Genomic DNA, 72089 nt, shown 5'->3' on the forward strand with positions numbered 1-72089 from the left:
GACATTAGACAAAGCTATTGACACACATTAAGAGTCAGTCACAGAAAAAATACGTGGATAGGATCTGGTAGTTTTCCACATTAAAACAGGGGTCAAAATCAGGTTATAAATTCATCTGAAATTGTGTAAGTTATGTATTATTTTTTGTGTGACCCTGAACTAAGTTAACTATGGACCGGTGCCTGAACCCAACCGCGTAATGACTCCATAATGCTTTAACTCCCTGTGTGTGTGTTCAACGTACTCTCAGCTTGGAGTCACAGGCATATGGCTGGGGGGCTCCCAGTAAACTGTAACTGAACTTAAACTCAATGAGTACCCTTGGAATATGTGTGTGCATGTGGGTATGAAGTGGTTTAATATCTTAATTGAAATTTTACATTTTTCGTCAGCAGTAGTCAGGCAAGTCCCCTGGTACTGGATCATGAAAAGGATCATTTTGGATCATTTTCCTAAGTCAACATCCAGGTAGGCATGATGTGTGTTCACTCTGGATGACTAAATTCCACGTGCGCAGGAATGTGTGCATTCCAGTGTGTAGATGTACGAAAGAAGCCTGAGTGTTTTGTCATTAAACACAAAATGAGGAGATAAGATTGCAGCTGATAAGAAGGCAGCAGTGAGAAAACAAAACCTTAAAAATTACTAAATAGAGCATGTTTGTGATTATTTCCAAAAGAAACAGTGCAGAGATCAGAAAGCAACAGTCAGAAATTGAGCAGCTCCAGGTCATCTCTGAGGATTACCAAAATATACATTTATTTGCACAGTCTATGACTCAACATCAAGACAACATCACCTGGAAGAATGAGAATCTTCAGCAACATATTAAGTTGTACATTAACTCTTTTTTTCTCTCTGTTATTTTTTAACGACGTTGTGCAGCTTCCCCTCTGTTGGAACAAATACACTTTCCCATACTTTGCTCTATTCTGCATAAAACAGTCCTAAGAGGTTTAAACCGGAGCTCCTTCATGAACTACAAACATCCGCTTATGTCCGTATCTCTGAGTCAGATAAACTTGCAGTTGCAAGCCATACATACAGCTAGGCCTACAGTGTCACTAATCTTTGTTCTTTCTAGTTTACCATACAGTACTTCACAATATCATCAAAATTTAACATCAACCCTAGCATACATAAAATATAGCATTTAAACTAAGGCATAACTCATAACCAAGGTAAGGGCTTCTGGTCCCTTGTTAAAACCATCCAGGCCCGTTTTTTGCATTAGGTGAACTAGGCGATTGCCTAGGGCCCCGAAGCCAGTAAGGAGCCCCAAAGCTGTACCCCGTATATACTTATAAAAATAAGTGTTGCCAAAAAATAAAACAAACTGCAATAATAAACTATGGCTGATGTTTTTATTTTGTTAGCATTATTAGGTCTTAGGGCCACACTGTCACACATATATACTATAGCGGGCAGACAACACCCACAGCAGGCATGGCGGGAATGACTGACAGGTAATATTGAGTCCCATCAGCAAGGGTATTAAACAATAAAAAAGGAAAAAACACGATAACCACATGGCATCAAAGAAATTACCACAGTGGTGCAGAAAAACTCAAATAGAAGAAAACAGATGAAGAAAAACAGGCAAAAGATAAAGGTAAGTTTTTGTAGATACTGTGAGTTTTAGAGATATGAATGTTGGGCACATTTCCTAAACTTGGTGGTGGCTGATGCAGCAAAAGCTTCAACAAATGCTATCAACTACTTTGGCAATGTACAGAAACTGAAGCAGCACCAGAGAAATAGGCAATTCTAAGGGAACTTGTCACTGTTGCATTAAAGACTTGGAGTGACACAAAGTGGGACAGCCATATAAACATCCTAGAGGCTGTGTGGTACCAGGCCTCTAATGTTGGGTCGTACCAATTTCTTATTTGCACAGTAGTATAGTATGACATTTTACACCACATGAACCATGTCAGCAAAATATTGCAATCTCCCAAAATACAGCTTGATGTGGCAGTTGACCTGCTCACAAAGGCAAAAACATCTCTGACTAATTACAGTGGAACTGGCTTTGTTGCAGCTCAAGCCTCTGCCAAAGAAATTTCTGAGGAAATAAATGTGGAGGCTGTGTTTAAAAAAAAAAAAAACAAGAAGCACATAAAAGCACTTTGCCTATGAAGCCCCAGAACAGCTTTGTTGCAGATGCCTTGAAGAGGAAGGAGGCCGAGGACTAGTGAGCGTAGAAGCCACTATCCAGGATGAAACATCCAAGATGCATGAGTACATCAAGCTCAAGGCCCCAACTGACAGTGTCATCAGTGAATGTCTCAGGCAATGGAGAGCAGAGGATACAGTGCTGGAGGACAGATCCTCATGGGAGGACAAACCCCTGCAGGGGATGTACCACCGAACCATAACTGAAGTGGCTGATATCAAGAAGTCCTACTAATGGCTAGAAAGGGCTGCCCTACAGGACAGCACCGAAGCGCTCATCCTGGCAGCTCAGGAACAAGCCCTGAGCACCAGAGCAATAGAGGCTCAGCTATACCACACCAGACAAGACCCAAGGTGTAGGCTGTGCAAAGAGGCGCATGAAACAATCCAGCACATAACTGCAGGGTGTAAGATGCTGGCAGGTAAAGCATACATGGAGCGCCACAATCAAGTGGCTGGAATAATATACAGGAACATGTGTGCAGAATATGGACTGGAAACCCCAAGGTCAAAATGGGAAACACCTCCAAAGGTAGTAGAGAATGAGGGGGCAAAGATCCTGTGGGACTTCCAGATCCAGACTGATAGGATGGTAATGGCGAACCAACCAGACATTGTTGTGGTGGATAAAGAACAGAGGAAATTGTTAGTTATGTCAAGAGCTATCAAGTAAAGGATAAATAGAAAAATACATGAATAGAAAGTACTACCTTGTACGTCCTCTGAAATATTCTTTCCTACATTTCTCAGAAGATTCACATCCTTAAACATTTTTTGCAACCTTTTACTGAGAATTCTAAAGGGCTCCTCAAGATATTTTCATGAATCTCATACTGCTGTGTTTTTTTGATCATTTGAATTACTGTCCAAACCTACGTAAACTGCTGTTTATTAGTGTGTCATGTTCAATTCCTTTCCACTAATATCATCTTTGAAAAAGACTAGGCCTGTTGCACAGTGCAATTATGATGAAAGCACGGGGTATTGCATTTGATGTTTATTTCATACAAAAATGTAATAGTATTCTATTTGAGTATTCTCCAATGTAAACTAAAACCCAACTGAAAGATAAACAGAAATTGCACTTCAAAAGGACAGCAGTGGAAAGAAAATGTCTTTGTATTCTCATATTCCTTTGGAAACAATAAACACCATCTTTTAACTTTCAAACTCTCCATGGTGTGATGGCGGAGGCACACAGCACTCGGGTGAGGCAAGAATCTTTGAAGAGGAGTGGAAGGAACTGAAAGAGACAGCGCCTGAAAATAAACATTTCTCAAGAGATGTGCAGAGTTTTGTGTGTTTGTAACATTTGGATGCCAACGGTTCCTTTGACTGTGCGTGTGTGCGTTTGCTCCAGTGCATTATTCAGAAGCTCTGCCGTAATGTTTTATGACTTGATAGCATAACAACCTTTTGAGGCACATTCATACTAAAGCTTTTATGCAAAGAAACAAAATGTTCTGCTCAATTCCTTTTAATCTAGTGTATTACGAGACTCACATTGTTTGCTTTACACAAAAACACAAGAAGCTAGTTTATCTTGGTGAAGCAAATGCCCCACAATATGGCAGTAATAACTGCAAACGTCAACTTGTTTGTCGCTGGGGGAACAAGAAAAGAACTTAAATAACTGAAGAAGGCAATTACTAAACAACAAAATCCAAATCTTAATCGAAATAAAACTTGTATTTTATATCCCTTATGTGTAAGTCCTCCATTATTATTTCCAAAAAGTAAATACGTGAAAAAATGTTATTTAATTTTTTTTTTTTAAACATCTTAAGCAAATAACTGTCATCTCTTAAATGTTGATGCAGGTATTTTAGCAAGTCATCACTTGTGTCTACAGATTTAGCAAATATGTGTCCAAATGTGTTAGGTTTACATTTCACCACTAAACAAACTGACAGATCACTTTGGTTTGTGTTTGTCCTCCAGCAATACCTGTTAATGAGTATGTGTGCATGTGTGCAGCACTGTGGGTCATGGCAGAGCGACACCTGACTGATACCAACAAATACCAAACAGGTAAAGCTGCTGTTGCTCCTGGGTAACTCAACGTTAACACTCACACAATGAGTGATTGTCAGGGATGGTTTTGCATTGTGGTTAAGTCTTGATTCTTTTTGTGTTTTTATTTGGCTCTTGGATTTGTTTTTGTGCAGGTTCATCAGTTAAATTTTCTTAGTTGTTTGTTTTCTGGATTTTTGTCCCACATATTTGGCAACACTTGGTTTGTCCTTTCTTTTCTGCTTTGGTCTGTGTTTCCCCTTTCATTAAGGGTTTCTCCTTCCACCTAGACATAACATTTTAAACTTTTGGTACCCCCCACCCCCACCCAGTGTTGTTTGTATTTTTAAGACTGGCACTTGTATGTATCCTAGAAAGAACATTTACAGTGGAGCAAATAAGTATTTGATCCCTTATTGATTTTGTAGGTTTGCTCACTTAAAAAGAAAATGACAGTCTGTCCTCCTAATGATAGGTTCATTTGAACAGAGAGACAGAAGATCACAAAGCAAATCAAGAAATCCACTTTTAAGAATTTAAAAAGAAACAAACTGATCACCTGTAATTCAGTCAGAATCAATCAGTCAGACTCCAAACTCTCCAACATGGAAAATACTAAAGAGCTTTCAGTGAACTTAAAGGAGAAGTCCAGACTGGACTACAAAACCATTAGCAAGAAGCTAGAGCTTACCATGACAACTGTTGCTGCAACATGAGCAACAATCTATCTTTAGGTCTGGGGCTCCAAACCAGATCTGACCTGGTGGGGTTTCCATGATCATGAGAACAGAGAGAAATCAGGAGTTAGTTGATGATCTCAAAGCACCTGGAACCACAGCCACAAAAAAAAAAAAAAAAAACATTACTAATACTTTACACCGCAATGATTTAACATCTTGTCAAGTTTGAGCACCTTCATGATTTAGAGAGAGAATGGGAGAAGGTGCTGTGGTCTGATGAAACCAACATGGAGCTCTTTGGCATCAACTCCACGCGTCATGTTTGGAGGAAGAGAAATGCTGCTCATGACCCCAAAACACAATCCCCACCGTCAAGTATGGAGTAATGGATCCATGTACCATCATATCCTGGGTGAGGACGTCCTTCCCTCCACCAGGAGGCTTAAATAGATGGTGGATGGGTCTTCCAACAGGATCATGACCCAAAACATACAAGACCACCAAGGACAGCTGAAGAGCCAGATCAGGGTCATGGAGCGGTCCAGACAGTCTCTGGACCTAAATCCTCTAGAAAACTGGAGAGAGCTGAAGCTCGGAGTTGCTGAGAAACAGCCACCAAATCTGATTGATTTCGAAGTCATTTATAAAGAAGAGTGGAGCAAAATACCTCTTGATATATGCAGAAAACCTGCTCATCAACTACAAGAAAAAAAAAATCTGAACTCCGTGCTGCTAAAAAGGCATTTGCCACAAAGTACTAATTCCTGCCTGCAAAAGTGTTCAAATATTTATTGTCCTCAATGGAATACAAATTAATGTGTATAGTTTCTTTAAAATTGATTTCTTGATTTTTCCTTCTGTCACTGTTTGAAAAAACCTACAATTAGAATGACGGGATGTCAATTTAATTTTAGGTGAGCAAACCTACATACATTAATTAACAAAAAATACCTTTTCCACCAGAAAAGCTGCATTAAAGCTCTTTTAGAGAAAAAAAAAAGCCTATGATTGCTGATGGTTTTTATTCTGTGCTTCTTAAGTAGTACTTTTATAGTTTTAAGTTGGTTTTTAATGTGCAAATTTTCTTTTCTTTTTTTTGAGTTTTCATTCACATCTTCATTTAATGAAAAGTGCATTATAAACAAGATTTATCATTATTATTTTACAAATTTTCTACACAAGGGCAAAAATGAGTGATCTTGAAGGAAGAAGCCAGATGCAGTAGATTATAGTACTTACTGGAGATGCTGTTGAGAGCAGGTGGAGGAACAGCTAGAGAGGTGGAGGTTTGCTCTGGAAAGAAGAGGCATGAAGGTCAGTCGTAGTAAGACAGAATACATGTGTCTGAACGAGAGGGATCAAGGTAGAAGCGTTAGGTTACAGGGGGCTGAGGTGAAGAAGGTGCAGGAGTTTAAGTACTTGGGGTCAACAGTTCAGTGTGATGGGGAGTGTGGAAAAGAGGTGAAGAGGCGAGTGCAGGCAGGTTGGAGCGGGTGGAGGAAAGTGTCAGGAGTGTTGTGTGACAGAAGAGTGCCAGCAAGACTCAAAGGAAAGGTGTACAAGACAGTGGTGAGACCAGCTCTGCTCTATGGGTTAGAGACGGTAGCAGTGAGACAGAGACAAGAGGCTGAGATGGAGGTAGCGGAGATGAAGATGTTGAGGTTCTCCTTAGGAGTGACCAGGTTAGACAGGATAAGGAACGAGTACATCAGAGGGACGGCTCATGTTGCCTGTGTTAGCGACAAAGTCAGAGAAGCCAGACTGAGATGGTTTGGACATGTTCAGAGGAGTGATAGTGGATATATTGGTAGAAGGATGTTGGAGATGGAGCTGCCTGGCAGGAGGGCAAGAGGACGGCCAAAGAGGAGATATATGGATGTCTTAACAGAGGACATGAAGTTGGCTAATGTTAGGGTAGAAGATGTCCATGATAGAGTGAGGTGGAAAAGGATGATTCGCTGTGGCGACCCCTGATGGGAAAAGCCGAAAGAGAAAGAAGACTGGAGATGCTGTTGATCCCGTTGTTGATTGAACTGACATGACAAGTGCAGAAACAGGACCTGATGCATCTCAAGTAAACGTTGAAATCTAAAACATCCAATAAGGGTAAACAGAACATTTTGTTGTAGAATTTTTTTTTTTAATTATTCAGAAAAACAAAGTAATGATAGTAAGTAAAAACATGTATTGGTCATTTTAAAGGTTTTGTTGTTGTGGAATGAATATTTCTAAAGAATAAATAGTTAAAGCTTTTCGGGAAAATAAACTATGACAAACTTTAGATCCATGATGTAGCTACATTTGATTTTGTTAAGTCCAAAACGAATAAATAAACTTTGGGCCAAATAGGTAAGCTTGCCTTTACAAAGCCCAAATATGCAGCATTGACTATGATGAAAGCACAAATCCTTCTACCACTCAAGAGAAATACTAAAAAATGAACACTTAACATGCATGACCTCAGCCCTGTCACATCAGCAGCAGCAGAGCAGCCTGAACAGGACACGCTAAGCTGCTCTGAGCTAAATGAACTACTTTGTTATCTGCACTACTTACCACTGTCTTGCTGTATTTTCTTCTTCTTCTCTCCTTTAAATGTTTTTTTTGTTTTCATTTTAACTGGCAGATGGAAGACATTTCAGAATCCAGGAACCTACAAGGAAATAGGCCACACAATAAAGTAATGGAAAACAATGGAAGCTAGGCTGAGGACAAACATGAGCATGTGTTGTCAGTGGTTTGGTTAACCCTTGTGCTATCCTATGACCCCCCCCCTTACTTTGACGTGTTCTCCCTACCATGACAAAGGTGGATAAAGGTGGAAAGATTTCATGTAATCCATGGACACCAGTGAAGATCACAAATCATTGAAGAAAAAAGGTTCAGAGCACTGTCTAGTGGGTCTAGATGACCCAACTCCCAACGTTAAAGTGCCTAGGATAGCACAAGGGTTAAACATGTGATAGTACCAAGTGTCCCGTTTCTTTTATTTAGAAATAGTAATCTGATAACAGAAATGTTTAAGGGGAGCTCCTTTGAATCTTTGTAGATTTAAAGAAATTTTATGATAGAGTGGCACCAAAGACATTCTGGTACATGGAAGTCTGGAGCATGGAGATGTTTTAGGGCAATAACAGCAGTCAGATAAGCAACAGGTGTGATCGAGGAGTATAAAGGAAGATGCTTCAAATATTGTGGCTGATTCTCTTCATACAGACAAGGAGATGGATGGAAGTTTCCAGAATAATCATATATTAAAAATCTCTCTTTCTAAAAAGCTCAACTGCAGAACTTTTAAGCTCCTTCTACAGCCCTCCAACAACAGAAACATGCAATTATAAAGTAGTCTTTTATTAATTGTGGGAGTTGCATTCTGGGAAAAAAAAAAAAAAAAAAACATAAGGCAAAATTAGCAAAGTAGATTTCTTTAAAAAAAATAAATACAGTGATAACACAGTTCACCTGTCACAGTCTTGCAGTTTCACTGCATTTTTTTTATTTTCTGCGTCTCCTGTGCAGAATGCATGCAGTTGGACAAATTCACATAAAATCTAGAGTTTAAGCAAAAGAAACAAATCTGAAAACATTGATGTCTGTCTTAGAAAAGTGTATATCTTGTATAGGGAGGGGTTTCACAGCTTTAAAGCATCGCAAAGGTCCACTGTGTAGTGAGGATACTCAGGTGTGGGCTAACTTTTCCACTCGTGGGTCACAAAGGGTTCTAAAATTCAATGAAAGGGACAGACCAGGAGCAGATGCGTGGTTATGAGAACAAGAAATTACATGGAATTTGGACCAAAACATTTTGACGGAAAACTATATTTTTTATAACAGAACATTTTGGATTTTTTTCTCAAAACTGTGGCTTTTGTTCTAATTGTAGAGCCATTTGCCTCATTTGACATACTTGGTGCAAAACCCAAACTTAGAGAGAAATTCTGTGTTCATGTGGTGTTTGAGTGATCTGAAGAATTAAACAAATGTTTTAACACCACATGGATGCTAAAGCAGGGATCCCCAAACTTTTTCTTGTCAGGACCACATATTTTTTTTCCTTCTCTGATGTGTCTAATTTTAAACTTCTTTTGTCATTCTTTTATTGTAAAGCACTTTGGTACCCTGAAGGAGTTGTAGAGCTATATATAATTAAAGTTTCATTCATGATCCTTTTAATAAAATAAACAACCCTTTTTATGAAATGAAAAATGACCAAATAACTTGTGATCTTCAAAAAAAAAAAAAAAAGTCTGAAAAAAACACACATACATTTAAAAAATGTAACCAATAAATAGTCTGTCTTCTCCCGTCATAGTTGATTTGGCTGCATGTCTCCTTGAAACGTTTAGCCCCTGCTGCTTAGCTGTACTCCCTCTGGAGGTCGCCCTTCCTCCTCTGTCTGCCCTTCTTCCACAGCTGTTTCTTATGTCGCTTTGATTTGGATCCTTCTTAAGGTGTTCTGTTCCTGTCTGTGTTTGTCGCAGCGTTTCGTTTTGATTATCTTCGGTTGGCTTTCGTCTTTGGCATTAAAAAGCCTTCCTAGTCATTCTGTCTCCTTGTCGTTCCTGCATCTGGGTTACCTCCCTTGGTTTCACGTAACATTACGCTGCGACCATGTCCAACCCAGCAGGAGATTCGTATCTACCGGACTTACCTGGATCTTCCGCCGTTGGTGGTTCCGTTGCCAGAGCGGAACGGACGGGTCTGGCTCAGGAGATGGGGGGATGCAGCAGCTTCACGAACGCCTCTCCAACTTGGAGCATGCTTCTTCGCCTCCGTTTCGGCAGACCAGACTGGGTCATCCTGAGCCGTTTGGTGGGACTGCTGCAGACTGCCACCACAGCTCATCGTGCTGCTGCCTCAGAGCTCCTCCGTCTTCAGCAGGGATCCGGCTGTGTCTCGGACTACGCGGTGGAGTTACGGACCTTGGCTGCCGGCACCCGCTGGCCAGATGAAGCTCTGCTTGACATCTTCCTGCGGGGTCTATCCGATGCTCTCAAGGACGAGCTGGTGGCGAGGGACCTCGAGGAACTTATCGACCTAGCGGTCCGTATCGACCGGAGAATGAGGGAACGGGGCGGCGAGCAACGCAGCCTCTCAGGTCTCCGCCCACCGCTTCCTGTGGAGGATTCTCCACCTCTTTCCAACTCTTCCCATGCAGCTAGGAGCTGGCCGTCTCTCCCCGGCTGAACGGCAGCGCTGCATGCGGGAGGGACTTTGCCTTTACTGTGGACGGTCGGGACACGTTGTGGGCAACTGTCCGGGAAATGCCAGGGCTCTCCAGCAGTGAGGAAACTGGTGAGCCGCAACTCTTCATTTTCCTCTCTCTCACGTCCTTCTACCAAGGTTTTGGTGGCATTTGCTGGAGCCCAGGTGGAGATTGAGACTCTTATTGATTCGGGGTCTGATGGGGATCTGATCTCCCAGGAGGTGGTGGACAGACTTAAAATCCCCACCGAACCTCTGTCTCCAGCATTAGACATTCATGCCATTAATGGGTCCCTCATACACGAGGTTTCTTTATGTACAGTTAATATATCTGTGTCTATCTCTGGGAACCACTCTGAGACCATGTCGTTTTATGTTGTTGAGTCCCTTAAACCTCATGTTATTTTAGGGTTCCCCTGGTTGAGCAGACACAAACCACACATCGACTGGTCTTTGGGGCAGTTTCTGGCATGGAGCCCCTTTTGTTTGCTTAATTGCCTTTCCTCTGCCTCAGTTTGTAAAGCTGTTGAGGTTCAACAGTCTCCAGACCCCCAGACCTCTGTAATGTCCCGTCTGTAGATCATGATTTGGGCTCTGTGTTTTGTAAGGTACGTGCTAGGTCTCGTCCCCCCATCGCCGTTCTTACTGTGCCATCGACCTCCTGCCGGGGACTCAACCACCGAAGGGTCACATTTATCCCCTGTCGCCGCCTGAACGAGAGGCTATGGACTTGTACCTGCAGGAGAGTTTACAGGCGGGGCTCATTCGACTGTCCTCCTCTCCAGCAGGAGCAGGTTTCTTTTTTGTGAGGTAACGAGATGGGGGCCTGCGTCCTTGCATTGATTACAGGGGCTTGAACACTATTACTATCCGTAACACTTACCTCTTGCCTCTGCTGCACTCCGCTTTTGACCTGTTAATCTGGGCCCGTATCTTTACTAAGTTGGACCTCAGGAATGCTTGTCACCTGGTTCGAGTGCGAGAGGGTGACGAGTGGAAGACTGCGTTTAACACGCCGAGCGGGCACTTTGAGTATTTGGTGATGCCTTTTGGCCTAACCAATGCCCCTGCAGTGTTTCAGAGGTTAATCAATGATGTTCTGAAAGATATGTGTAGCCGGGCGCACTCTTGCTGCTCGGTGAGTGCAGCATCAGCTAAAATCTTCTGCGTTGTGTCTTCAATGAATAAAGAGTCTCACACAGGGATTGCCATCCATTTAAGGGGATTTACTGTGTGAAAACAAAAATACAGCACATAAACGTCGCTTCAGGTCTCACTTCCACACGCTCCTAAGGAAGGCGGAGAGAAAACCCCCACAGTCACATGTGAGACCATGCATGCTAGCTCAAGTCCCGTCAAGGCTAGCATACCTCCGAGTGCTGCATTTGCCCATAACAATATATTTCACACGATAAACAAAAATAGAAATGATGTGAGGAAAGTTTTATCTTGTTAACAACATTTTTTTTATTTTTTTTTAACTTTAACTAAACTCCCCTTTTACCCAAACTGGTTAGAGCAAAATCTGCTGCTTACCTCCTCTCGGCAGTCCTCACAGAGACTGAGGGGGATGCTGCGAAAAGACAGGAAATAGCAGCGAACCACCAAAATAAAAGTCTCTGCTTAAAACATTCCCATAAAAACAACAAAATAAAGACAACAAAAGCGATTTTGGTGAAATTAACACAAAAAATATTACATGGGCTACATATGCTTAACAAATTTGTGTTCATCTATCTTGATGATATATTGATTTTCTCTCCTGACCCAGAGTCCCACGTGCAGCACGTCAGAGCCGTACTCCAGCGCCTCCTGGAGAACCACCTTTACTGCAAGGCCGAGAAGTGCGACTACACAGACTCGGTTCTTGGGTTATGTGGTTTCTCCTGGGAGGATCCAGATGGACGACTCCAAGGTTAAGGCTGTGCTGGAGTGGCCGGTTCCCTCTGGTCGGAAGCAACTTCAGCGCTTCCTAGGATTCGCCAATTTCTATAGCCGTTTCATCAGAGGTTTCAGTGGCGTTGCTGCACCCCTTCATATGATCACTTCAGCTAAGGTGCGTTTGCTTGGGATAAGGAGGCGGAGAGGGCATTTAACGAGCTGAAGAGAAGTTTCTCTACAGCCCCTATTCTGACTCAGCCTGATCCCTCCAAACAATTCATTGTGCAGGTGGACGCGTCTGAGTCTGGGATAGGGGCACAGAGAGCGTCTGATAATAAAGTCCATCCCTGCGGGTATTTCTCCCGCAAGCTCACTCCTGCGGAGAGAAACTACAATATAGGGAACAGAAAACTGCTGGCGGTGAAGGTGGCTCTGGAGGAGTGGCGCCACTGGTTGAAGGGAGCTGAGCAGGCGTTTCTGGTTTGGACCGACCACAAAAACCTCGAGTACATTCGATCAGCCAAGCGCCTCAATCCTCGCCAAGCGAGTTAGACTCTGTTTTTTGACAGGTTTAACTTCTCCCTGTCTTATCGACCAGGGAGCAGGAACGCCCTTTCACGCCAATTTCAACAGGAGGAGGGGGAGGAGATCCCCACCGAGGCCACGCCCATCATCCCATCCTACATGGTGCTAGGAACCACGCGTTGGTCCCTGGAACGTAAAGTACAGGCTTCTGCTTCAGATCCGGCCTCCATTCCTCCTTTCTGTCCTGAGGGCCGTTTGTTTGTGCCTTCTGCCTTACGCACCATGGTGTTGAAGTAGGGCCACTCCTCCCGGCTAGCCTGCCATCCCGGAGTAACCAGGACTTGGTTTCTCATAGCCCAGCGGTTTTGGTGGCCCTCAATGTCCTCCGACATAATGGTCTTTCTGTGCCTTTCCCGTCTGTGCCAATGTTAAGACCCCCAGGACCCCCTCTGCCAGCCTGCTCCACCCTCTACCTGTGCCGTCCAGACCTTGGTCCCACATTGCTATGGATTTCATCACTGGACTGCCAAACTCAAGGGGTCAAACAGTAATCCGTACAATCGTCGTCCGTTTTTCCAAATTAGCCCACGCCGTACCCCTGCAGAAACTCCCTTCGGCCAAGGAACTAGCAGCATTGGTCTCGCAGCATCTGTTTCGCCTTCATGGACTCCCTCTCAATATTGTCTCGGATCGGGGCCCCCAATTCATTGCGGCTTTCTGGAAGGAGTTCTGCAACCTCCTCTGGATCAAGGTCAGTCTGAGTTCTGGATTCCATCCTCAGACCAATGGCCAGGTAGAGAGGTACAATCAAGATCTGGAGACGTCCCTGCAGGCTATGTGCTGCAAGAATCCTAAGACCTGGTCTTCACAACTCTCATGGGTAGAGTACTCCCACAATTCTCTGGTTAACTCTACAGGATACTCACCCTTCCAGGTATGGATTTCAGCCTCCCTTGTTTCCGTGCCAAGAACATTTGGCATCTTCTTCAGGCCTGGCGGCTTTCATGAGGTGGTGCCGGCGTACCTGGAGCAGGTTCCGGCAAGAGCTCCTGCGGAACCAGGAACGCCTCACCATAGTGGCTAACTGTCGGAGGACCCCCGCTCCAGTGTACAAGGTGGAAGACAGGGTGTGGTTATCTTCTACCGACGTTCCCTTGAAGGGTGGTTCCAGGAAGCTGCAGCCCCGGTACATCGGCCAGTTCTCCATCACCCGAATTATCAACCCTGTAGCCGTAAAACTGGAACTGCCTCGCTCCCTGAAGATCCATCCAGTGTTCCACCTTTGCAAGTTGAAGCCTGCTAAAGTCTCTCCTCTACAGGCTGCCCCAGCTCCTCCCCCTGCTCTTCGGATGGTGGACAGAGGACCTGTTTACACCATCCGCGAGCTTCTCGCCTCCAGGAGAGTGGGACTAGGCATCCAGTACTTGGTGGACTGGGAGGGTTATGGCCCTGTGGATCGGCAGTGGGTGCCAGAACGTCACATCTACGACCCCGGGCCGATCGCGCGTTTCCATCGCCTCTACCCGGATCAGCCCCATCGGGCTCCGTCTGGTAGCCGGACTTCGGGGAGGGGATTATGAAATGTTTAGCCCCTGCTGCTCAGCTGTACTCCCTCTGGAGGTTGCCCTTCCTCCTCTGTCCGCCCTTCTTCCACAGCTGTTTCTCATGTCGCTTTGATTTGGATCCTTCTTAAGATGTTCTGTTCCTGTCTGTGTTTGTCGCAGCGTTTCGTTTTGATTATCTTCGGTTGGCTTTCGTCTTTGACATTAAAAAGCCTTCCTAGTCATTCTGTCTCCTTGTCGTTCCTGCATCTGGGTTACCTCCCTTGGTTTCCCGTAACACTCCTTTTCAACCAGTGATAATGAGAAACAGTCAAATTATTGAGTCTTCTGCTGCAGCTGAGCATATACAGTATATGCATTACCTTTTCACCAGTACAGTGTTTCCGTGTTTATTGCGGGAGATTCATTATAAAAATATCCCAATAAATAGAAAATTAAATACTCTGTGGACAGATAACAGAACTGAAATCCGCTGTGGGTGACTATCAGCATGAACTTGGAGTGACTGACATGAAACAACTAAAAAAAAGAAACATAAAAATCATGGAGATAAAACCAAATCCAAATACAATCACACAGCCAAGTATTTCTAAAAGTGTGTTTCTTTTTTTCCACTTACATCTCTATTTTTTTTTCTTACTGTAGTTGGAGAAAGCCCCACAACAAATGCATCAACAACTCAGTAGTGATTGTTTCTGTCAACATTGTAGCCACCTTTTAGGCTGAAAGTGGTTTTTGTACAAGGTCCAGGAAAGATTTAGAAGTCGGCATGCTGGCCATCAAGGATGTTTTTTTGCCTGAACAACACTCGTCAACACTTGTGCTGCATTTGCCTGTCCTTGGCTGCATTCAGGAGCGAAAGAGGCACTTAATAAGAATAAACAGTGTTCTGCTTGTAGGGGGGAAATCGTCAGTGTGAGGGATTGAGCCACAGAAAACCAAGACAAAGCAGAGATTTAATCAGAATGAAAATCAAATTAAAGAAAGAGGGAGGGACCATCAGTAAATTTGGCATTGGAAATCACTGGCACTTCACTGACTAAAGGCTAAAAGCCAAAAAAAAGGTGACAGAGGAAACTTTGAGTAGATCAAACAAAGAACAAACTTTTCTAGCATGAATGTTTTCTTGGTCTCTTTTTTGTCTTTTCAATGAAGTGAAATGCCCTCACCTGCACCACACATCAGTTTAATTTACAAGTTTCTCCTTGACTCTGCTTAAAATTCTGTGCTTGTCATTAAAAGAAGCAGAATAAATGCTCATTGGTAAGAAATTAATTTATTTGTCAGTGAAGTATTTATCCAATATTTTAGTAACCATGGCAACAAGTTTCTGTCTAGAATGGGGTTACTAAAATAGGGTTAATAAAATAAATAAATAAAACATACAATAGAAGTGAATGTATAGAATTTTGACATTTAGGTGTCAAAAAACTCCAGGAAAACAGTAAAGTGTTAGTGTGTAAGGTTTTCAGTGCAAATTTAGGAACAGTGTTACAAAGAAATAAACAATTGCAAAAATAGACTATATACATTACATATTACCACCATTCCTAATATAATAACAGTAACCTTAAAAATACTAGTTTTTATGATACAATTACCAATAATAATACTGGGAAAGGGTTCTCTTGGCAGGTAGCCAATCCCCAAACATGAGTCCCCAAAGCTGACCTCCTCAAAGCTGGTCTCCTTTTGAGAAAGGAGGGAAGTCACGGAATGGCTGTCCAAGTATAACTCCTTTTTAGAGCCCCCATTGCCTGGACCCTCTGAGAATGAGAATATACAGTATTTACTCAGACAACAGCACCACATACATTAAGGCTGAATCCGAATTCATTTCCTTCTCCTTCATCTTCTCCCTACCCCTACATTTAGTCCTCCAAGCAGAGAAATATGAAAAGAGTGTCTTCAAATTCGGACGTTAGCACCACTCAATGTGACCTCATGGATAGTCTCCAGTCATCTATGTTAGCCAGCGCTTGGAAAATACGAAAAAACATCAGTTTTGTAACTATAAAAAGTCTTGCTAAAATCCTTTTCTAGATGCTCAAACGCTTACAATGTGTCCATTATGTCATGGCTACAGAACTACAGAGACCCAGATGCTGAAACCCGGAATAAGACACAGAGAAGAGATGGCTTGGCGAGTAAGTGGATTTAATGAACTGGTAAGACTGGTGGTGCACAGTTCCTGGGTGTCCAGAGAGCGAGAGGCAGAGGCTAGTGACGTCATTGGTGAATACGTCCGTATGGTTCGGAGTCGGCAGCGTGGAGAAGTCTCTTGAAGAAGGTGGTTCGGGAGAGGCTCGTGGTGAGGTGGGAGGGAACAGACCGGGTGAAGATTCCAGACAACAGCTGATACAGGCGACCACTCGTGGCTTGGGGTTTCCTGGAGACAGGTAAGACAATGTACGTTAGGCGCTGGCTTGGGAAAAGGAAGCAAAACATGAACTTTACGAGAGGGCCAAATATGCACCATCAGGGGCAACGGACAGGCGATGAATACTGGTCCAGGAGCTCCTTAAGTAGGCAGGCGGTGATGATGAAGTGAGTGGTCGCAGCTGAATCAGGAACCAAGCGGAGAGGAGAGGGGGAGGAGTCTGACAGAGGCACCATGACACATTATTCATTAACTCTTACTTTGCTTTCACCAATGACAGCTCGGGTTTGAAAGGGTTAGAGTGAACAAAGGTGATACACACAATTATAGCCAACCTAAAGCATTGATATGCAATAATGAGATTGTCTTTATAATAATCTAGTTTGAGTTTGAGTGAATGAATGTTTTTTTGTTTAGCCTTAGATTATGTATTTTTCTAAAATGGGTTTTTGTTTTCGTTGCATTTTAATGGGCCTATAACATACCACTCTTAAGCCCTTTATAGTAAACAATATCCACATATATGATTATATATTACCTGTAGTACACAAAGAACACATTTTGTTTGATATATTAGTTATTTTCACAGTTCGTTTTCATACCCACAACTAAGTCGACTCCGTCTTTAAGGCTCTGCCTTTCACTCCTTGTGGTAAGCCGCCTATTTCATGACATCATCCCCATGTCCACCTCAGCAGTGTGTCTGGGTGTGTGTGTTAGCCTGGGGGGTGTACTGGCAGCGCACACTCTTCCTGAAAGGGGCGGTTCCTCACTTGTCTATTTTAGTTTGTGAGAACCCGCTCGTTTTTGTGGTTGGAAGGAGCTGTTGCTCAGAGTGCAGGAGAAATACTCAGAAATGCGTGAATAAATCAAATACCACTTTGGGGTTTCTTTTCGTGAGGAATGAACATTATAATACTCTTAAAAGCTCAACAAACTGATATTGCATGATATATTTTATATTTAAAGTAGTATTTACAGTCACGCAGCAAGCAACATTTTTGCTTTTGGGAACCCCACACGACAACTAATAACACATGGATCCGATTTAACAAGTTGTTGAAGGAACAATGACACATACATTGTGTTTGATCATGTACTGTAATTTCTCATGTTCCTCTGAATTTATCCATTTAATTTAAAATAACTGTCAGTTTCTCTCAAAAATCAGCTTTTAATAAAAAAGTCTGTACATTTAATCAGTTAAAAATTAGAATTTCACATTAAATATATATACAGTATATACTTATACACACACCCTGGTCTAATGTGTCTTCATTTAGCCTATGTCTATTGAAATCAGTTTGTCCTGAAGGAGGAGGGGGGCCGGACTGTGTCTAACAGTGCAACTCTCCTGTTCCAGATGTGTATGCATGAAGGAGGCGGAGGGTGGCATTTCCAACTCTCACTCTCTCCTACAGGCAAACTGGTGAGAGTACTCAGCTTGCCATACCTGGTCGACTGTGAGCTGATGTTTCCCATTAGCACTGAAGGACTGGAGGATCAAATTCTCTGTTTGAATTTTTTTTTTTGTAGCTCTGTGTTTAGCTTAGCAGTGGCACTGCAACCCCAGTCCTTCTGCTTTAACTCCACTGGGATGGCGCAGCAGAAGCCTGCAGTTGCGTTGTCCCTGAGGGCCATTGGATCTTTCCTTGAATTGGAAAGAAGAGCTTAAAACTCCTTTGTGTGAATATCCATGGGATAGATGACAGAGTGTGTTTAATAAAATAACGGTCAAGGTCGGTCAAAAAGATAAAAAAAAAGGAAATATAAGTGAAGAAGAGGAGCTGATCAATGGGTTGCCAGCTTGCTTTAGGTGCCGGAAGTTACCAGGATGGATGGAATCAGGAATGAATACATCAAAATAAGATGCAGATAATTGGTTTGGACACACTAGATTGACATACAGTGATCATGATGGTAAAGTTAAAAGGAGGTGGAGGTTGTAGCTACCAGTAAAGAGCTCTACAGGAAGGCCAAAGGTGAGATTCGTGGATTTAGTTTTTAATAAGACCAGAGGCCAACTGGACGTTTTTAAAAAAACTTGTTTTAATTCAGCTGAAAGAGTTTCTCTTACAAAACATCATCTTTGAGATAAACCAAGCTGGTTTTAAAATGTACCATAGTACAGAGACAGCATTGTTGGATCCTCAACAATCTCAGGTGTGCCTAGGATTCATGTCAGATGTTGGTACTGTTCTTAAGTGGTTCAAATCCTATCTCATGGAGAGAAACTTAATGGTAAGCATGGACACACACTTTTATGGGGCTTATGAAACTAAATGTGGTGTGCCTCAAGGTTCCATCCTCGGCTCTTTGCCTTTTTCTATTTACATGCTTCCTCTGCATAATGTCATCAGAAGCCACAAGATCAGCATTCATAGCTATGCTGATGATACCCATCTGTACATTTATTATATCTCCTGATGACACAAGGCCAATAGAAGCACGTTCTAGCTGTATTTTAGATGTGAAATCATGGATGACAAGTCATTTTTTGCAGCTCAACCAGAATAAAAAAAGGAACTTTTAATTATTGGTCCTGAAGCCGAGAGAGAAACTGTTTCTGAAATGAAAATAACTTTCATTAGTTGAGTTCTTCAGAAACAGTTAGTAACTGAGCATTACTTTTCATTTTAAGCTAACTATTATCCCTCAAATCAAGCAGGTGATTGAAATTAGCTTTTACCGTCTTAGAAATTTGGCTAGAGTCCACCCAATTCTCTCTCTTGCCAATATGGAGACGCTGATGCATGCTTTCATAATGAACAGCATTGATTATAGTAACACCCTGCAAGCTTCCAAAAAATGGCATTAAGGACCTTTAGCTTCTCCAGAACTCTGCACAGCAATGGCATTGAAGCATTGGCTCCCAATGTGCTTCAGGTTTGAGGAAACTTTTAATAGTTTTTAAATGGATATCAGACACACCAAAGGATTTAGCGTGTATTATAGATTCATGGACATCAAACAAGTGCAATGGACCCCCATCAGGGGTTGCCACAGCAAACGAGTCGCATGGTAAACTTGGCAATGTTTTTACGCCAGATGCCCTTCCTGATGCAACCCTCTCAAAGCAACCGGGCTTGGGACCGGCATAGAAGTAGAGAAGGGAACAGGGAGCAGCCCGGAGTCGAACCCTGGTTTCACGGACGGAAGGTGCCGCAAACCAGCACGAGCTAAACCGGCTCCAATATCTTGCTTTAGTAACATCCTAAATAAGATTTGACATCTATAGTACAAAGAAGGTGTGCATTGTTCCTTGTTACAAGAACATTGAGGCAGGATGATCTGGTTGTGTAGTTAGCCCCCTACAACTCCATCATGATAACCAACAATTCCCTAGAAAGAGGGACTGAAGATGGGTTACAAAAGGGAATGAAGGCTCTCATCAGTTTCCCCCAAAGTGCAAAAGCAGAAGCTTGGAGAAAAAAAGAAAAGTGAGAGATGGAGGAAAGGAGTGGACTGTGCACAGAAGAAATATTCAAAGTAAAAATGTACCCTAGAGAAATAGGGAAAAATATAAATGAACTAATAATGGCGTTTTAGTTACCATGACCAGTCATTAAATCATGTAAAAAACTGTAAGATTGCAATGCTGGATAAGCAACAGCCTGGTCTATAAAATATTTGCATTTGATAATATGACTAGTCCCTGTTTAGTTTTTTATTTATTTATTTTCTCCGCTTACATTCTGCTTAAAGTAAATCATCTCAATTAAGGGTCTCTTCCTCCTTCTTGTGGGGGAAACTAGCAATCAGTGTTAATGTGTCACCTGTCAATCACAGGCCAACACCAACAACTATAAACAAAGATAATGTGAAGAAAATACAAATCCTGTTGCATTTACATATATTTTTTGAAACAGAACATTAATTATAAAATACCCACGCTATTAAAGAAAACCCACACCAACATGGTGAAACATGCAAACACCTCACAGGAAGGCCCCAGGAGGCATTTGAAGCAGGAACCTTCTTGCTGTGAGGCAACTGTGAAAACCACCACACCACCATGAAGCTCAGAGGACAAACATCCAGTCATTAATACAGACCTCAATTTATTCTGTTGGCGTAGGAGTGGGTTTCGCAGATATGGAAATATCAGAACACTGTAGATAATAAAGTTTAAGAAAAAAAGAACCCAAACAAAAGCAATAACGAGAGAGGAACAAAAGCCTTGCAGAATAACAGAGTGAGCTACACTTTAGAAAGTCCAGTAACAGTCACTGTTAAGGCCACGTCACACCACTCAGTACATGTTGTGCATATTACACAGATGTAATATACAGTATATGGAAAAAGTGAGAAAACTTGTGGTCTTTACCTGAAATTTTCACAGATGTATCACGAATGAACCACGTTAAAACCACGGAAAACGTACGAATAAAAAAAGCGAAGAACACGTAAACCCGTGCTTCATTTAACTTCTTCACTTTGACACTCAGAATACTGAGTGTCAACCCGGTTCCGGATTACACGGCAGGACGCGTGGCGTGCCTCTCTGCGAATACAACTATCTTCAAATTACTTAAAAGGTTGATTTTCAAAAAAGAGAGCTGACCATGCCCCCGAAGAAACCCCAGGAATATGAAGACCTCAAGAAGACTCTTGACATTATTCAAGAAACGCTGAAAAGTTTTATGGAACAAGTGTCGGCTAAGCTAACGCCACTCTGGGATATGATGGAAGAGTTCCGAAGATTTCGGGCTCAAAACGAGCAGCGAGAAAACCGGGTCGAGATTCTGGAGAAAAGACTGGACGATGTGGAACAGCAAGTAAGGATGAATAATGTCATTCTCACTGGAGTACCATTCAAGCCTCGAGCGAAGCTGAATGCAGCAGGAGCAAGCACTGCTAATGCTAGCGCTAGCGTAGCTAGCAGTGCCAATACGGAGATCGGTGCAGTGTCTTTGGAACAGCAAATACATTCATTTCTCACATCTAAAGGGATTTCCCTGGATCTCAATACCATCGAGACCTGCCACCTGCTCCCCAGGAGAAAGGAGACGGATAAACCAGCGATCTTCATCAGGTTTGTGAATCACAAACACAAGCTAGCTTTGATGAATCAAAGGAAACAACTGAAAGGTTCGGCTGCTTATCTGAATGACCATCTGACCAGAAGGAATGCTGAAATCTCAAAACATGCACGGCTTCTCAGGAAGCGTAAGCAGATTGAGAACACTTGGGTTAAAGGCTGCAGGATTTACGTCAAACCGCTCGGTCCAGAGGACCGGTCCAAGGTTGTGGTTGTGAACACCATGAAGGACTTTGAGAAGTGTTTGATCACGGTCGTCTGAAACAACATGGAGTAATAAACCGAAGAGCCAAATAATTTCAAGAAATATGACACGTGGATTCATCACTTTACGTAACCTGAATAACAGCAGAGTTCTGACCTGCAGACAACTTGACCTCAACTTTCACCGCAGCTGATATCAGCTGAAGAAGGATATGGACCTGAATCTAATGTCTGCAGTCATAACATCGAAGAGAACTATTAACTCTGTTTTGAACCCAGGAGATCAGCTGTTATCAGTAAAAGAAGAAATACCAACCTTGGACAATCGACAGTTATGGACCCTTTTTACTCTTCCCCTACAGCATTTCTTTATTATAAAAATTTAAAAAAATAAATAAAAATAAAATAAAAATACAAAAAAATATTTAAAAAAGTAAAACAAATGATTAATCACTTATTGAAAATTGTTAAATTGATTGACTTTTAATGATTTTACTTCACTTTCTCCAAAACTTGATAAATTGATTCAAAAATCTTTCCATTCACGCCCGCCGTACCCGACCTGCCTTCTGCTCGGGGCTGGACACCACCCCACGTGAGACCTGTATGGAGTTATTTCAGTCTCAATAATCAGAAATGCACACAACCGGTTTTACAAATACACACGCTCCGATTCACAAATGTCATTTTATGCAAACGTGAAAAATAAATTCGGAAATACACACCCTGTGTTTCACAAACACACAGATTGTGTTTCACAAATGCACACTAAATGTTTTACAAATGCACAATAAGTGTTTCTCACAAATGTGCACACTGTTTTTCACAAAAACATTTTAGAAATTCACAATAAATGTATCAGAAATACACAGTAAGTGCTTCACAAACGTGATTTTTAGTTACACATGTGATGTGAACTCACAGATCATTCGAATTGCAGACTGTGCATTCAAAATCCCGTTCTCGTTTGTGAATCTCCCCGTGTGTGTGAGAGATTTTTCTACGGTGAATATTGAGACTCATCTGACGGAGCGGGTCAACTAATGTCACCATTGGCTAGTGAATCTGTCAATCAAACTCATCGGCAAAGCAGGCGGGTTCGCTTTTAGCCAATCGAATGGCCCCTTACACTTTCTCTACGCTTTCTGCAGGTGGCAAAAGCTCCGCCCATATTTGATTCTGTACCAGTCGGTCGTTAGCGTGTTAGCCTTAGCATGGCTTGTCGGTTTATTTGCCTTGGGTTGTCAAAAATTACTGGCTTGTGCAACTTTTCAGTGGACCTGGGAGCAAGGCAACAGTGGTTGAATGCAGTTGACATAGAATCCATCGAACTCTGTACTGGTCATGAGATTTAAAATGAATGTTTCACTCGGGATTGTTTGTACGTTATTCTCTTAGCTTTCATGCTAGCGTCATTTCAACACTCAGACACGGTTCCCTTCGGTCGTGATCATCTGAAGGTGGAGGAGAAAAATCTTTAACTTCCACAGTAGGTTCTGTGGAGAAACTGGCATCACTTTGCTCCGTACCACGCAGTGGGACTACATTACCTCAAGTTCATCTCACTGTCAATCACAGATACCCAATACACCTCCCCTGCTCAGCCCGAGGTCACTTTGCCAGACCTTAATTTTATTTTTTTAATAACTCAAATGTCATTGATTTTATATTGTAACCATATACATATACACCTCTTGGCCAGGTCACCCTTGCAAAAAAGATCCTCATCTCTCTGGGTTTTATAGCTGGTTAAATACTACACAACAAAAGATGGTCATAGAACAACAAAGTGCAAACATTCACCCTTTATTGCAGAGTAAAATTCAGTGAAAACATGGACAGATTAAAACATCAAAATTTAAGCAAATGTGGGATCTCTACTGATTTGAATTTTATTTAAAGTGGAACTAATTTTCATAACTTCCTTACATACAATGAAGTCCCTTGAACAATACAGCAGTATTGATTTGAACTCTGTCTTACTCCCCTCAGTCTCTCTTCTTCTGTATGTAATTATGTCGCCTAAATTAAGTTCTAAACAAACGGGACAGTAAAGATGTAGGTCCACTCCCACACGGTCTGAATTAAACAATGGATTGATGTCGTCTTGCAGTTCCAACATTTGTGGACCCAAAAGGTGACTGTCCCATTCCAGGACATTGATCCCAGGATGAGGTTCAGCCATGGATCCACTCTCCTCCCATTCAATCTCTGGAACCAGCATACCCTGACAAAAAAAAAAAAAAAGATACTGTTTATGAACAGCACTGTTTTTTTTAATGTTTTAGATTATGCAGGAACAGAGACCCACTAATAATGACTTATATTGTTTCTAGCAGGCAGACCTCATATCTCCATAACTGTTTATAATTTGCAAATAAGTGACTCTTAACAAAGTAGTGAGATTAGTACAGCTGATGGCTCATAATGCCATGCATTGTGATGCATTTTGAACTTGCAGATGTGCTATTCTTCCTACTTGATTTAAAAAAAACAAACAATTTAGGGAAATAGTTTGCACCACACAACAATAATACTTTTCATTCATTTTTGATGAAAATTCCTTGTAGTCATTGTGATTTCATCATACTGTTCTTGATACTTTCCACTTTAGTCGAACTGCACACAAATCAGTTGTCCAGTACAGTGAGATTAAATAAAGCAGGGTTTTTCAACCAGTGTGTGTGCCGCGGGAGATGGTCAAGTGTGCCGTGGGGAATTGCCCTACTTCACTGATCTGAAATCATTTTCCATCTCCAGGAAATCAGCTCTTTGTTAATCCAAACAGGCACTGATAAAACACTGAGTAGTTAGGAATATAAAAGATCTTAAAATTACTTTTTCTTTGTGTTTATTTAATTCTATAAAATACATTTTGATAAGGTTGACAGTACCGTGATTTAGCTGCAGCTATAACCTTGTAAGGAAAAGTCCCGCCCCTTTAACTGTCTCCACCAATCATTCTTGAAGGCTTAATCACATGTCATCAGTCTGACCAATGAGAAGTGGTTAAAGTTTTCACTTCCTTGTTTTTAATTCTGCTGATAAAGTCGCTCAGTTATAACAAAAATACCAGCTAAAGCTTGTCTTTAGCGGTGTAACTTTCCACAGAGTCCGGTGTCAGACCGTGGAACAAGAGAACAAAGGTTGAAAAACACTGAAATAAAGCACTTACCCGGGGATCAGAAACAGGGTTCTGGGTCAAGCCCAAATGCCACAGCTGATTTGGTGTCATGCTTTGCTCCGTCCTGATTGGCTGTCCCACGCGTCACTAAAGACATCCAAACTGGCCTGAATGCGTGGTAGGAAGATGTAATGGCAGCAGAATACGTGATGTTACTGATATTGAGCAAGTCTTGGTCCTCAGGAGAGTGCAGGATGTTGTAATATAAACCAGTAACAGTCATGAAGACATCACACCAGAGGAGCTCAATCCTGTATTTGGAAAAAAGCAAAAAGAAATATTATATTGTCAGATTTATTTTTAATACATCATTCACTTTTATGTATATATTAAAGCATCTAAAACTAGGTTCAACTCACCGTTGATTGTGTGTACACTTTTCCCACAATGAAGCCGTTTGTGTCAGTTGTACGTACTGTGAGCATTAACTCGGCTATGCCCACGTTTTCTCCTCCGTGATCTCCTCTCACCCTGACAATAACATGAAAATCAAGTCTCAAACACATAATTACAAATGCATCGCCAATACGGTACACATCAACTTAAAATGTAATGTTCTTATGTATGATGCCAATAAGTAGAATTTCTAGGTTAGATAAATTGCAGGAGTGGGTTACATGTATCACTGGGGAAAAAAATGAGGTGAGAGAGACTGTTAAGGGGGGGTAAAATGTTATTCACGAGGGGAAAGTTTTAGAGTTGGCTTTGTTTTCAGAGGAGTCTAAAAAAAGTTATTTTATTTTTGTACAAAAAACCAAGTACTTATACTGCCTGATATGTGAATAAAAGATTTCTTTATGAAAAACATGAATACCTCAGAGGTAAGCCATAAACGTTCACAGCGTCACTGAAGAAGGCCAAGTGGGTGTCTGCACAGTTGTTCTCTGCTATCTTCTCAGGTACAAGATCTATGGAATACAAGTACAAATACTTTCAACTGACAGATATTTACAGGGGCAAAAATGCTAAATTCCCAATTGACAGGTAAAACAGTAATACAATAGGATGATAAAATATGAAATAGAATAGAATAGAAAGGTATTTAGGATGTCACGCTTCAGCAATTCCTAGAGAATAAATAAAAACACAACAAACATGGATGGATCATTTAGCTGTCTGAGATTAAATTACATAATTTTCAAATATTAGAAAGGGGAATTTTTTAAAACACTCTTGCTATGATAACTTGAGCTTGTAGTAAAGAACAGCTTTAAAAAAATATCAGAGACAAGACACTGATCACAGGAAGCCTGTGTGTAATACTTACAGTAACTTCTACTCAAATCACTGTTGACAGCAGATTTCTCCCATCCGCCCTTTCTGTGACTACTTATTGACTACAAAACAGCCTAAAAACACAATGTTTGGGATTCTTGTCATTTTGTCATTGGAAGTAAAGATACGGGGAATTTAGTGGCTGTCACTCTGACACAATCTCATAGGGCTGGTCATCACAATGAATACGGGTTCTAACGTTAGAAACGTTAATGAGGCTTCTTTCATTCTCAGTGGATTCATGTATGTTATGTTTAAAAAATGCCGTTTTCATGGATGTCATATGAATTAACTTTGTTGCACATATCCACCCCGTCTTAAAGTCTGGGTTGTGAAAAGACTGTCTAACTTTAACCCGGATCGCGTTTACATAAAGGCAGCACACGGGACAGCTAACTTACTAGCTAGTTAGCATAGCATCAGTGTTTAAACAAATCCCCGTCTCTAAATCAATACTTTTTATTAAACTTTCTGTGCTGCTGTAAATCCGGCATGTTTTCCCCTTGGCTCCTTATGAATCATGTTAAGAACCTACATTGGCTGTATATCTAGCTTGAACCGACGCGCTAGCTTAAACTTCCCTCACACTCACACAGGGCAGGCAGACACAATTTGAGTCGAAAGCCGGCTAGTTTCGAGGCCCCTGGTTGGTTGTAGTTACTCGTGTTGTGTGAAGAGCTGGTATGCCAAGTATAAAACTTGACAAAACCATCATAAGTCCTCCCCCGCTTTCATAAAAAATATGACCGCACAGGCTAAGCTAAGCTAATTTGCGGTGGGGGTACTCTGCAAACGACTCGGCTGCAGTGTTCATAAAGCATTCACACATGTCACTTGGCTAAGGAGACCGCTTCAACTTAGTATTCAATAACATTACAAGATGTACAACGAGGGAATGATAAAATAAGTGCATTACTTACGGGCTGAGACTGTTCCCGTTCTGAAGACCTCTCCGCCATGTTTGCCGCCCGCGTCCTCCCAACTGCTGTGCTGAACAGCTCCCTCCCTCGTCAGTTGAGAGTGAAGAGTGTAAGGGGCCATTCGATTGGCTAAAAGCGAACCCGCCTGCTTTGCCGATGAGTTTGATTGACAGATTCACTAGCCAATGGTGACATTAGTTGACCCGCTCCGTCAGATGAGTCTCAATATTCACCGTAGAAAAATCTCTCACACACACGGGGAGATTCACAAACGAGAACGGGATTTTGAATGCACAGTCTGCAGTTCGAATGATCTGTGAGTTCACATCACATGTGTACCTAAAAGTCACGTTTGTGAAGCACTTACTGTGCATTTCTGATACATTTATTGTGAATTCCTAAAATGTTTATGTGAAAAACAGTGTGCACATTTGTGAGAAACACTTATTGTGCATTTGTAAAACATTTAGTGTGCATTTGTGAAACATAATCTGTGTGTTTGTGAAACACAGGGTGTGTATTTCCGAATTTATTTTTCACGTTTGCATAAAATGACATTTGTGAATCGGAGCGTGTGTATTTGTAAAACCGGTTGTGTGCATTTCTGATTATTGAGACTGAAATAACTCCATAGACCTGACCCCCTACCCTGGGGGGGGAACCCCGAACCCCCACTCGGTATAGACTGCTCTGTACCGATCGGCCAATTTATATACTCATCACACAATACGGGAATCGTGCATGAACAATTAGTCTGCTGTTAATAAGTGATTAATTAGTCATTTGTGCACCAATTATGTAATTTTATTGTTATATCTGTGATATGAAAGTTATACATTGGTGGTACATGCGTGAAAAGTCTAATAGACAATCGTGGACATACGTTGAATGGTCGTGGAAAATCACCAATTTGCAACATAAAGTGTTTTATTTCCTCATTTTGCAACATTGTTTTTTTAACAAAACATTTTACTTTATACATGAGAATGTTCCAGACAGGATAGTTATTTAATTATTTAATTTCATTATTTTTTTTCTTTATAAGCGTGATATTTCCTTTGATCTTTTGTCCATTTTCCACAACCTTGAACAGACTTTCCTGTGTGTCAAACACCAGAGTTAAGTTAAGTGAGATGATGGAAACAAATTCACTTTGATGCAGATTAGTTTCTATTTATTTATTTTTCTTTAAATCCAGTAAACCCAATAAACTATATTAACTTTATATATAATGAATATCATTAGCTATTAATTATTATTAACTTTTAGGAAGCAGCCGTTAGTTTGTTGCGGGTCTGAAACATAAGCGGTGGGTCTTTTCTACCTGTACGTTGTTTGCTCCGCGTGCAGCCAACCCCCCCTGTGTTCACAGACAGTGCAACATACGGTCATCGTAGCAGCAAGGTGACAGAATGGTAGGGACTCCTTGACGCAAACTTCATTAATTTTACTCGGAAATGGGTGTTCTTACAGCACAGGAGGATAAAAGGATTTTTTCGGGGGGCGCTCACGTGTCCCCTACGAAACCACCACTGACTGTGTGCGCTGCCTTGCCTTGTGTGTGTGCGCGCGCGGCGCGTACTGTCTGAACAGCCCCGCCCCCCGTGCAGATAAATAGGCAGACAGACCTCTCCTGTTCAGCGAAAGCAGCGAAATTAACATAATCATTAATTAAAGGAAAATCGACTGACTTGATGAGTTAAATATGCCAGATAACATTTATATTTTGTGGGACACAGAAAATAAAGCGACTTCTCCATTACCGATAGCAGAACCGTTAGGTCAGATCTTAACGATACTGCGGTCTTGAAGAATGTGGCCCCGGGGCGCGTTCAATACCGGGGCTCGGTACCCATCCCTAGTTACATACACGAAAAAAACATGAACCGTGATCCTCTCTGTTGAGTTCCAAGTGAAGCAGCGGCCCTCCTGATGCCTCTTTGATTTACCCAACAGCCTGCCCTGGTGTTAAACAAAACTGTTAACAGTCACACACACTCACACTTATAAACACACAGAACAAACACCATAATATTCCATATCCGATCTGTCTTTCACTGATAGACTGCCAACTGCTGCTTCTGTCACTTCACCCCATCTCTGCTGTGCTTGGCCTAGTGCCTGAGGTGCACCAAGCATCCCTGCGTCTTTGTGTGAGCAAAGATGAATCTGGAGCATTCTTTATGCATGTCGGGCATTATCTCTACTGTCAGATGATGCAAAAACACCCATGGACTATTATTGACCCACCATTTCTGCAGATGCTCATTTTGATAAAGGCATGACTCTACATTCTGTTCTCATCCAAGCCCTGCCAACGTTAATCGGCTAAAACTCCTGGGTTTTGGTGCATTCTTTTTCTTTATACTTAAAAAATAAATGTTTATAATAGCCTGAACAACAGACACACAGAAACAACTTGCTTGCATCTACCCACAGGGAAAAAAGCAATAAAAAATGTTATGAAAAATTATCTTAAATATGGAGGCCTGTGGCAATAGTAACCAGCAGGAATATTTTCCTCTTCCATATTTAGATGCCAGGTTAGTCCTAATCATGTTATGAAGATGTGGGATTGCCAAGGTTGCTCAATTATACATTCTCCTCTGCCTTTCATTCGTTCTGCCGCCTCTTTTTTCTTCTTCCTTCACCTCCACCCCGTCACACAGATTTGGCTCACCCTCTCTCTATTCCCAGTGGAGAGGCAGGAATCACACACTGAGCTCAGAACATGAAAGGAAAATGCAGAAAAACAACAAGTACAACAGATCACAGCATTTGTCTAGAAGTATTTGTGTGTCTCTGCTCACAAGAAGCCATTTCACTCGCAACAGAATCCAACCCTCTAACAAGAGCATGTATGCATATTTACGATGTCATATTGGATGTGTCTGAGAGTGTTTGTGGGGGTCTTAGCTTTTAAGCTAAGCTTTGGCTTTATCCGCATGCTTCTGTCTAGGCGCGTGTAGATATGAAAGCTTTCATGTGTGTTTGTGTAGGAAACCCTTTAGGCAGGTTTACAGACATGCAGTTGCCAAAATATCTGCCATCTTGTGTGGCAGTTAGGCGTCTCTGTCAAGTCATTAAAAGTTTGGTTTTGCTCTGCAGGAGTCCCAAACCAAATCATAGAGAAACTTTTCAAAACATGCCCTGGTCATTTTCCCTGGTGGTAAAAAGCCATTGCCCGTGGTCAGTTCAAAGAGCCCTGCCTGTCCAAAATGTGAAGTAAAACGTTTAGCAAAATACTTAAATGTCTCTTCTGGGCCTATGCTTTAAGAGTCATTTCTAAATGAATGTAAAGTATTTCTTCAGTGTGATGTTAGGGCAGGCTGAAGGTACACTACAATGCTCACGGAAAAACAAATTCTGACAATTTTGGCGCTCAAAAGAAGAAACCAGCAAGAACCAAGGCAGAATAAAGCTTGCCATCAAATGACACTCAGTGGGCTTTCACTTAAAAGCTGACAGATGAAAGAAGCAAGCAGATGAAGAGTGCTGCATACACCACCAGCAGAGGTAAAACAGTTTTCTTTTTGCATAATGACCCAACCATATTTCAAAAAATAAAAAACAAATGAAGCCCAAAGCCTTTACTGTGAATCCGAACTTGAGTTTAGACATAAAATTAGATGATAAAACTACAGAGCCCCAGCTGACGCACAAAGAAAGTCCGTTTAAAGTGACATCCCTGGAAAGACTGTGCACAATAGCTCTGCCAGTGGTGAAGAAAATGGCACTTTTTGCGTTGCTGTTGTTGGTGGTCCAAATTTTAAAAATGCTTTTCGTTTGTCCTGATTTCATCAACCTCTTACAGTTGAGGTCTGAGTCATTAGTCTGCAGGAAGCTGGGTAACATATTGTGACTTTTTATTTTGTGAAAAAATAAACAAACAAGAAAACTTCCTACAGTATATCTACATTTGAATCTGCGCTAATGAACAAAAACCATTCCAGTTGTTAACGTGTGATTTTACTGTTCCAAAAAAAAGAAAAGAACTTTGCTTGAAACGAACTGGAAAAAAAAGAAAGGATATTACAAAAATATTTTGAACAATTCTTTTGAGACTAAACGTGAATTGTTTTAACCCTTAAACACCATAGTTTTAGGTCCACAGTTGACATTCTTTCGACCACCGTAACTTTTCAACCATTGACGCAGTTCACAGAATTCCAGCTGATTCTGATGCGGAGAAAAGCGAGCTGATATGTGGAAGTTTCAGTAGTAAAGTGTTTACACAATCCACATTAATCAGTCGATTCTGATGCGGCTTTGCACCGATGTGCAACACTTTACAAACGTAAAAACACGATGTTGGTAGAAATATGAAGTAGAGATGTTTCACTGATAAGGTTACGTAAAAGTTCCCTGAACCTTTTAAGGTTTTGGAGAACTATGTTGAAATGTTTCTTGAAAAATCTGTTACCTTTCGAGCTGTTGGACACCACTGGGTATTCCAACAAGGTAATCAAATATCCGTTTTATCGTATCTTTGTTTGTGTCACTTCTGTGTGAACGTGCAGTTTGTTTATTTATGTGCCTAAATTCCATTTGCTCAGTATTATCATCTTTTTATAATTGTATATTTATCGCTTTAAATCTGAGCTCATATGTTGCGTATTGCCTGATTTGAACTTGATGAATTGAATCCACACAAAGTTGTCAACTACCTACGATGACACTTAGTACAAAGGTAAACTTGGCACAGAATGGGACTGATAAGCTCTTTGCAGCGGCGGAACAGACCGTCTGTGAAGCTTGACTGCAGGCAGAGAGGCTGCACTCTCACCGGTGATTGCTGATTGTCTGTGTACTCAGGGGGATTGCAGATATTGCAGGGGTTTATACATATCTGTTTGGTGTCGCCTCAGTTATTGTGCTGGCTTGATGGATGTTTGTTTGCAGCATACCTTTTTTTTTTTTGTCCCGGCTCTCCCTCTAAAAGCCGTGTTTGTGTGAAGCTGTGTTTATGCGTTTGGTTGTGTGTTTTTAAGTATGTGTACAAGTGTGTTACAGTCCAAATGACAGAGCTTGTGATTGATGCTGCATGTAAAAGTGGCCCTGCCTATGCACTGTAATAAATTACACTTGAAGACAACACGTCCATAGACGACTGCAGTATGTTCCCCAATACCAATAAATCCATATTTGTGTTCTCTTCATTTACTTAACTTTTCTTTCCACCAAGGTATCATTGCCAAGTCACGCAAGATAAGTTTTTATTTTTGCTTTTATTTGCTGTTGCTTTTATTTTTGCTTGATCACGGTTGTATTATCAAAGCCATGTTGAGGTTTGTGCCGTCTCCCCAGTTGGACCCACGGTGGCAGGGAACACCAGATTGTCATCTGTTCATTGCCGGGCCCCCGCCCCATGTCAGCAGCCCTCATCGAGTTCTAACAATCAGATGGTGGCAGTGGGATGGCAGCACAGGGGCAGGGGGCGGCTGTAGGGTGACGATCTGAAATCTGCTCGGACCATCAGACAATTTTGGGGGCCCTGAAGACCCTCCTATCAAGCATTTATCGCATTGCTGACTTCCTGCCATCCACCTGTGACTGGATTCCCACCATGCCACCTCCAAATGAAATGTTTTGCACTGTTTGTGTGTTTAGTTTTCTTTCTAACATGCCCAACGTCAAAAAATCGTCTGGTCTGCGTGTAGGCCTGGTACATGGGAAACCAGGATTTGTTTCCCAGGGGGGCATGATGAGCTTCAACCAGTTTAGATCCTTGAGCAAGACCCTTGGCGCTACTGTTTAACTATGTAGCCCCAAGTCTGGGTCCCCCTGTGCCGGTCCCCAGCCCGGATAAAAAACAGGCGTGTGTCAGGAAGTGGATCCAATGTAAAAATCTCTTCCAAACCACCTGTGTGAATCAGTGGAAGATGATTCGCCGTGGTGACCCCTAGAAGGAAATGTCCAAAGGTGAACAACATACACAAACAGTAAATATTTGCAGTGCAGTATAATCAAAATTTGTAACGTTATCTTTGTAGCCCATAGTTTGGTAGTTAGGCTATCTGCAGGCACATTGGTAAAGTAGCCAAAACCACATCACAAATCAAACTGTTTTTCATTAAACTAATTGTTACTATGTGGATGGGCTGTCATTAACCACTGGAAATTCCTGCATTTCATCAGCTTCTATAGTTTTTTTTTTTTTTTTGCCTAGGTTAATTTCCAAGTAGGTATATATATATACAAACCAGGGAATAAAGGTTTTGTTTTTCCCATTTTCTATAACAAATGGGTTGAAGGAACAGCAAAACTCAAAAATCTGCTTTGACTTTAATGTCAGTTTAACTTTTCACAATGTCAAAATGTCAAAGCAACATTTTGAAACAATGTAAGATGATGACTTTGTTAATAAATTAAGTGTTATTCTTCTGACTAATTGCTTTTTAACACTGAAAAAGTTTGCATGAGCTGTAAGACTGGGATTCTTTTATCTCAGACCTACAATTTTCTAATCAGAGTTGATGGCTAAAGATTGAAGCATCAATCATTACAGTTTGCCTGAGGATCTAAAACTGAACAAATGAATATTGGAAAAGTATTGCTGCTACATAGCTAAAGGCTAAACCCAGCTGTGCTTGAGTTATTAAAGGAAAATTAAAATCAATTCTACAAAATAAAGAATTCCAAAAATGGAAAGAAGGCAAAATTGAAGTTGTTTGGTAGAGTCTGCTCGAGATATCCAGCAGCAGGTAAGAAGGTGGCATCTCAAGGAGTTAGCAACACTGTGCGAAACCAAGTCCTGATTTAAAGCTTAACTGAGGCCTTTCGTGTTTGTTCTGGTGTTTCTTTTGGGTTCTTCCTGGAGCCCTAAAGCATGTTTGAGAGATTGATTTAAGATGTTAAACTGCTTTTTTATGGATGGATTTTTTATCTGTAACAGCAAAGGCTGAGTCCATGAATGACACTTTTGCTACTGTTGGAGATCACTGTGAAGGTATTTGTTTTCATCTTCAGTTTAGATGTTGAACAGAAATATGAGAAAATGTGATTAACCCATAGACAAGGTAACGCACAATTTTATGTGTTCTGATTGTTATTGATGCAGACGTGTTTTTTTTTTTTTCCTTTCAGAAGACTCTCTGTCTCTTAAAACACTCCCAAATGTTAAAGCAACATGTTCTAGCAATTTTAGCTTTACTCTGAGGTTTTTACAGAAGAGGATCACAAAAAGGATCACAAAACCTTTTTTTAAGAAGAAAGAGCTGAACAGGACTAGGTCATACAAAAAAAAAACATACACTTCAAAGTTTTTTTCTCAATAGTTTAACAGGAAAATAAATGTATGTAACCTTTGATATGTATTAAGTTTATGATCCTCATTTCCACGTTTTGCTGCTGAGAAAAATGGCCTTTTATTAGAACCTTGTACTCCACTGGTAAACAAAAAAATAAATCACCAGTAGCTTCACATCCTCAAAGATAGATATGCTTTTAGTGGAATTGGTTCGGACACATACATGTAAAAAGTGTCGTTTCTTGACTGCAGAACATTTTGTTATTAAATACAGCCTATATTCTGATGACAGGGATGTTTGACTAATTGGGGACTGCTTCTGTAGGCTCATAAGCTCACACAGCTAATGGATGGCCTCGGGAAAGAAGATAAAGACTTGAAAGTCTAGGCAAGTTTTTAGTTCATGCTTTTTCACCATACACAAACACTCACAGACATTCATACAAACACACGCACACACTTTATTAGGTACACCTTGCCAGTACCGGGTTGGACCCCCTTTTTTCTTCAGAACTGCCTCAATCCTTTGTGGCACAGATTCAACAATGTACTGGAAACATTCCTCAGTTTGGTCCATATTGACATGACAGCATCATGCAGTTGCTGCAGATGTGTCGGCTGCACATCCATGATGCCCGTCTCCCGTTCCACCACATCCCAAAGGTGCTCTGTTGGGTTTACATCTGGTGATTTTGGACGCCATTTGAGTTTAGTGAACTCATTGTAATGTTAAAAAGACCAGTATAAGATCATTCCAGCCTTATGACATGGTACCTTATCCTACTGAAAGAAGCCATCACAAATGGGTACACTGTGGTCATGAAGGGATGGACATGGTCAGCAACAATGCTCAGCTAGGCTATGGCGTTGTAACCATGCTCAAAATGTGCGAAGAAAATATTCTCCACACAATTACACTACCACCACCAGCCTGAATGGAGCAAGCAGGATGGAGCAATGCTTTCATGTTGCTAACACCAAACCCCCCCATCTGAATGTCACAGCACAAATAGAGACTCATCAGACATTGTTTTTCAAATTCTCTATTGTCCAGTTTTGGTGACCCTGTATGAATTGTTGCTTCAGTTTCTGGTTCATAGCTGAAAGGATAGGAACCCAATGTGGTCTTCTGCTGCCATAGCCCATCTGCCTCAAGGTTGGACATGTTGCAGGTGGGATTTGAGCATCAGGCACAGGGCGTCAGTCCGGCAGCAGCGCGATTTGAGCGCCGCATCCAGAGTTAAAAAATCTGAACATTGGGACAACCAATCAGAGTCTCAGGTATGTGCACATTACGGTGTTCAATAATGCGATCAGCAAAACCAACAGAGACGTTGGTAATTCTCCTCCTGAACTTTGTGCTAGTTGTCTTATTTGCATTGAAAAAATTAAAAAAGGCCATCTAATTTCATTTCCATTTTTCCCCTCTTTGGAATAATGCGGGACAGCAAGTTGTCAAACTGACATTCTAAGTAGAACACCTCAGAGGAGATCAGACAGCTACAGTTTACCATGTCAGTATGTTCGTGAAAGGATGTTTGCTAAATAAATAAATAAATAAACTAACATGACGTATTGTGCCACTCAACACAGAGCACTAATCACAGAGAAAACAGAAAAAGATCTTCTGCATTTTTCCTGGTAAAATTACAATTACAAGGAATGCCCAAGCAAAATAAACCAACTAAATGCATCCCCATTTGAGTCTGGACCTCCTCCACCCATCCCTACCCCTTTTGCCCCTAACCCCCGCTGCTACAAACTCCAACTGAAAAACCCACCATTCTTCCTTTCCCTCTGCATCTGAACATTATCCCAACCAAAGACTGCCGTCACCGACTCCTCTATTTTCCATTTCTTAGCCCTGTTGTCATTTTACACTCTATACACTTATACATAATCTATCTCATAACCACTTTTGCACTATTGCCACTTTACAACTCAATAGATCATACCATGTCCTACATTATTCTGTTTTTTTTCTTTGTGGATACTTCCTGTTTGTATATATTTTGTACATTAGATAATTGTTATTATTAATATTATTATTGGCTGCTTGTACCGTGGCTTAAGAGGAAGTCAATTTAATGCTGTATATTTAATGCTGTATATTGTTTATATGGCATATTTGACATATAGCTGATTTGAACTTAATCTATAAAGGGTAATTCCAACATATCGTTATTCTCAGTTTCTGACATTTTGATGGGAATCTGGTTTGTGGGCAACAAACAGGAAATCATTGTAAATGTTTCATTTTCTCTGTAATCAAACAACAGATGCCTGATACATTTTAATGAATAGTCACATGCTCCGTGTTTGCTGTTCCCTTTACCCAAATCTGGGTAAGTGTAGAAGGTTATGTCAAAAAGGGCATCCAACATTAAACCCAAGCTAAATCAAACATTCAAATCATGAACAAGACTTCCATAATGGATCGGTCATGGTCGGGTTAATAATGATCACCACCAGTGCTACTGACCTACAAGGTGTCGTGAAAATTGGACTTTTGCTAGAGGAAGAAGGAGAGGAGGAAGGTATGTTTGTAAGAAAAAAGAAAAGGCAGGAGAGCTGGTCTTGGAGTAAGATCTTTAAATGTGGGATTTAGATGGAGAAAAAAAAAAAAACTAGAATGATGGAGATAAGTGAGGTGGATATCCTGTATGTTCAAGGTTTATAGATTGGGAGCAACTGAAAAGAATGTCAAAGGGTGACACATCTGAAGCTGGAAGTCGAAGGTATGAAACTACATGTTGTCTGTAGTTATGCCCCCCTTGTGTAGGGTATAAGGTGAAATTTTGGAGGGAGATGGATAGGGTGATTGGGGAAGACTTTAACGTACATGTGGCTTAGCGAAACAGAGGTGATGAAGAAGTGATGGAAAAGTTTGGTGTTCAGGAACAAAACCCAGAAGGACTGATATTGGTGGGCTTTTCTAAAAGAATGGATATGGCAGTGGTATACATTTTTTGGAAAAGCAGGAGCACAGGGTGACAACGATTTGCAGGAGGGAGCACACAAGTTGATTACATCAAATGCATACAAAGTAATCCCAAACACATGTGTGTGCTAAAGTGAGCTAAACGACCATTGTTAAAGATTTGGAGCAGGACTATCAATAACATTTTTCTTGTCTGACTCTCCTGCTCATCTGACAACGAATGAACTGAACCCCCAGACTCTCCATATAAACTTTTTTGACTTTATCCCGCATGTTGCTGTGCTTGGGTTGCCTTGACAAAGCATGACTAATTTGATGCAATGTGGCACGGAGCTCGCAAAATATTACCCCCCAAACAGGAAATTTGCTTGCAATTGGTGACTGGCAAGTCGGCTTGGAGTGTCAGCTGGATTGAGTAAAGCAGATAAAGAGTCTCAGTGGTTAAACAAAGAAATTCAGGAACTGTGTGTTGAGGGAAAATGTTGACCAAGAAAAGGTAGGAATCAGATGATGGAAGACAATAGGCAGAAGTACAGAGAGATGCAGCATGAGGTGAAAGGCCAAGGCATATGAGCCCTTGTTTGACCGGTTTGGAGACAAAGGAGGGAGAGGTGCCAACAGACAGGTGTAGTCAGATTTTTCAAAAAAAAAGCAATTAAAGTCAGGCAAGGATATATGAGGACAGGGAAAGTGTTCACCCTACTACACTATTAATGCACAGAAATACTAAGGTTTGCAATTTTCAACTGCCTAGGCAATGGAATACAAAATGAATTTTCAAAGACTGCCTGACGTAGGTTTACTATCTAAGAACAGCCCATTATCTTAACAGGAAATTATATTTAGGGGTGTCAAATTATTGTGTTAAACACAATTGACTAATTACAGACAAATTAGCACTTTTTTTATTTTAATCGCGATAATCTTTTTAATCTATAACTTTTACCTATTATGTAAGCAATTATGCCCAATGAGATATCCGTTTTCAGAAATTAATGGACAACGGAGGCCTGATTACATTGGACAGTTGCTTCCGCGAAGTCCATTAATTTCTGATAATTACTACAGCTCTTTCAGTGCAGCGGGGGGGGGGGGGGGGGGGGGGGTGATCAGATTTTCAATAGAAAACCTGTTGGCTTAACTGACAAGGAAGGAGCTAAAAAAACAATTGAATTCCCGTATTTTTGAGACGCAGGACGGCAAGGCAGCAATCAAACTTGTGCCGCCTCACTTATGAGTAAATACACCACAAAAGAAGAATTGTAAAAATAAATGTATTAACTACAAGTAATCAAAGATCCTGATAAATACATACATTTAATGTAGTCCATTTTCATTTGCATTCCCCTCAAAAAAACTGTGGGGGAGTTATGGAAAGAACTAAGGCATGAATGGAAACATAGGAGTTGATGGTGCAACCATAACAGCAATCAGATAAAACTGGAAAGCACCATGTTAATGATGAAAGATTGATAGCTGCTGTCATTTAGCTGCATGTTTTTATGATTAGTTGAAATGTAAACACAACACTGCACTAATTTGAGATCTGTAGGTGGGAACATGTCTGCTTTTTTTCTTTTTCTTTCAATGCTGAAATGTAAAAAGATAGATTTGGATTTAAAATAAACAAATCTAGCTGTTTATTATCTGGCTAGCAATCAGCTCTCTGTTTTGTTCATTAGTCTAAACGTTATGAAATTTACTATTTCAACTCAGACTCCCTTATCTATGAATGTACCATATTTTCTAGGCTATAAATTGCTGTTTTTTTGTCCTAGTTTAGGCATGGCTGGAATTTATACTCAGGAGTGACTTCTTTGTGATTTTTAAACATAAATAGACCCATATTTCTGTTATTTGCCTTTTAGGGGATGTTAGCAGGAAACAACCTGTATGTGTGTCCGTATTTGCTACTGAACAATCTGATTCTTCTCCTCCTAAACCTCATAATATTTTTCTTATTTTCATGAAGACTTTTTAATTTTTTTTCATTTTTTCCTTTCTCAGATTAATGTGGGACAACAAGTCATCAAACTGGGTTACAGAGACATGGAAGTACCACTGACCTTTCTGAATCCTCCTGTATAGAAGTAAACAATTGCGTAAGAAAAAAGAAAAACCTGAATAATCTCATGAACCCAGACATTGAGATGGGATTACTGATGCTTTTGTAGAGTTCTTCAAAATGAATGAACCTGATCTCTCAATGTAATTCATGCCTTCCGTGCATTTTTATTGAGATATGCAGTCAGTTCTTCCACGTGGATAGCTTCTTACACAACCATCGTTTAAGAACACCTTATCGCACAAGCATTGAGCCTTGCATTTGATGTCCGTCGAAAAAGAGGCAGCTGAGGCAAATATGATGCGTGAATGGCGGTTGGCGTAAAGTGAACATTACGTTGACCTTGGCAAATTTATTCAGAAGCGCCACACTTGTCTCCCAAAAGTGTGACTTATACGCAGAGCGACTTATATTTGGCTTTTTCTTCATTATTATGCTTTTTTTTTAGCTCCTGTGACTTATACTCTGGTGCAAATAGTATGTTAATTCCGTTGATCTCCCTTGTTGTACATGGTGAAAAAAAGTCCAACCATACATCCATTTTTGTAACCCACTGTATCTTCTTTTGGGTCTCTGGGTCCAGGCTACTGTTGCAGGAAGGAGAGGTACACCCTTGACAGGTTGTCATCCAGACACATAATCACACACAAACACACTTATAATCAGTTTTTTTTTAATTGTGTTGTTTTTAATTAATGAAAGAAACTTCAAAAACTGCTAGACGTAGCTAAATGAATGCAAAATAGGTTATCTGGAGACATTTTCAACATACTGAACCTCCAGTAATGCATCTTTTTTTCAGTTTATGGGTTCAAAACATAAAAAGGGTGAACAATTTACATGAGGGAGCATTAAATATTGTTTGCAAAACTGCAATAAATTTAAGTTTGAAATAACAGGTATGTATGAATAAATAAAATGGATTTTAAATAGTGGTTTACTCAAGCTGGTCCAGGGACACAGCCTTTGCTGGTGCAACACTGTGACAGCTGTAGCCTATTATTCCAAAGAGCTGCTGCACAGTGAAAGCTTCATCACCTCTGGAAAGACATGCCAGCCGAAATGTGATTTCCAGCTGCATGCACTGGAGATCAGATAAGCAGGTTATGAGAGTACAACTGAGAGGAAAAAATGTGTCATATTTGTAAAAATAACAGCAAAAAAAATGCCATCACTGAACTGAGAATATTTAGTTTCTCAACTTCTTAGAATACAGTATTGCAATCTGTATTTAAAAATAACAGTTTTCCCCGAATTATCATTAATTTACAGGAAATCAGAATAAAGAGGGGGCGGATTCTTATTATCTATTAAAGCATTTGTTCATTTTCATCAAAGTATAGAAGTCAGCTGACCTCCTGCAGCTCTGGTTCAGGAATCTGAAAAGCATTTATTGCAGCTTTTTAAAAAATCTCTTTAACTTAGTGCCAGATAAAAGAAAGGTTTTATTTTTGGATGGGCTTTTCTGCCAAAATAAGAAAACCTTTTTTTTCAAACTCCATCAGCAAAATGCACTGAAGAGTGCTTTCCTAGTGCAACAACAAAGTAATGGTGAAGACCTCTCTGTGGATGTTTTTGAAAGCCCTCGGTGGGTTTCTTTGCCCTGTTTTCCACAGTCCAAAAAGCCTATTAGTATTATTATTGATTCTACAACTACTACTTCTTCGACAGGAGTAGTAGTTTGTTTCTGTATGAACTGGAGATCTGTCCATGGTGTACTCAGCCTCTCTGTTACTTACATTTCCAGCCTCTGTGACCATGAATGGGTTGAAATGGTTTAAATGGATTGACAGTCTCTGTCATGTGTGGGTTGTTTCTGTCCAAATAGGACTTTTTCACTCAAACAATATTTCCGAAATCAGGTCTCAGTCTGCAAAATAAACTACGCTGCTTTGGACCTTTTTGCCAGTTTTTGCTGTGCTTTCACTCCACTTATTGTTTTGGACTTGTGTTTTCTTTCTGCATCTTGTGGGTTGTTAGAGAGCTGAGCTGCTCTTGCATGACTGACAGTGAGAAAGCATGCTATCAGGTTGCATTCAGAGCTGTCATGATGGGTTTTAAAATAAACAAACATGGGAATATCCAGCTTTGTCAAAGCAAAAAGTCAAACCTAAGTTAAATCTGAGGATTAAACTCGCAGTACACTTCAGGTACACCAAAAGGGCAACAATGTATTCTTCATTTTAAATGAGCTATTTTCCATAAATTATTATTTTTCTTTTCTGTCATAGGATTACAAATATAATGAACCTCAGCCTGCTGGCTCCGCTTGTACCAGTCTGTCAGCAAATCTAAGAGTAGAATTCTGCTGCGTTAAATGCTAAAAGTTTTTTTTTTCTGGAAGTGCAATAAACTCTAATAGAAAGTTGAAAAAAAAGCTTTAAAATAAAGACAGCTTTATGAAAAAGGTCCATCCAAGTTTTAGTTGTTTTCAGTAACGATTTTTAATTGGATATGTCACAACAATATGAAAGGTAAGGACTGTTTTTGAAAACATTTTTGAAGACACTTTTGACCTGTTATTTTCCAAGGTGACCAAGCCATAAATACTCTGATTACTGTGTAATCCTGTGCTCAGGTCTCTGCACTGGCTCCCTGTACCTCAAAGAATAGACTTCAAAGCAGCTCTGCTTGTGTACAAGTCTCTCCATGGCCGAGCACCAAAGTACATCTCTGACATGTTAGTGCCATATGAACCATCTCGTACTCTGAGGACCACAGGGGCCGGCCTCCTGTTGATACCCAGAGTCAGAACTAAACAAGGGGAATCAGCGTTTCAATATTCTGCAGCTAAAATCTGGAACAGCCTCCCTGAAGGCGTAAGACAGGCCTCTTCTGTGTTCATGTTCAAATCTAGACTTAAAACATTTCTGTTTAGCCGTGTATATGACTGAAAGGTTTCTTTTAAAGTAAATTTTACGTTGATTATTTCTTTGATGTATTGTGATTTTAATGCATTTTTCTGTTTTGTGAAGCACCTTGAATTACTTTGTGTACGAATTGTGCTATACAAATAAACTTGCCTTGCCTTGCCTTGCCTATGTGTTTCTAGGGCTTTAGAGTCCCTCAAAGTGTGAAATCTAAACTAAAAAATTGTGTTTTTTAAGTATCAATCAGCATTAAATCTGCTTTTTCAACCATACCACAATAACGGCTCGTCTCCACTGAGCGGTCCAGTCTGGTCTAGAATGGTCCAAGAATGGTTGGGGGGAGGGGGGGCTAAAAACACTAACAGTAGAGGTCATCCAGAAGCTCACTTTTTTCCACTTGGCTTTTTGTACTTTGTAGATACAAAGTGTTTAATGTTGTTTGAGAGAAGATTGAGAGCGTTGAAGAGGAACAAAACCACTTTCTTGGTGCTATCTTTTGTCTGAATGATCTCCAGCCAATCATTGAGTTTCAAAGGTAGCTCCACTCGAACTGGTCCGTCCCATTTTTCTATGGACCAATAACCAACGGGGGCCCAAAAATGCAACTTTTGATTTGGCATAATGGGTCAATTTTACAATGGCAACGCTCAAAATACCAGACAGGACGGGACCACTCAGTGAAAACGAGGCATAAGCAAACCCTAAATGAATTACAAGATAACAACAGGACGATTGTGATATTTTGTGACATAATTTCAAAGAATATTGACATTTTGTGGTCAATTAACTTTTATGTTTTTCTCCATGATAAAGACAAAATATCAACATCTTTCCTGCCAACAGTATAAACAAAGGAGAGCCTAAATTCTATGTCCCAAGTCCTTCTGTCACAGCTACAACTGTTATCAAAGAGATGATCAAACAATTTCAGCTTTAAATATGTGATTTCTATTCAAATGCAACATGAAATAGTGAGTGAAGTCAAAAGTTGTTGCATATTCATCTTTGATGTGCAAGTTTTGCATGTGATCAAACTACTGCTGTTAAACATTTCCTACTTTTCATATTATTAGAAGGATTCCTTCTAAGCATCCCTTCCTTCACTATCAAAGTTCTTTCTGTTGGTTGTTGTGAATGTCACGTTTAAACCAGAAATAACGCAGCGCTAATTAATTGTTACTCACAAATACACACATGCATCCACAGAGACAGCAAACGCACAAAGAAAAGGCAAGAGTGAGTGAGTGACCACAGAGGAGGAGAAGGAACAATGAATCATGCATACCTTTTGATTAGCTTAGTTTTAATCATTAGTTTGGAGAAAATCTTTTTCCAGTATTAAAAATCGCTGCAGATGAAATCATGGGGTATCTAAGCTCAAGCTGGCCTTTCTTTGTGTTCTTCCCTGAAAAACAACGGAAACAATTTTGAAACTAAAAATAAATACATAAACATATGTCCAGCATAAGAGAAGCCTGAATAAAAAATGGAAGAAAATGAATCATAGAAAAGAAATTACTCTAAAAGTACAAACTTCGGATCTTTTTGACCTTGAACACATTCTGGTGTCTATCGGGGAAAAAAGGTAAATGTCAGACTTTTTTAGCTTTGTCTATAACCTTTCTGTTTTTGTTCTATGTCGTTTATTGACATACTTGCTAAAAGACACTGCGAGGATCCGGAGTGGCTAACTGTGGAAAAAAAGAAGAGTTTTTGAGAGTTACTGATCAAACCCAAGAGCCAAAAAAGGTCGTGACCATTACTCAAAGGAGTGGAAGCAGCTTTCCCCATCTCACTAATCTGAAAAAGTCAGCCTGGTGATAGGGTGCATTTTCAAACAGTTGTGAAACTGTCAGACTCTTTCTCGACAAATTTAAAAAGCCTTTATATTGTTCAAACAGAATAGGAAACTTGGAAAAAAAATATTTTTTTCAGATCTACTTTTTCGTCTAAAAAGCCAAAAAGACTAGCTTAACAATGTGTAACTAACGTTGGTGGGAGCTCTCGTCTCTAACTCTAGTTGGTGTAGTAAAATAAATATTAAAAAAAAGAAAGTAAAATACCTGTTGAACAGTGCAATCAATAATTTGTTACTGGGCTGGGGACGTTTGTACAGGTGACTTTGTCCTTCAGCTCGCCTGACGGTGGTTTAAGGTGCAGTGCAGATGAGGTATTTGACGGTAATTTCCTTTTGTAGTATTAGTCCTGAAACTAATTGGACTAAATAAATACTCTGTGGACTAATTTAACTCAATTGTGTTCAGTGTCTGTCAATATGCCTGTCCTCCAGTTGCTTACAAACTCATCTTGTTAGCTTCAAGTGTGTCTCTCCCTGCAGGTTAGCTGACTAATGAAGGCAGGCTGAAAGGTTGGTTTAAAATGCAGTGAAATTACCTGGAATCAGGTATTCCTTGCACAGTCTGACTAAAAAAAGAGTTGCACCCTGCCTCCCCTACAAACAGCCCAACATTCACAGGAACAGGTTTGCACGCATAGGTCTGAGCACGCATGCACATAAATACTCAGCCATGCAGAAATTGACTCCAATTAGCCTGCCTCTGGTCTCCCTCCTTCCCTCATCAGTGCAAGAGTGAGTCTCATCATTAAGAGACCGAGCTTAATGACGGCAGGCCTAATCTGTTCTGATGCAGGCACTTTTTAATATTCCAAAGATAATCCTGCACATCGTCAGCATTCCTGACCCAAACCACAACCAATTTTATACCTTTTCTTCTGCCTCTGTCATTCCTCATATCTGAGCAGTCAGATATGTGATGTCACTCGCTTAAATATGAATTGTATTCTAGGTAAACAAACCCACTGCACCTTCACATAGTCATTCCAGCGGATGCTCGTTGCGTAGACTGTTTCTGAGTTACCCATCTCGATTCAACAGTCAACCCTGTCTGTCCTCTGGGTTTCTGTTACCAGATCTGAGTAAGATGCCTTATTTTACCCTTCTGGACTCTGCATGCCTGCCAAGCTGAAATGTGTTCCTGCTATGAGTGACCAGGACTTCCTCCTGCCTGCTATCAAAGGTGTTTACTTTAATTAAATCACAACTCTCCTTCATCTTTTTGTACAAACTCTACATATTTTCAAGTTGAATTTATTGCATTTCTATGGTTTGGAACGTGTTAACCATGACAACTGCATTTGGTTTTAGATCAACTGGTTTTAGATCATCAATAGATTCATGATTTAAAAGTTATACTTCAGATGATCAAACTACTCAGGAATCTGTTCATGCAATGACAAGAAATGCAGGAGGAGACTTTTCATACCTTCGTTTCAAGCTATAGATGCTATAATCTCTCCTAATGTTGGAACAAAGATAAAATGAGCTTTGGTATGCATCGCGTTAGATTTAACAGCACAGCAAACAAGGAAATGGACAAATTCTCTATCCGTGCATCAACTCTGAAACTAAACTCGTATTTTGAGTCTTACAATTCCTAAAATGAGTTCACAGCTTGAAGGTTTTTGATTCTTTACTTTCTATTTCAGTAAAATCATGGAGGAGACTGGCTTAGCTGTGCAGTAATGACATTTAAGCGTTGACTTTAATGGCTTCAGTGACCGACTTGAGAAGTCCAACTCTGCCGTTTTGCCCAAAAGGAAAATAAATATTTTAGGTGGAGGATAAGAACTTTTGCAACAACATTCTTCAGACTGACAAGCTCTGTCCAGATGATTTACGTTACTCTGACAGATGTTCCCTGTCTCACATAGGGGCACCCGGTGGGCTGCATTAAAGTACCATCAGAGCCAGAGATGACACAGGTACCAATACAAATCCTTTTAAAAGGAGGGGCCATAACAGATCACACTTCCTGCTACATGAACCAACAAGGACCAGAGTCAACAGAAAAATCAATGCTGGATCTCCATAGCTCCCAGAACCTTTGGTTCCCTGTTTCGCTGGGTCTCTCTTTGTTTCTTTTTTAAATGGACATAATAGGATAAAGAGTAATTCTTTTTCATTCCTGTCTGTGGATTGTTGTGAGATTTATTTTTTAATTTGCATGAATAGTTTTTATTTCCGACGTACTAGAACAACTGTGGGTTGTGTCAGTGTATTTTTTGCCCACACTGTCAATGGGGAGGTACTCTTCTTTTGACAGTTGATCCTGACTGAAATGACAAATATCAATATAAATGTCGCTCAAAAAAAATAAGATTGTTTTTTAACATAAATGCGGGCAGCTGAGTAAAAAAAAAAAAAAACATTGTTAAACAACCAGCTATATTGTTAATGTTTAATGTAAATCTGCATTAACAGAGTCTCTTTAATGTGCAGCAGATGTATAGTTAGACCCTATTTCAGCAGTAAATATTGCATTAGAGGGTATGCTGTGCCGTCTATTATCGCCATTAACAGTATTCTAGTCAGTTCTGAAGGTGCTAGAAGTCTCCCCAGCTCACTGAGTAAACACATTAACAAAGAAGCAAAAAGAATAGAGAGACAGCAGACTGAAGCCCACACGTGTTTATGTGTAAATGAAGGGTTCTACATAATGTTGATGGATCTGGAGTCAGGGAAAGAAGGCTACTGCCTCCAAAATTTATAAACCCTGACTAAAAATAAAATAATTAGATTCAAAATGACAGAAACTGGACACTGGGCCATTTAGTCTACTGACCTGTGCTTAAGGATGAGCTTCTGACTGTGTGCTTCATGTCTTTCTTTTTTTTTTTATGGCGGGGTGACAGCTGACCTGCTATTGTCCACTTCTATAAAATGATGAAAGATTAGCAGATTAGCATTTTTTTTTTTCAGTTTTGTGCACTATTCTAAAGAAAACCAAACAGTGAATTTCATTCCAGATTCTGATTGGTTTGGAAATGACCCAGCGATGTTGCAGAAGTAATTCAAGTGGATAAACTGCTGAACGGTTAGGGCTTTTTGCACATTTCATGTTGTTTACAAAAGTGTCTCTTTTTCATCTCTTGTAGTTGGAATGACAATAACATATTCACTTCAGCTTGTTGATATCCATCATGAAACAGCACCCACCCACCCATCCATCCATCCATCCATCCATCCATCCATCCATCCATCCATCCATCCATCCATCCATCCATCCATCCATCCATCCATCCATCCACCCGTCCGTCCGTCCATCCACTTCAAATGCCCAGGCAGCTCTTGGAGATTTTCAGGGTCTGTTAACTGAAGCACAGAAACAGCATGTTGGGGGCTTCCCATCTACACCTGGAGCTGGGATCGGCCCTTCCCTGGCTCCCGGGCGGGACGGGACAACCCTCTTGGGGCCCCTGGGTGTCATCCGCTTCGGCTGCGGGGTCTGGGGTGGGGTGGGGTGGGGGGTCTTGTCGGCCCTGTCCTGTGGGGGGGCATTCTGGGGGAGGGGGGGGGGGGCACTATTGGTACGGGGCAGGGGGGGTTGACGGGTCGGGGTCTCCGCTGAGGCCATCGGCGGTTTCCCCGGCCGGTTGGCTGCCTCGGTCCCGTCGAGGCCTGACCAGAGCTCTTCTAGGGCCGGCGTTTGGGGGTGGGGGCCTGGGCTTGCTCCGGGGGGGGCCAACGCTTTCTGGCTCGACTGGGGCCTGGGGTGTCGGCGCCTCCGGGGGTGGGGCCCCTGGGCTGGGTGGGCCTGGCCCCCTTGTTGGGGGGGGGGCGGGGGACAGCTGTTTGACCACCGGGGGACAGTCTATCAGCTGTCCCCAACTTACCCCCCTTTCTCATAAAACCTCATATTAGGGTGAGGGGGTGGGGGGCTTAGCCTGCGATGGGCCTTGGGGGGGGGGTTACTAGGCAGTGGCCCCCCTCCTATGGTTGCCGTATGGAGTGGGCCCCCCCTCTTTCGGTTTTATTTGCACCTTAAACATGTAGGGCCCTTGGTAGGGGGGGTGCTTGGACATCACTGCCAGCAAGCAGCAGATGTCCTCCTAGCACCCTACCCGCCAATTTTAACCGCACCTTAGACATTTAGGGCCCCTTGGTGGGGAGGGTGAGGGGACGTCACTGTGAGTAATCAGGAGATGTCCCCTTAGTGCCCTACCCGCCAATTTTAACTGCACCCCCCTTAGTACATACACCCCTCCCCCCTCAATATATACAACCCAACATAAACACACACACATGCACACACACACTCTCTCAAACACACATACACGCACACACATTTTGCAAGGAAGGTGGGACCTAGGACCATCTGTCCCCTGCCTCTTCCCTGGTGGGGGGTACGGGCCCCTTTGCAACGGCGGCCGTGTCCCCGGGGTGCCGGCTTCCTGGGCCCGGCGGTGCTCTCTCCGCGCGGTGGGGGGGTTCACATTACATCTGAGCCAGGGGTGTTCGTGTCCCTGGGGGGTGGGTTCTGGTCCTTGCTCCTGAGTGCTGGGCCCCGCCAAATTTCCAACTGTGGCCGAGCCTGGTCGGGCCATATTTACAACACCCCTTGTGGGCCCTCTTTTTTCCCCGGGGTTCCCCCCTCCTGGGCGGGGGCGGCGGGCCCCTGCCTCGCTCCTCCCTGGACCAACCGTGGGCCGGGCGGATGGCTGGGGGGTCCTGGCTCGTACCTGGGGTTGGGGGCGGGGGGATGCCCGGAACTCCTGGGTGGTGGTGGGGTGCTCGTCTGGGGCTGTGGGCGTCCTTCTCCGGTGGGGCCCTGCGTTGGGTTCTCCCGGCGCGGCGGGGGGGCTGCTCTCCTGGTTGGGCTGGGGCGGCGCTCTCTTTCCCTCCGTGCCTCCCTGCTCTCTGGCTCTGGGGGCCTTGCGGCGTGCTGGCCCTGGCCTGGGTGGCGGGCTTGGTCGCCCGGGCGGCGGTTGTTCCCTGTCGGTTCCCATGTGGCGTTGGGGGGATTCCGGCTGCCGCTGCTGGTGCGCTGGGGGTCTTGGGGTGGGGATGGCTGGGCACTCTCCCTCCTTCTTTTCACGTTCCACCATCCATTTTAGAAGAACATAAACACTCACCTGGGCACAGGTGTTAGCTCACCTTTGCACTAACAGTTTGCATGACTGAATGACTGAAATATTTCACACTAGTTGGTTATCAGGCATAAGTATGCGTGTGTGAACACTATCTGTTTTGTGTACATGTCGACAGGTGGACATTTTTGCAACTAACAGGTGTGTTTATAACATTTGAGTGTGTGTGTGGACAGGCTCTGCCCTTTTTGTACTACATTTGAACCTTACCGTAATGATTAACAACCAGTAAACTTGTTGCTTTATGCTGCTTCATAGTCTTACCCCCCTTCCCCTCCTATTATCACCCCCTACCCCCCCTCTCTCTAACGTCCCTCTCTCTTCTTCCCCTCTTTCCTTTTCCGTCCGGTCCAACACCAAAGATTTTCAGACATGATTGAAATTAATAAAGTTTGGCCTCAATTACAAAAGGGGTTTATTCAGGCATACCTTTGGTTTGTCTGAAGATTAATAACCCCTCTTGTTAAAGTAAAATATGTCCAACCCAAGAGGCCCTCAGCTCTCATCTGACTGCCCAGTTGTTGGACAGGACAAGTTAGAAGAAAAAAAACAAAAAAAAAAAAACAAAAGAAACAGCATGTCCAACTTGCCACCTCCTCAATCAGTTTTGACTGTTAAACTTACCCCACCAACTAAACTACACCCTTATTGGTCTTTTAACACCTGCTGTTCCCTGTAAAGTGAATTCAGATTCATTATGTTTAATGAAATCATTATTTGTCACGGTTTTAGGTTCTTTACCCTTATGTTCTAGTTGTTTTATGTTCGGGCCTGTTTGAGTTACTTCCTGTTTTATTTTGTAGCATTTCCTGTTTTGTTGTTGTTTCAAGTTTTACCTTTCCCCATCAATCCTGAGTGTTTCCGCCTGTGTCTTGTTGCCTTCTATGTATTTAAGTCTTGTCTTTCCCTTCCTCCTGTGCTGGTCCATATTATGTCATACCCCGAGTTCCTGTGTGCTTCGAGTTTCGAGTTTTGCCTGCCTGTTGCATTGTTTTTGTTTTGTAGTTTTTGGTTTATTTATTAAAGCTCTTTCTTCCCTGAAACCTCCTGCCTCCTCCTCTCTGCACCTGGGTACTTCCTCCCTTTCCCCTTCCGTAACATTATTTTACTGAGGGGGGGGGGGGGGGGGGGCACTTCATATTCACTATTCTTACACATGCATCCAAGATACCCACTTGAGGCTGATTTCCACTGGTCCGTCTTTGTTTCGTTGGCCCAAACAACAGGTAGACTCCCCATGCAACGCTATAGAGATGAATTACAGACAGAAAAGTGGAAATTTGGGGTCATTTATACTCTCGGGGTCACAGGAGCCTACCCAGCTAATGTCAGGTGAATGTCAGCTGGGTACACCCTGAATGGTTTACCAGTCCATATTACAGGATAACACAGAAAAACAACCACAATAACCAATTACCTACTTTGGACTGTGAGAGGGAGCTATGGTTCCCTGAGACAAACCCAAGCATGCACAGATAACATGCAAACTCTGGTTTTGAATCAGTACATTCATGCTGGAGGGCAAGAGTGCTAACCACTACACCACAGTTTAGCCCTGTGAAACAGAAAAGGTCCTCAATTCACTAATAGTGACTCTCAGCGTTTTTAACATTTACCTTCAATTCAGTTTAAAAAATGAAGTTTAAGAGGGTTAGGGCTAGGCTCACTCTTTTAATGAGAAGTTACATGAATAAAAAAAAAAAAATTCCAGCTTAATCTGATGTCAGAAAGCTACACTTACTGACCAAGTACACTTCATAAGTCCTATATAAATAAATGGATCAATTGATTGAATGTAGGCTGTGCATTAATTCAAACAGGTCATATTATAGAGCACATGTGTCAAATTCAAGGCCTGGGGGCCAAATGTGGCCCGCCATGTAATTTTATGTGGCCTGCGAGACCATAAAAGTTTTTAATTTCTTAAAATAAAATTTGTCTTTAGTTGATTGCCTATTATTTATGTGTAGCTGCAGTTGTAATTATTCAATGTTTGCAGGTCTTATGTGTGTATGCAGACAAATTTTTGTCATCAAACCATCAGTTGGATGCAAAGCTGTGTGCAGCCTTTTTTGCCAAACTTTACACGTCTAATACATATTCTTTCTAGCTCAGTTTGATGTTATTTTTCTTTATTCACTTGGACACTTTGATCATGGGTTTTAATGAGCAGACAAAATGTAAAAGGATTTATGCTAAAGTAACAAGCAAACATATGTTTTGCATAAAACTGTAATTGTCACTTTAAACCGTTATAATAAATAAATGAGTTATTTAACATTAAGGAGTTGTTACATTTATTTTTCATTACATTTAGTTACATGTATAAGTTATATCTGGCCCTTTGAGGACAGACACTACGCTGATGTGGCCCTCGGTGAAAATGAGTTTGACACCCCTGTTATAGAGTATTTAAATCATATATGGTTTAGAACACAACCAACAGGTTCAGACAAGTTACTATTGTGAATTAACACTTTTTTGTCATCCTCCATCTGTTTCTCTTTAACAAGGCAGCTTTGGTTGATGCTCCATTTGAATTGAGGCCAGGTCTCTTCTGATTGGTTGTGTGACAACTAAAGTTCTTTTCCTCGCTGTCTATCTTTTAATTGGCTTACTGTTCAAAGAAATAAAGAGTGGGGGTTTGTCAACAGACTGAAAGACTAAAGCTACACCAGCTTTTCTTGAACATCACATTGAAGTTTTTTGTTTGTCTTTTATCCAAAGCAACAAAGAAAGGCATTAACACGAAGCTCACAAAACCACTGTACCACACATGGAAACCTTTTTGCCTCTTTTTAACTCAGAAACTCTTCACTGGTTAAAATAATTTCTCATTTTGCCAACCCAGCTTCATACTAACGTCTATTCCAGAGGTTGTCCTTCATTAAGCGGAAACAAAAACGCACATCCATGGCAAAATCTTTGCACAGGAGTAAAAAAAAAAGCTTTTTGGTGTCCGTTGTACATTTTTTTCAGTTTGAAAGACACCGGCCTGCTGCCCTTCACGCCACGTAAACACACTTTTTAACTTTATGAAAAAAAAAAACCACAAATCTGTCTTTTACCTGTTTCTGGCAAATTATCAAAGTCTAACTTTCCCCCAGATGCATGTTGCACAATATATGTTGTATACTTTAATAATTAAATCATTTAAAAAAGGATTTGTGATTGTAAAATTCTGTCATGTGTGTCCACACAGCTGTGCGTCAGGCCATCTCTGCAGCAGAGATCAGGAGGAGATATTCTGACATTTGAAAGAAGGAAATGGAGGTTTAATACGTTTTAATACGTCTCTGTTAAAGGACCAGGAATTTCTTGAATTCTTTAAAAAAGAGTGGGCAACCTTCTTAGACTTCAACAATACTCCAGACATCCCACCGTGCGTTCTTTGGGAAACAGCAAAGGCAGTCATGAGAGGGAAAATCATTTCTTATTCAACGCACAAAAAACGCAAAGAGAAAGCAGATTTATTAGAATTAGAAAATAAAATCAAAACCCTGGAGACTGCTTATGCTGCTTCTGCACAGGAACGCATTCTGGGAGATCTGAAAAATTTAAAGCTGCAGTTAAATGACATCATTAATAAACAAACACAATTTCAAATACAAAGGCTACGACTTGAAAGATTTGAAAACTCTAATAAATCTGGCAAATTTCTGGCTAATCAGCTTAAAATTAACAGAGAAAAATCATCAATCACCTCTATTATGGACCAAACAGGAAATGTCACCCATGACCCGGTCAAAATTAATAACGCATTTGAAAACTTTTATAAAAACCTGTACACACCGCAGATCAATCCGTCAGAGCAAAGTATTGACTCATTTCTTAATAATGTAAACCTACCCAGGCTAAATGAGGATCAAATCAAAAACTTAGATTCTCCGCTCTCGCTGTCTGAACTTCATGAAGCTCTGTTACTTATGCCTAATGGTAAAGCACCAGGGCCTGACGGCTTTCCTGCTGAGTTTTATAAAGAATTCTGGGAACAACTGGCACCAACATTTTATAAAACTGTCACATCTATTAATGAGAGCCAATCAATGCCACCTAACATGAACTCAGCCAACATAATTCTTCTTCTAAAACCAGACAAAGATCCCACTAGTCCTTCAAGCTATCGCCCTATTTCTCTAATAAATGCAGATATAAAAATTATCTGCAAAGCACTAGCACAGAGAATAGAAAAAAATCACTCCTCACATAATTCACTTCGACCAGACTGGATTCATCAAAGGCAGACACTCGGATGATAATGTCCGTAGACTAGTTAATATAATAGACTTTGCCACCATTGAAAACCAGGAAATGACGGTACTATCGCTGGATGCTGAAAAAGCCTTTGACAGAGTTAATTGGAAGTTCCTTATTGCTGCCCTCCATAAGTTTGGTTTTGGAGAAGCATTCATCAATTGGATCAAAATATTATATCACAACCCCAATGCATCAGTTAGAACTAATAAACAGACTTCAAACAGGTTTTTTCTTGGAAGAGGAACCAGACAGGGCTGCCCACTCTCCCCTTCTCTTTTTGCTATATTCATTGAGCCTTTAGCTGCAGCAATAAGACAGAATGAGAGCATTATAGGAATAAAAACCAAACACAGCCATCATAAAATTAGTCTTTATGCGGATGACATATTACTGTTTTTAAGGAATTTACATTCTGTAAATGAAACAGCAATGATCATAAATAAATTCTCCTCCATATCAGACTATTCCATTAACTGGAATAAGTCTGTTTTATTACCACTCAACAGGAATATGGAACAAAGACTCACAATTCCAGTTAAAACAGGAAATATCAAATATCTGGGTATCTACTTTTCCCCCAAACTATCAGAACTGGTGCAGCTAAACCACACCCCATTACTGAAAAGCATACAGGACGATCTAACACGCTGGACCAACCTGCCTCTGTCCCTTATGGGCAAGGTAGCCACGGTTAAAATTAAAATCTTACCCAAAGTTAATTATCTCTTCTCAATGATTCCCACACAACCGCCATTAAAATGGTTCAAAACATTAGACTCATCCATATCAAGCTTTCTATGGAACAACAAACCTGCAAGAATTAGTCTAAAAACTTTAAAATCTGCAAAAAGCTGTGGAGGATTAGAACTACCTAATTTCCACAAATACTTTCTTGCAAATAGATTACAATATATCTTAAAATGGTTAAAAAATAATCCAGAAACCAACTCATGGTTAGACTTGGAACAGGCGTTATGTGGAAAGATCAACCTGTCACAGCTACCATTTATTAGCCAAACAGTTAAAAAACAGGATTGTTTCAAAAGCATTAATATAAATGCCACCTTAACAGCCTGGTGGGAATTTCTCAAAATATCAAAATCATCAATTCAACCGTGCAAAATGACACCCATCTGGAACAACCCGGACATCCTTATTAACAAAAAAATGATTCACTTCCCAGCTTGGCAAGCAGGGGGCATAAAACAACTAGAGCACGTAATTATTGATAGAAGATTCATAACTCCCCAGGAACTTCAAGACAAACATGGAATAAATAACTTCTTGGAATATCAGCAACTTAAATCAAGTATTACTAAAAAGTATAAAATTAAAGACGACGATTTAAAGCTACCAGATGTAGTTACCACTCTGATTAATTTTTCAATGAATAGAACTCTCTCCAAAATATACAAACTTTTATGTAATTTAGATAACAATATTGCCCTTCCAACAAAAAAATGGGATGCAGATTTGAGCATCAGCACAGATGAAAGCTTCTGGTCAGAACTCTGTCTAAACACCTTTAAACTGACAAAAAGTCCAAATCTGCAGCTAATCCATCTCAAAACTCTTCACAGAATTTACTACACTGGACAGAGGATGTTCAAGATGGGTCTCAGTAACTCAGACATTTGCGAGCACTGTGATAATAATCTACCCGACAGCTACATGCACGCACTGTGGTTCTGCACTCCTGTCCAGGCTCTCTGGCAGCAGGTATGTGCCGATTTATCAGTCTGGCTTAAGGTTTCAATCACTGCCTCACCGTCACTTTGTGTGCTTGGTGACATGAGTGCCATTGATATAGAAGAAGGATTAGCATCTATCATTTTCATAACTCTTTGTATTGCCAAAAAAACTATTTTAATAAATTGGAAAAACAAGAAAAATATAAACATAAGTCAACACAGAAATCTGCTGTTTGATCATATCAGCTTGGAAAAAATGTCAGCCCAAAGCTCAAGTAACTTTGAAAGAATTCAGTCTCTCTGGTCTCCTGTGGTTGACTCCATGACTTAGGGGGTGGAGGGCTTGGTCGTCGCTGCTCCTTGCCCTTCTGCCGTGGTTTGGGGTGGGGGTCGGGGCTTCCGGTGCCTGGCGGGGGCGGTGGGGGGCTCCGTTGGTCGGGGGGTCGGGTCCGGTGCCTGGGTGGGGCGGGCTGGGGCGCTGCGTGGTCCTCTGGGCTTGGGTGTGGGGGTGCGTGGTGGGGGGGTGGTCTGGCTTGGCTTGGGGGGGTGGTCCCTTTGCCTGTGCTGGGGGGGGTTGGCGGGGGGCCCTGCTCGGGTGGGGGGGGCCCAGCGGCGCCGGATGGGCTGCCCATCTGCACCTGGGGCTGGGATCGGCCCTTCCCTGGCTCTGGGACGGGACGGGAAGACCCTCTCGGGGCCCCCGGTCGCTCCGGGTGTCACCCGCTTCGGCTGCGGGGTCTGGGGTGGGGTGGGGTGGGGTGGGGTTTGGCCTCAATTACAAAAGGGGTTTATTCAGACATACCTTTGGTTTGTCTGAAGATGAATAACCCCTCTTGTTAAAATAAAATATGTCCAACACAAGAGGCCCTCAGCTCTCATCTGTTTGCCTAGCTGTTGGACAGGACAAGTTTAAAAAAAAAAAAAAAAAAATTAAAAGAAGGAAATGTAAAAGTGAGTCATCTTTTAATAAACCCACACAGATAAAATACACAACCCAGTAAATTCTTTAAAAAAAACAAGACATTGAACAATATGTTTCATTTCAAGTTTTTAAGCCTGAATGCATTTTCAATAAGAAGAAATCCTAAACGTATGATTGAAAAATGTTATAGTGAAAGAGGAATTTGTGCTTGAAACAGTCCGTAGTCTTTGCCGGTTGGGATCTGCACCGGTGACATGTTGTATGCTTGGGATGACCTCTGACATAGAGCCCAGATGCTGATCGTGGTTAAGGCCAGACTGCACCGAATCAAAGAGCCAGGAGGAGAACGAAGCAGAGGTGGGCCATCAAAATGTCTAAAATGTGCATAAACAAACTTTTATTATTTCAAGGCAAGTATTTGATTGTGATTGGCTGTGACGAAAGTGGGTACTTAATCTTTTGGCTTAGAGTGAGGTATAACTGACGAGTAATGTAAAGAGTATAGAATCAGCAACTCAGCTTTCCTGAGGATGAGGTAGATCTATCTTATAAAAGTTGTGCCAAAGCTTCACAAGCTGTGCTTCCATTACATATATGCACAAAATGTCATCAATATGTTAGAAATGTTGAAAAAACACAATTTCCCAATTACACTGTTTCCATTAAATTATAATTGTGCAAATAAACACAAACCAACTCACCCAATAAGACATTCAAAAACATGGAGACGGATGTGAACTATACTTTGATTGACAGTAGATACATTTAAATTTCTGCCACGGCAGTTGCGCTCTTCATCATCTCTCAGACGGAGCGGCGAGGTCCTAACACATGGGAGCGGCTACGGATGAAGCCATTTTGGAAAATGGTGGTTGGTGATTTTAGACCGGAGCCGAGGATCCTACAATTCCACATGACAAGCTCAACTTTTGATGAGCTGTGTGATAAAGTGGGACCGCTGGTGTTTCCCTTTGTGCAGCGCCCAAGTCAGCCAGTTTCTAACAAGAAGTGCACTGCCATGCGGTTGTTGGTCATGTGACTCATTCAATTCAAAAAGTGTTTCCATTCCAGTCTCAAAAACCTCCAAGCGCAACAACCTTTTTTTGATAAATAAAAGTTTTTTTAAAAGAGTCGTGCTTCCATTTGGCAAATGTATTATCGCAAATCTAATTTGTGCAATTTCATGGTCAATGGAAACAAGAAATAGAATAACAAAGAAATAACAGAAGAAATAGCACCCTGCCAGATGATAAAAACTGAATGACAAACCAAACCACTAGAAACTGAAGCAGATAAATTTGCTTTGAGTAAATGAGCTCTTCTAGATGTTTTCTTTCAATGTACAATCAAGTTGTTGTTTGCCTTTACATGAGGCAAACCACAACATAATCTCCACATAACAAAAAAAAAAAAATTGGTTGGTGTACACACATATAGAAGAATTCACTCCATGAAATAGTCCTGGAGACACCTAATCCTCCTGTTGCTTTACTGCCTCTTGCTGATCACAGAGGGAGATTTCCTGACATCAGAGGTTCAGACCACTTTTTAGAAGAAATGTGACAAACTAAAATAAAGTCATTGTGGAGGGACCCAGGGAACAGGTATATTTTCAGCCATACTCAGAAACACAATAGTTTTTGATGGTGGTCTTTAATATGTGTTTCTTGATAGTGTAGAAGCCAAAAAATCCCATTTTAAAATTATTATATACGTAGGAAGACCAGTCTGCCACTTGAAGCAACCGGAGCAGGACCAGTAATTGCCTGTGGGAGCAGTAGGATGTATTCCTGGTGGACTGACATGCCCAGTTGATATGGGAGCAGCAGGTACCACCTCTGCTGTCCCCAACAGGGGTACAGCAGACTATTTAGAACAGTTTCATTTCTGTTTTAGGTTCTGCAGGCTCCAATGAGAGAAGTGCACTGTAGTGTGCAGGGCATGTTTATTTTATTTTTTTCCGCTGTATTTCTAAACAGCAGGGGTCACCAACCCTGTGCCCGCGGGCGCCCATGCGCCCCCAAGCACCCCTTGTGGCGCCCGGAGGGAATGCTCCAAAAATAGCACTGCTCATATAGCAAATTAATATATTGTGGCGATCTGGGGGTTAGCCCCGCCTTCAACTTTTAAGACTCATGGGAAGTGGGGAATCTTCTGGTGTGTTAAATTGCTCACCATAAGTGAGGGAGCTGTGAGCAGAAGTGAGGTTAATGCGGTTTGGCTGGTGGTGGGTGTGTTCAAAATAAACGGAGATGTGATTGTCCGCTAACTCATGTGTAGGGATGGGTACCGAGTCCCGGGGCAACATTCTTCAAGGCTGCAGTATCGTTAAGATCTGACCTCAACGGTTCTGCTATTGGTACTGGAGAAGTCGCATTTTTTTTGTGTCCCACAAGATATAAACGTTATCTGCCATATTTAACTCACCAAGTCAGCCAATTTTCCTTTAATTAATGATGATATTAATTTCACTATTCTCACTGAAGAGGAGAGGTGTGTTGTTCAGACAGTACGCAGCGCGCACGTAAAATGGAGCGCCTAGACTATCGTGTCAACCTGCTGCTATGACGACCGTATTTTGCACTCTCAGTGTAGAACACGCTGAAGGGGTGTGGGAAAAAACAACTTGCTGCTGCATTGGATGTGAACAGGTAAAGAGGAAAAGGATGTAGAGAGGCGGGGGAAGGGCTTTGGCTTCAAACTCTGTCAGATGGAAACACAGGCGTCAGATAAGACGCAGCGTTCACTGCGGGACTTGAAGCAGAGACTTTGTTGCATAATGAGGTACTAAAACACTTTATGTTCTTAATTTGTTATTTATTTATTTATTTATTTTTCGATCTCAAAAAGTATCGATAAGAATTTGTTAAAATACCTTATCGATAAGCAGTCTCAATAAGAGTAGTAGTACGGTTAAAACCTTAACGATACCCATACATACAATAGTGTCTGTATTTTCCATATACATTTATTTTTACGATTGTTTAGTTGGTGATAACGTATAAATAAAGACAGCAGGTAATGCAGGCTGGGAAACATCTGGACTTTTTCAGAGCATAAATAAACAATAGATCATCTGTTTATGAAAGTATTGAGGACTTTGGAGGATTTTTACTGTTGGTGTTGCACAGAATTAGGAAAATGCCAAATATTTTTGGAGTAATCCCAGTGATGATTTCTGTAATTTAGTTTTAATGTTTATGAGACCTAAACATGATTTTCACAATGACAGTTTTTAAATAATCAAATCCCTCTGATACGATTCACAAAGACACACACAGGAACAGAGACACACACAGGACCAGAGACACATGCAGGACCACAGACACACACAGCAACAGAGACACACACAGGACCAGAGACACACAGGACCAAAGACACACACAAGAACAGAGACGCACGCAGGACCAGAGACACACACAGGACCAAAGACGCACGCAGGACCAGAGACACACACAGGACCAAAGACACACACAGGACCAAAGACACACACAGGAACAAAGACACACACAGGACCAAAGACACACACAGGAACAAAGACACACACAGGACCAGACACACACACAGGACCAAAGACACACACAGGACCAGAGACACACACAGGACCAAAGACACACACAGGACCAGAGACACACACAGGACCAGAGACACACACAGGACCAAAGACACACACAGGACCAGAGACACACACAGGACCAAAGACACACACAGGACCAAAGAAACACACAGGACCAAAGACACACACAGGACCAAAGACACACACAGGACCAAAGACACACACAGCAACAGAGACACACACAGGACCAGAGACACATGCAGGACCACAGACACACACAGGACCAAAGACACACACAGGACCAGAGACACACACAGGACCAAAGACACACACAGGACCAAAGAAACACACAGGACCAAAGACACACGCAGGACCAGAGACACACACAGGACCAAAGACACACACAGGAACAGAGACGCACGCAGGACAAGAGACACACACAGGACCAAGGACACACACAGGACCAGACACACACAGGACCAGAGACACACACAGGACCAGAGACACATGCAGGACCACAGACACACACAGGACCAAAGACACACACAGGACCAGAGACACACACAGGACCAAAGACACACACAGGACCAAAGAAACACACAGGACCAGAGACACACACAGGACCAAAGACACACACAGCAACAGAGACGCACGCAGGACCAGAGACACACACAGGACCAAAGACACACACAGGTCCAGAGACACACACAGGACCAAAGACACACACAGCAACAGAGACGCACGCAGGACCAGAGACACACACAGGACCAAAGACACACACAGGATCAGAGACACACACAGGACCAAAGACACACACAGGACCAAAGACACACACAGGATCAGAGACACACACAGGACCAAAGACACACACAGGATCAGAGACACACACAGGACCAAAGACACAGACAGGACCAAAGACACACACAGGATCAGAGACACACACAGGTCCAGAGACACACACAGGACCAAAGACACACACAGCAACAGAGACGCACGCAGGACCAGAGACACACACAGGACCAAAGACACACACAGGATCAGAGACACACACAGGACCAAAGACACAGACAGGACCAAAGACACACACAGGATCAGAGACACACACAGGACCAAAGACACAGACAGGACCAAAGAAACACACAGGACCAAAGACACACACAGAACCAAAGACACACACAGGACCAGAGACGCACACAGGACCAGAGACGCACACAGGACCAGAGACACACACAGGACCAAAGACACACACAGAACCAAAGACACACACAGGACCAAAGACACACACAGGACCAGAGACTCACACAGGACCAAAGACACACACAGGACCAGAGACACACGCAGGACCAAAGACACACACAGGACCAAAGACACACACAGGACCAGAGACACACACAGGACCAAAGACACACACAGGACCAAAGACACACACAGGACCAGAGACACACACAGGACCAGAGACACACACAGGACCAGAGACACACTCAGGACCAGAGACAAACACAGGACCAGAGACTCACACAGAACATCACACACAGGACCAAAGACACACACAGGACCAAAGACACACACAGGACCAAAGACACACACAGGACCAAAGACACACACAGGACCAGAGACACACACAGGACCAGACACACACACAGAACATCACACACCAAGCAGAAATTAACTTATTGCTAAAAATGATGTCAGGAGTTGAGCTCTAAAAAAATGACAAAAGAGCAAAGAAAACAGAATAATTTGATTTATTATTTCTAATTATTAATATTTCCTAGCTGTGTTATCTATGTTGAAAAAGTTAAAGTTAAGTTAAAGTTTTAAAGGTTTATAAGTTTAGCTTTAGTTTGTTCAATAAATGTTTATCTTGTTCGGCCCGCAACCTAAAGTGTGTTTGGATTTAGGCCCCCTCCACAACTGAGTTTGACCCCCCAGGAATACAAGTCTAGAAAATTCATGCATTTATTTGTGTAAAATGAGCAAATAAAAATAGGGCACACAAACGGATGTCGTCAAACTGTGTTTGTGGGTGTGTATGTGTGTGTGTGGGGATGGGGGGGGGGCTAGGAAGTTTTTAGCAAGCAGGTCCTGTGGCGCCCTTCATACCACTTAGTGCCCATGAAATAGCCCTCAGTCTCAAAAAGGTTGGTGACCCCTGCTGTACAGTATATGTTCTGGTTTACTTTAGTTGCTGCTGTGTTTTTGCCAGGCTTCATGTCTGTGGTTTAATGATCAGCAATGGCTGGCTGTCCGCTTGGGAACTGTCTTACTCCAAACCCATCTCGGTCCAAAACCGAGAGAGATTCTGACTTTGGATGGATTCAACCTTTTTGTTGGGTCCCATCGAATGCATGTCAACAGGGATGCTCGGAGCCCAGCTGAAAGCGCAGAGGAAAATTTGGGCTGAAACGCAAGAATGTGGAGCTCTATCACGCCCTAAAGCTAAGTGTTACAAGCTGCGTTCTGGAGCAGGGGGCAGCTCTCTAAGATGGAGGAGTTACCTGACCAGGTGTCGTGCAACTGATGTTTGTGACCTTGCAACTACAATGCGTGTGTGCTGTTCTTCGTGTTCTAGTTGCTTCACCTTGGGTGAAAATCAACAGCAGAGACTACATTCCTTCTATGTCTGTGTTTGTGTTTGACTGTGTGTGTGTGTTTGTGACCAGGGTAAGTATTTGGCATGTGCATCACTGGATACCTGGTGGCCGCCACCAGTGTCCGCCACCAGAAAGGAAAATCCTCTAAATCCCTCGCCTCAATGCGTTTCAGTCAGTTTATGTCTCAGCTTTTTATTTTTGTGGGAAAAAAAGCTATGGAGAAGTCAGCAATCTTTGTGTTGTAGAAAAAAAAAAAAAACACTGAGATTATAGGTATTAGAAGGAGTGATAAGAGAGGAAGAGGGCGGGGCCTTTTTTTTGGTTTACACACAGCCTGCACCTGAGCCCATCTGCCCACTTGCCACATTTATTTAGCTGAAAACCCAAATCATAATGGGTCTCCTATGTGAACAGGAATGGAAAATAAAACTCCATCAACTTTGTTTTTAGTTATGGGTCTTGGTGGGCAGAAACACCAGGAAGTGACGTGTAAAGAAAGTCACTGCTGCATAAAGATTTTTTTTTATTTGAAATGGTTTATTTCAAGCAATCAAAGGCAGAATAATGCACAAAACGATACAATCAGCAGTTATCATTCATACAGAGACGTATCAAACTTAGAATAATTGGACATAAAATCAAAGATTGCTTGAAAGGGAGTGAAAGGAAGTGAATTTATATAATCCCACCCCTGTTCTACCGTAACCATTTTGATTACATGATATATCATTATGTGGTTCATACCTTTTATCAGACAGAATTAAGAATTCTTAAGTATCAATAAATCCCGACAAAGCTGAATTACTTAATTAGAATGTAAAAATAGACAAATCTCTATTTTAGAAATCAACATAGCATACATGCAGATCACTTATATAAAATAAGTGCAGATTATTTTCATTAGAAAAATCCTGACTATGATTAAAATTATCACCTTATTCAAAATAAAAAAATAAAAAAATAGAAAAAATAAAAAAAAAATAGACATGACTGTTTCAGAAATCTTCATAGCATATGCAGATCAAGTATCAAAAATATGTGCAGATTATTCTTTTTCGTTAGAACAATCATGAATCAATTTTTGGAATAAATAATCTAACGCAGTTCAAACATACAAAAATGTAAACAATATTTACCTGAATGGTAAATCAAGTGCTTTTGCAATGAAACCTGAAAACAAGATAAACAAGAGGGACAGCAGCTCGGGACAAGACTACTGTCAAAAATGAATTATTTCTTAAAATGCATCTAAAAAAATACAGCTGTCAATCAATGACCTGCAGGGATTTATTAACACCTTTACTTTCCAAAACCTCTGCAGTTCCAGTTGTTCATTACAGTTGTAATATTTAAAAAAGAGGCAGAAATTCATTCAGATATAATTATGGCTCTCCTCAACCCCACATTGAGTATTTTCTTCATTCTGTAACAATAGTTCAAATGAAAACCCTGTTTTACAATTTTTTTCTTTTATAGGTCACATAATTAGGTCCAATTATTGTCAGTGACTTTTGAGCATGGAGCCTTTGCTGTTAATGTCAGCACAGTCTGACATAGCTTGAAATTTGACCTGACATCCTCCCTTTGTTGGCTCAGTCCAGTTATTCATTGGCTGTATGTTTAAATGCACTCACCTTTGTTCCTTCACCTGTTTTTTCCCCAAAACTCTCTCACAGACACACTTTAACACTTTTTCTTTTCACCACGATGCTTTATTAAGACTTTTTAGAATTCTCTGTCATGAGGTTTTACAATGAGATTATATGTAAGTGCTTGGTGAGTGGCTTTGAAAGTTCAAAACAGGTCTAAAATGCTTTAAATGTAGTCAATTGAGCCTCTTTAAAACATGCAATGTACATTTAACTCCTTTAAATAAAATGTTATGTAAATCTGAAATTTTGCAAAGATGGATCTGCATAATGTTCGTATAAAAGGAAAGCGTTTAGCTCAGTGTTTTTCAACCGAGTTACACTTTTTCCTTGCCAAAAATCCCATAATAATAATAATAATAATAATAATACATTTTATTTATAATGCACTTTTCATTAAATGAAACCTCAATTATTGCCTCAGCAACCAAACATGTCTAAATAAAAAACTGTAACTTTCAAAAAAGTGTTTATTTATTTATTATTTTAAATTTAGTTTAAATATGTCTATTGGCCACTTAACCATAATCATGTTTCTTATTACTTTTATTTATACTTGACTTCAAAATTTTCATAACTGCTTAAAGTCTAAAATTGAATTTCTTGGTTTCATGTTTGTGTTTGTTGTGTATAGGGCCACCAAAATAAAAAAAAAGTTGAATTACGTCATTTAAATTTGTAAATTTATGATAAAAAAACGAGTAAATTTACAAGGTTAAAAGATTAAAGTGCAGGAAGTGAACGCCGTGCAGCAGCAGAGCAGACCAACTAAACTCAATTGAACAGGTGAGCTGCATGTTCATTGGTATAGTTCCAAATGTTTGGAAGCTCATTTGTTTGATTTACATTTATTAATGTTTTATTTATTGTTGGGTGGTTTGCAGGATCGGTGTACCTGCAGCGGTCCACTTCAATCCTTTCTTCCTCCATGAAACCAAGATCTCCTAGTCTGTGTGAGGCTTCCGTCTTTTTGTCATTTTCAACGTTCCTATGCTAATATAACAGACTATTTTCATTTTTGTTGTTTTATTTTGAAACCAGACATTTCATCTGGAGGAGGGGGCGTATGTAACACGTTGGTGTTCGGCGTATGACAGGTTCATGACGCAGTGACACAAATGGACTTCTGGGTATATGAATGAAAAGGAAAATGAAGCAGCTGTCCTTTCCACCCAAACGTGTCTCTAAGCTCCTTAAATATGAAACTCCGCTTCACCGACACTGAACCCCGGAAAGCCGGCTACAATGACAAGAATCCGATTTTGAGTTGTCAGAAGGTTGTGAATTTCTTTGTTTTTGAAACCTATCTGGAAATAAAGCTTCACAAAATGCTCCACATCTTTCATCTTCAAGCTAGGCTCCAATAAAAAGACAACTTTGGTGTTTTTTCCTCGTTAATATGAGTTTTGTTCTCGTAAATTCACAACTTAAAATTTCTTAATTCAACATTTATTACTTTTTTCTCGTAAATTTACAGCTTAAAAGTCGTAATTTAAAAAATGAAAAGGTATCTTTTGTGCTTCATCACTGTTAACAGTAGCGTAGTAAAATATTCTGTCACTTAAACCCAATGCATCATGGGAGATGTAGATGAGAGATGCTAACAGTGGCACCGAAGCTGGACAGACTCATGTCTTTATTGTTACGAGGGAGAAGGGAAGCACCCAGGCGCAGAGAGGAGAGGAGGCAGGAGGTTGCAGGGGAACGGGGGCTTTAATAAACAAAACTAAAGATACCAAACCAAAACCACTGCATACGGCAGGCTAGAGACTCGAAACATGAAAATAGAGAAACGCTCAAAACCAGGGAACAGCACAATTACAAACTATGGACCAGCACAGGAGGAAGGGAATGACAAGACTTAAATACATACAAGGCAACAAGACACAGGTGGAAACACTCAGGACAGATGGGGCAAGGTAAACCTCGAAACAACAACAAAACAGGAAATACTACAAAATAAAACAGGAAATCCAGGAACAAAACACAAAGGAACTGAAACCGTTACATTTATATTCATTGTTGTAATATTGGGCTATATAAATAGAATTGAAGTTTTATTATATCACACGGTCTGACCACAGATCCTGCTGGAACACAGCACCACTAAGCACGATCTTGAGTTGCTATTTTTGTTTGAACTGAGAAACTTTGAGCCATGTCGGCACCGGGAAGTGAGGACGTTAACCAACTCTGATTGGTCAAACTGACAATGTATTGCTCAAACCTCCAAGAATGATTGGGGGAGAGAGTTTAAGGGAAGACACTTTTTCTAAAAAACAGCTATCAGCTAAATTGTGGTATCATCATTCAATTCAAAATGTCTTTCAAAGAATCAAATAAACATAAAGAAAAAAGTATTTTATGATCTTTCATATCTTGACTACTAATTGTTTTATCAGAGCTTTTTTGGATGAAAAAAAGAGAAAAGTGTGTGTGTGTGTTAACCTGGTGGCGGTGCTGGCAACGCAGACTCTTCCTGGAAGGGGCTGTTCCTCACTTTGTGATGTCACAATGTGAGAACCCACTCGCTTTCCTGGGATTGGGAGTGGCTGGTGCGCAGAGAACAGGTTTTCAGTGGAATGCTCAGAGATGCGTAAATGAATCAAAATACCGCTTTGGGGTTGCTTTTTGTGAAGAATTAACATTACAACACACTTAACAGCACAGAAAGGTTGTATGATAAAAGCCCCTTTGGACTAGTGGTCAGAAAAGAAAAATATGTGGTGGGGGGGTGAACTTCTTCCCTTTTATAGTTTTTTTTCTTTGTCTATGGATGTATATAAATGTGTATAAATTACACAGTTATATATAAGTAAACCTATTGTGTTGTACTTGCATTAAGCATTAATGAAAAAGAAGCAGTTCATAAAAAAAACACGTTCACATGCATTTAAAGATGAATTAATTGTTTTTTTTCATTACTTTAGCCAAATAGCACTTGGCATTTTGCAAAATTTGTCCATAAAGATGTCTGTTATTGCTGTATTTGACATAAGTAGTTTTGCACACCTTGGATCTCCAGCTAATGCACCAAAAAGATCAGCTGTCTCTATTTAATCTTTTCCTCAGCGTACGGCAGCTGTAACTTTCCACCCAGAGCTCCGACTCCTGCATCTCTTTAACGGGGTGAAGGGTAAATTAATCAAAAAAGTTTAATTGTATAACTAAAACACATTACTGCTTTAACAAGGAAAGATTCCAGTATTTTTGCCTCACATAAGGGATTGCCTTGCCCATCCGTTGCATCAGTAGCATGTGACCAAATGACAAACACCACAGTATATTTTGACACCAATCTATGGAGCAAACATGTAATGCTACCCTCCATAGACTGTTAATATTCAGATGGACCCCGGTGCAAAAAAAAAAGGTTAGGAAAATGGGAAAAACAGTTACATTTGGTTTGCTGAAATGGCATTGCATTTCCTTTACAATAGTTAAAATTTTAGTAACTTGTGTTAGCAGTTAGAGCACAGAATAAACACAACATTTTTTGCACCTTGCGGCAGTTATCCAACGCGCTGCATACTTTAAGATTTGTAATGCCAGAACTTGTGAGTGTGTATTTATCTCACAAAAGTTATGGCCTTCCCAAATGTTGATGTTAATGGCTGTTTTCAGATGCAGCATGTCCCCCTCTGTGAATGTTATCTCTTTCTCTGGCTTCTCTTCTCTCCACTGGCGCAGTGCAGATTAGTTAGCTCTAGCCATTTGGTACAGTCTGGAGCTCCAAACGTTCTCTTAATGAATTGGCAGTCATCGGTGTGTGTGCATGTGTGTCTGTGGGGGAGAGAGGGAGGCCAGTGAGATGTTAAATTAATAGCAGTCATCTTTACATGCTTCCCTTTGCTAGCTAAGCCTGCTAATGAACAGACTTGGGCGCCTGCGGTTAGTATCACACAGAACCACACATAAACACACGAACGCACAAAGATGTTTTCAGAAATGCCTGAGGATTTGATTATGACACCAAACACAGACGTGAACACACATAGAAAACGACACAAGAGCAGATCTGTGGCATGCCTCAGCAGTTGCAGCATGCAGGGCAGCGTGAAGATGTGTGTGGTCGATTTCATCATTTTATTCCTGTTTGTCTTGAAGTTTTGGAGGTTTGAAATCAGCCGTTTCACACACAAATCCTAAACGAGCCTTGTGCATGACAGGTACATGCGTGGTGGCCTTGGGGGAAAACATCACATGTTCCCATTCTGACAAAAATAAGCCAGTACACAAAAGAAAGCACAGCATACCTGCATAGCACGCCAACATCCCGCATTGAGGCTGGGGGATGCCTCTGAGGTGCCACGGTTTCTGTACAGAAGAGGTGGGACCTCCCCCAGATGTTCCACCAGCATTGCCTCTCAGATGTCCCAGTGGGCCGAGTTTGAGCGGCTAAAAGTGTTTGTGTGTGCAAAAGCAGGTTTGCAGTGTTTTCACTGTCACATAATATGTTCCAAATTTGTGTGTCTACATTGTCCCATTTGATAAGACTGAAGCCACTTCCAGGAAATGGGTTGGCATGGAAGACCTCACCAGGGGATTCTGGGTGGAAGACGAAAGAGTTCTTCTACACAAGTTTCTCATTTTTTTTTCAATTTCTTCTTTTTTCCTGCCACAGGATGTTCTCTCTTTAGCCTCAAAGTTTGGAGGTTCACCAAAACTTTTCCACATTATGATCTAACAGTACAGTGCATCAGCTTAACAGGAACAGCAAGATAGATCTCCAAAAAACTGGAGTAGCCGAGTCTTGGTTTGTTGCAGCCCGTGACCCTGCATCATTTGTTGTTCCTTCCATCTCTCCTGAACTCTCATAGGTCTACAGACCTGTCAGTCTTTAAAATGGAGCCATAGATTTGCCAGAAAAACAGCAAAATAAGTTTGACATGGCATTCAAAAAATTTAAATGTGCGGACACTCATTTTACACTGGAACACAAGTCTCATTGGCGCACATTTTAAAGGATTTCTTCATTCTAGTGAAATATCTAGGAAATATAAAACCAGTCTAAATGACAAATCTCACCAGAATGGTTTTACAACAAAACTTTTATAAAACTTTTCTAGTTTTCTTTTTTGCGATTTAGTGATTTTGGTTTATATCTAACAAAAAGGTGTTTTCTTTTTTCCAAAATAATCTTTTTTTCATATTATAAGATTTTTGCTGAATATTTTTTTTGAGTTTCTAGGACATTTTTCTTTCACTTTTGCAGTTTTTATGCCTTAGATTTCCTACGCACCAAAACTATTTATAAAACCCTCATAATTCCAAGCCTTGTTATCTGAGTCAGATCATACAGTAAGCCCTTGTTAATTTTGTCTGTATATAGATAACCAGTTCAAACAGGTGCCAGTAATCCAGTGGACGACAGAGGATCCTCTAAAGAAGACGTTACAGGTCTGTGAAAGACAGATATCTTGTTTGTTTCCTCATTTTGTCTCTCATAGTTGAGGTGTACCTATGATGAAGATTACAAGCCTCTCTCATCTTCTTCAGTGGGAGAACTTGCACAAATGGTGGCTGACTACAAACCTTTTTGCCTCACTGTACCAAAACTCCTCGACAGTTTATGTGATCCACTTGAATCAGCTGATTTTGAGAAAAGCACATTTTCACACCAGCTGTGCATCATTATGCAACACATTATTTACGAAACGTGTTGCCTAACGGGGGAAAGCCGCTTCTCTCTGCAAAAAAATCAGCTGATTTACATTGGTTGCGTAACCATTTCTCTCAGCGTAAACCTGTTGTGCTACAGTTCGGGAAACGCTGGAATTATGTTAATTTCATTAAAGGTCTGAAGAGTTACGGTTGGTGGGCGGATTGATCTGAGTATCGATACCAATGTAAAGTATTAATATTAACGTGATGAGATCAATACTTTCATTGGAGTTTTTCTTAAATTTACTTACAAAGTTCATGTGAGTGAAGCCTGTCTGTCTCCAGTGTTGCCAGATTTTGCCCAAAATAGCACAATTTGAGCAAAAACTTACCAGATTGGAGTGGAAAACTGCAAGATCTGGCAACACTGTCTGCGTAACGAGCACATACTCCCCCACTGCTGCTCACATCTTGCCCCTCCCCTCCCTGCTTCTTGGGGTAGCGAAGAAATTCATTGAAGAGTCACATATCTGCGCTAATGGCAGGATTGTTCGTTGTGTTCTGTACATTTTTGCATTCACCGGTATTTAAACCACCAAATGGTTCCTGTGTGGCTGTGTCTGCAGATCACTGCTGCCCCAGGGGAAGGGTTGAATGTAGAGAACAAATTTCAGATACCTCATTGGGTGACAACTATTGGGACTTTAACTTAACTTTATTACAGTGTTGCTTTTGTTCACTTTTTTTATTTCTTTTTTTAACCATTGACTATGTTATTTTACTACTGCCTTTCATTATATGTTTGTGGTGCTGTTTTATTGTGTGCTTTTGTTAAAGTTGCCCTAGTTGCTCTTTCCTTCTTCCCAATATTGTATTGTGCCATTGCTAATATACATTTTTTATATTTAAAGCATGTTCAGTTCAGATTATTGTAATTAGTAAACAAACATTTTTGTTTTCCGAAAGTCTCTGCCGTGTGTTTTATGATAGACTTAAATACCAACATGTTGTGTATTTCCAAAAATGATCTATATTCAAACATTTCAAGAAAAAGTATCGGTATTGGTGATACTGGTATCAGATCGGTACCCAAATTCCCAGGAGTAATTCCCACCCCTAGTTGCATTGTTGAAAAAATTTCAACCCTGGAGCTAAATTGGCATTAAAGGCCCCTGTAAATTTAATAAATAGTTTTATTTGCTTGATTTCAGATTTCAGATAATCTTTTTCTTGTATCAGTTCTGATTTTCTAGTTTTCATTAATTTCTATTTTGTTTTCATTGATGTTTCTGTACATTAAGTTATCAAGATTTGACTGAATTTGTCTCCGTTTCCCTGCATTGGAGTTTTCCACAAGCCTCTTTTCATGTCAGAAGTAAATATTGCCTTCTTCAGTGGCCCCAGCAGAGAAGTCGTCTCCATTTTCAGCTTTTACCATCACTGTTCCTGCTTCTCTCTACAACCCACATCAAGTCAAGTCTAGGCTACAGTCTCCAGGACGGCTCTCGATCTCCTTCCTCTGAAAAGATTTGCAGGGTGCCCATCTTTTTGTCTGGTCCCGGGTGTCAGGATGCCCCTGTGGGTGTCACCTGCCCACCCTTAGAAGGGGTCTGGGATGCCCCTAACCCCACCCACTCCAGGGGTTTACTTGACTTGACTCTGCCTGACAGGATTAAACTGCAGTAATCTAGACTCCTTTGTTTGTTTGTGTCTGATGAGGTTATCATTTGTCTCTGTCTAAATACCTTATTAATTGGTAAACTCGTATACATTTCTTTATTCCCATGAAAGCTGGACTACATTACAAAACGATAGAAACACTCCTAAATGTTACATGAGTGGTATTATAGGACCACATGAGCGGCCTGACATTTATTTCACTGTCCCATTTGCACCCTTTCTCCTGTCATTTTTTTGGAGCTAACATGCACAGCTCCACTCAGATTTATTTTAAATTCTCAGAAACTCGTTCTCTCTTGAAGAGATAAAGAACTTCAAACTCACACATACTCACAGTCTCACAAGGCATGGCTGGCAGAGGCAGATGTTTGTGCAGATGGCTTGTTTCAGGCCTGTGGCATAAAGTATGAAAGATGCAACTGCATCTCAGATCCTCAGACCTGCAGGCAAAGCAGGATACTCTGTGAGTTTACTTGTACAGTACATGCAGAAAGCAAAGCTATTATGCATCACGTTTTTTACCATTCTAAATGTTTTACAGCACATTTGGGAGATGACAAAATGTACTGTACTTTTAAATGTTGTTGTTTTCAGTGATTAAATTATCCATAGAAAATGTTTATAAAATTGATCAATGTCTATGTATCATTCATCCTGCCTTGCTCCTACCTGGACCAACCGTGGGCCGGGTGGGTGGCTGCCTGGAGTGCGGAACGGGTCTCCCTTGGGGGGTCCTGGCTCGTACCTGGGGTCGGGGCGGGGGGATGCCCGGAACTCCTGGGTGGTGGTGGGGTGCTCGTCTGGGGCTGTGGGCGTCCTTCTCTGGTGGGGCCCTGCGTTGGGCGCTCCCGGCGTGGCGGGGGGGCTGCTCTCCTGGTTGGGCTGGGGCGGCGCTCTCTTTCCCTCCGTGCCTCCCTGCTCTCTGGCTCTGGGGGCCTCGCGGCGGTCCTGCTGGCCCTGGCCTGGGTGGCGGGCTTGGTCGCCCGGGCGGCGGTTGTTCCCTGCCGATTCCCGTGTG

At 41.3% G+C, this 72089-nt stretch overlaps 1 protein-coding gene across 1 annotated transcript; it reads right to left on the minus strand.

The window, feature by feature from the left end:
* Positions 1-23456: 23456 nt before the first annotated feature.
* LOC144994923 (uncharacterized) lies at positions 23457-27339 on the minus strand. Its single transcript, XM_078954358.1, has 5 exons — positions 27046-27339; positions 25665-25758; positions 25210-25321; positions 24842-25101; positions 23457-23893 (listed from the first exon to the last, which is right to left on the minus strand). The coding sequence occupies exons 1-4, from the start codon at positions 27164-27166 to the stop codon at positions 25096-25098; spliced, it is 333 nt and encodes a 110-aa protein (XP_078810484.1). The 5' UTR covers positions 27167-27339; the 3' UTR covers positions 23457-23893; positions 24842-25095.
* Between the last annotated feature and the right edge of the window lie 44750 nt (positions 27340-72089).

This window comes from Oryzias latipes, chromosome 1 (genome assembly GCF_053564925.1).
Source record: "Oryzias latipes strain Hd-rR chromosome 1, Olatipes_Hd-rR_3.1".
Classification (NCBI taxonomy): Eukaryota; Metazoa; Chordata; class Actinopteri; order Beloniformes; family Adrianichthyidae; genus Oryzias; species Oryzias latipes.

Coding starts and splice junctions, on each gene's coding strand:
- LOC144994923 (XM_078954358.1), bottom strand. CDS start 27,166: ATGGCCCCTTACACTCTTCACTCTCAACTGACGAGGGAGGGAGCTGTT. Junction 25,759..27,045: donor AACGGGAACAGTCTCAGCCC/GTAAGTAATGCA, acceptor TGTATTCCATAG/ATCTTGTACCTGAGAAGATA. Junction 25,322..25,664: donor GTTTATGGCTTACCTCTGAG/GTATTCATGTTT, acceptor TGTTATTGTCAG/GGTGAGAGGAGATCACGGAG.